The sequence below is a fragment of the Juglans microcarpa x Juglans regia genome, chromosome 5S (assembly GCF_004785595.1).
Source record: "Juglans microcarpa x Juglans regia isolate MS1-56 chromosome 5S, Jm3101_v1.0, whole genome shotgun sequence".
Lineage (NCBI taxonomy): Eukaryota > Viridiplantae > Streptophyta > Magnoliopsida > Fagales > Juglandaceae > Juglans > Juglans microcarpa x Juglans regia.
Window position 1 is genome coordinate 11,272,614 of NC_054603.1, and position 72,089 is coordinate 11,344,702.

The 72,089-nt window shown below is 36.4% G+C and overlaps 1 protein-coding gene, 2 long non-coding RNA genes and 1 pseudogene across 4 annotated transcripts in view; 2 read left to right on the plus strand and 2 right to left on the minus strand.

Moving 5' to 3' along the window:
- Positions 1-3,196, minus strand: part of LOC121268647 — a 3,342-nt gene extending 146 nt beyond the window's left edge. Inside the window, exons 1-2 of the long non-coding RNA XR_005941196.1 lie at positions 2,342-3,196; positions 1-184 (exon numbers count right to left, since the gene is read on the minus strand). The exon at positions 1-184 is cut by the window's left edge and continues 146 nt beyond it. This is a non-coding gene — a long non-coding RNA (uncharacterized LOC121268647). The remainder of the gene's footprint in view (positions 185-2,341) is intronic.
- Positions 1-4,683, plus strand: part of LOC121268648 — a 14,795-nt gene extending 10,112 nt beyond the window's left edge. The window contains exons 5-6 of one of the 2 annotated variants that reach the window (XR_005941198.1): positions 3,247-3,396; positions 4,349-4,683. This is a non-coding gene — a long non-coding RNA (uncharacterized LOC121268648). Of the gene's footprint in view, positions 1-3,246; positions 3,397-4,341 lie in introns of both variants that reach the window. The other variant, XR_005941197.1, reaches the window with a different exon arrangement.
- Positions 4,684-10,049: 5,366 nt separating this feature from the next.
- LOC121268646 (probable LRR receptor-like serine/threonine-protein kinase At3g47570) lies at positions 10,050-14,612 on the plus strand. Its single transcript, XM_041172979.1, is given in 5 exon segments — positions 10,050-10,843; positions 10,950-11,093; positions 11,969-13,555; positions 13,558-13,953; positions 14,097-14,612. Coding segments are annotated over 5 exon segments (3,255 nt in total). The 5' UTR covers positions 10,050-10,068; the 3' UTR covers positions 14,450-14,612.
- A 9,366-nt stretch (positions 14,613-23,978) lies between these two features.
- Positions 23,979-33,587, minus strand: LOC121267093 (annotated as a pseudogene).
- Between the last annotated feature and the right edge of the window lie 38,502 nt (positions 33,588-72,089).

Consider the following 72,089-nt stretch of genomic DNA (forward strand, 5'->3'; position numbering starts at 1 on the left):
ACAAGAAGAGGACTTGGTGGACATGCCTGAATGACACAAACTCGCATACGCGCTAGTGAAGGGTGCACATGGAGTGGTCCAACACCTCAGTCGCAACCGTGTAGGTGGACACGAATGGTTGAGCAAAACTCATCATCGGACGACTCAACACAGCCACCGGATATGGTTTTGGGTACTGAGTTTCCTGAAATTAGCAATGATCCAAATACAAGGCCTGAGAACAATGGTAATATGTATTGTTTTGGTGGAAATTGTGCAGAATTTAATTATTAACGGCTCTCAGATTTTTGTACAATATTTGTTGTTTTATGAGGTGGCTGGACAATGTACAATGTTGGTATGCATGCTGCAAGAATTATTGTTAGTTGCATTCAACATACTTATTCACTGGAAGTTTCTCTTTAGGTTGAGTGTTGAATTGGTTTGACTTTTGAAATTCATTCCCTACTCATTTAAGACTTTGTAAAGGTCCATGGAATGAATATAAAAATTTCAAAGATGGTGAAAGTCTGGAAACACTAATGACAGAGCATCCTAAAAACACATTAAATTTCAACTGCTAGGTACACCCAGTACACCACTACACATTGGTGATCAAAACCCTGTTAGGTACACCCAGTACACACCTTTTGGACAGGCTATATACTTGCATATTTTTAAGCCTCAAATGTAGTGCATATGATATAGTACTTGGATATCATATCATAGGAAAGAAATTTGGACAGGTTTGCAAATTTGTGCGTTAGGTGTGTGCCATATGATATGTAGTTTTAAGTCACATATATAGGGTTGAAAATTGTATCCACCCTATCGATGGTTTGAGTTGTGACTATTGTTAAATCAAATACATGAGGCCAATTGGTTTAGGGTTGATATGTTCTCCTCTTGCAACCCATGCCTCAAAACTGTTATGTTTTACATTGATAAACAGAGAAGGGTATTTATTCTTGACCCTAGAGCAGTGAACTGGAAAAAGTTATGCCACTGCCTGATGCATCTTCTATTTTCCTATGAAATATGGATGATATAACAGATTTTAATGAATTATTGGAGGCTTTTGCTTAGTTTAGTTTGTTCATGTAATGAGTGGCATAAGTTTAGTTTGTTGATGACATGATTGGCATGAATTATTGTCTGCTTTAGTTTGTTGCAATGACTGGCATAAGTTTAGTTTTTGGTTGATTCTTTGTAATTTGCAGGTAGACATCAGCAATTACTTCAAGCACATGAATAATTGTTTGAAGCATGTGTATTTTCAGGTAGAAAGCTGCTCTCATATGTTGATATAAATCACCCAAGTGGAATTTTTTGATGCGACACTACAAGAGCCTGCTGGATGCAACATATGTGGATTCACTCCCAGGTTTAAATTAATGTATACCCATTTTGGTTAATGTATAACCATGTTGACAACAATTCCAATGAGATGCACACATTCTTCATCAAGTGTTTAGTGTCACTAAATGGAGATAGGAATTTAAGTAATTGCATGACAATTAGAAGGAACCTGCTATAATGTATGATGTGAAAGTAAATGAAATGTTCACATTCAAGCTTTTTTGTATGAAATCTGGATGGCAATGTACATGATAATTATTGGAAAAAGTGTATGGTGTTTGAATTATATTAAATCTAAAACAAAAGTCCTCAAATACAGGTTTGGCAGAGTACTAAATGAGAGGAATCTCAAATATAATTTGCCATTGGTAAAGCTTAAATTCTTCCTTGGCTACATACGTTACTACTCTTTAGACAGAATCTTCTTGAACTTCTTTATTTTTTCTGAGTTAGTGTGGTGTAAAGAATGCTTAATCTAATTAGATCCTGTTACCACCAATTGCAAAGTATAGATATGCAGTATCTAAATTTCTTTAATTCCCCTGTTTTTTATAAAGAATAATCTATATGTATAGAATGATCTGGACGTCATCTTCAATTTCTAAATTCCCGTGAAGTAGTGGTATATGCTAATATATGCTATTTCCCTAGCTCTTATTATATATAATATTGCTCCAAGGTTGTAGTTTATTTTTGGCATTTTATTCATGAGTCACAGAGTACGTACTGAGCTATTGGAATTTGGGATATATATAAATTAGATGCATCTACATGATCTATCTAATTTTCTGATCATGATCTTTAAATTAAAGAAGAAGAATTTTTTATGATTGGTCATTATAAATTCATGAAACATATACTGGGGCAAGGAATCAATATAAATAAAATATATTTAATGATTGGTGGAGAATCAATACGCATGCCAAGATGCTATACAGGAATTTATGCGATAGAGGTTGTTTCAATTCAGATTGAGTACATATTGAATGATTTGCAAACTAACCTAGGTGAAGAACATCAGCTTTAAATAACGTTAACGTGATTTGAAGCCAGCGAATCCAAAAACCCATAAATTACTGCAACGACGTGTTGCATCAGTGAACCCAAAAACCCATAAATTTGCTCTGATCAACTATTGTTTGAAGCCACCGCTCAGAAAACCCATCAATCTAATTCTGCGAGTGGGTTCTTATAATTTATTCACCGCATATCCATTAACCCACACAGCTGTAAATTTGTAAGCAAGCGCGCGGTGATATTAATTGGCATTTCCTGCGCCATACATGCTCACCGTATGTAAAATCCATCTGAGATTGCGGTGTGGTAATCTAATTCACCGCATATATAATCAAAACCAAATGCGGGGATCTCGCTATTTCACCGTATGGATCAGCACCATCTTCTTGCGGCGTGATAATCGAATTCACCGCATGTTGAATAAAAAGAATTGCGGGGATCTCGATCTTTCACCGTATGTAAAATCCTTGAATTTGCGGCGTCTATAAATTCACCGCAACCTTGGGAAGAAAGCTTCTTTCCGCCAGCCCCAAATTCGCCGAATTCTGGATTTTACGGACCCGCAAAATCGCCGTAAATGGCCCCAAATTTGCGACGCCTCATCACCGTAATTGCCCTTCTCCCAAATTGGCAAGACGATTTTGCTGCGAGAGATGAACCGCCGAGTTAGGTGCAGCAATTGCGGCCGCCCATGATTTATCACCGAAAATCCACTGAGCAGACGTTTTACTTTCGACCGATTAGCGAAGAGTAATTATCGCAGTTTCTGCAAATTTGCTGCGAGAAAACAGGGGAAATGCGGGGATTTCGCTCCCCGCGAGAAGGAAAATTTCCTGTAGTGGCTGTCATTTCTTTCCCTGCTGACAACTAATGTATTGGAACTTTGTTCAGACCACCTTCAAAGGTCGAGTTTTCATGACTTATCCAACAAAGGCAATCTACAAGCTGCTTTTGACTGATTATGTTAAAGTTAGCAAAGTTTCAGTTGAAGATATGTTGTACAATGAACAGGACATCAATCGCTCCATGGATAAAATTGAGGTCTGTATCTTTCAGTCAATGCATTTTTTTGTTCTCATTGGCTCTAGGTTTGCATTGTTCCAAAATTGGTTCTATAATTTAAGGTTGACTGCAAAGTTATTTCCAATGCACGCCTAAGTTACCATCTTACAACTATGCATAATATGTACTTCACACAAGCATAAAATGCAAGAAAAATCTTTAAACACAAATCTGAAAATTCTATTATAATCCAAACACCTACTCATACTCAATCTATATATTACTATCTATTAATTAAACTAACACAATCACATCACATTATACTTTATGGCGATATTAGAGTGCTAACATTATACTTTACCTTCAACTCCCATTCAATACCCACCGGCACAACACATAACTTCTTCTTATAATGTTAGCGATTGTGTTTGAGTTAATTTTATAAGCTTCATTCACACAATACATGGTTGAAATCTTATTTCTTTTATATTCAGATATGCACCATGCCAACATATAACTTAAAGCAACTTTTATTCAATGGTGTGTTGTCAGCTTGTCTCAGTCTCTGATCATCACAGGAAAAAATAAATAAAAACTGGTTATTTATTATTCCAGCTTGTTTTTAATAATATCTATGGACCACTGCTTATCCTTTCATTGTGTTAATTACAAAGAAATTAGGTTCCTTACACACCAAGTGATCAATAAGGCAATCATCCAAAATTTGTTCTTTAATTAGCAGGCAAAGAATGGATAATCATCTTTTCTTAATCAGTCAATATTCCCTTTAAAAAAATGACTAGCTAGCATGTATAATGATTTCTAAACCATCATGCATGTATAATGACTAGCTAGCGACATGCAAATTCCAATTGTGCCTTGACTTTTTAAGAGATTTTGTAGCATATTATGTGTATCTGCCTTTAATATTAGAAAGTGTTTGGATAAAAAGGATCTCATGGCCGTTTTGTTTGTTTTGCTAAGGGGATAGAGGAAAAAAGAAGACAAGAAGTAAGAGAAGTGTCTGCTTGGCATTAGAGGCCAATCTCTCATGTTTAGTCCTCTTTCACATAACCAAACAATGTTTGATAGCCATCGAAGACTATTTTACTTTTAAACTACTAAGAGCCTTAATAGTTGTTCAGTGTAGGTTGTGTCACAATAACATGTAGTTTTCAATTTCTTGAGACGTAGTTTTCAATTTCCTGTTCCAATAATATAGATCTGATCTTTTTAACTATCTTTAAAAGGCATGTAAACTACATAAGTTTGAGATGTTTCGTCCTTTAGTACTTCGGTATGATGCAAGCTTGGATGTTTGGAGTTTGAGTGATGTATCTTGTAGCTTCTGATCTGTTTATAAACTGGAGCATTGGACCTTTGGTTTTAAGATGAGTGTCTTTTTTTGTGCATTTTTTTTTTTATTTTGTGAAAAACCTGTTCCAACGAGTAGTATTCATTGAAAATATATTTTTTTGTCCAGTAAACTTATTTGTGGCGATCTGTCGATTATGAATTATTGTCGCCATTATATATTCTCAGCGGGTACTTGTCCCTGAAAGATTTAGGCATTTTTGGCAATTTTTTTTTAACCTTTTGCGACAATATATTTTGTCGTAATTGACTTTTCTCAATGATTTAATACTAAACAGAAAGGCCATTTTTGTCCTTTTTTGGGACATTGCAATAGACAAAAATTGTCAGGAATATGCATTTTTTTCTCCACAATTTTTGCTTATTGTTGAAATTGATTAGAAGTGAAGGCTTAATTTCGTCGAAAATGCAACGAATTAAAAATTTTCGAAAATGATCAAATGCAACAATTATAAGGAGTATTTGCATCGATGCAATAGAGTATTGCCAATTAGTTGCACATAAATTATAAGTTTTAGTGAAATTGTAATTTTTTTATCAATTTTAGTCTAATAATTGACTTTTTGCGACCTAATTTATATTCGCAAAAGGTAATATTTTAGCGATGATATAAAATTCGTAGTTAAAAGTTTATCTTCAGTGAAAAAAACTTTAAATTCGTTGCTGATATTACTTTTAATGATCAAAATTATACCGTCATTTGTATTGGTTACAAATACATGAGCGGATAAATTTTCTACTAAGTGAAAAAGTAATTGTGACAATTATAGAATTAGCAATGATTGTAATCGTCGCTAGTAATCTTGTTGCAATTGAGTATTGTCAATGAGTTGTATTTTCTCATAAATAATTTCTTTTTAATAGGTAAACGTCATTTTTTCATAAATAATAAGTTTCAATGAAAATATAATTTTCTGTCCTTTATAGTCTAATAATTAATTTTATACGACACAATTTATATTCGTAAAAGGTAATGTTTTAGTTTCGAGATAAAACTTGTAGTTAAAAGTTTATCTTCAATGAAAAAAACTTTAAATTTGCCGTTGATATTACTTTTATCGGCCAACTATACCGTCATTTATATTGGATGCACATACATTAGTGGGAGAATTTTCCACCAAATGAGAAAGTAATTGCGACGATAGTTATAGAACTAGCAACGACTATAATCATCACTAATAATTTTGCTGTAGTAGAGTACTGCCAACGAGTTACATTGTATCATAAATAATAAGTTTGAGTGAAGCTATAATTTTTTGTCAATTATAGTCTAATAATTGACTTTTTGCTATTATCACATTTAACGACTAAAGTTGTACCATCATTTATTTTGATCGTAAATATATGAGCGAAAAAATTTCCTTCCAAATGAGAGAGTAATTGAATTATATCTCTGTCTCCTATAAATAGAAAAGTAAAAGTAAAAGAATATGAGTTAGCCACTTATATGAGACATAAGGGTAATGTATAAAAAGTGTGTATGGTCTCTATGAGGGGAGTCATGCGTTGCACAACATAAACATGGCGAGAAGAAAAACTACTACAGTCACTGTACAGTGAATTAAGAAATATGGTGAAAAACTAGAATTTCTTTTTCGATATTTGATAATATCTTAATTGTGCATAATTTTATTATTTTAAATAAAGCATTATTATAATTTTGTAGTATTTATTCTTATTATGTTTTTATTAGTCTTGAGCTATATATTTACTTTTTACATGATTTAATAAAAAAACAAACTTATTTTGGACATTAACATAAAAGCAAGAAATGAAAAAAAAGGGAGAAAAAGAAGGTTGGGACGAGTTGATCTAATGAATAGAGTAGGGCATAAATGAGTGAGTCTCAAAGAGTTTTATTGAGTTGAGCCAACCTTAATTGAATAGTTGAGTCAAGTAGATCTTCTTTTTTTTCACAAGTCAAACTCGGTTTGGGTTTAATCGAGCAAACAATCGTACAAACTAGTTCATTTACAACCTTACCAACACGAGGGGGAGAAAGGGAGGAGCTCCTTCCTCTGCCCGATGGTGGACACTTTGGAGGAGTAGTAGTACTAGAGATAACTTCAGTTACAGAGCTTCCAAGTTCGAGGGTGTTGTGTTGTGTGCTTGTAATTCTTTGGTTGAAGGAGAGCTTGTACTTGAGCTGTGGATGCGCTCATAATGTCCATTTCTTCACTGAGTTTTTTTTTTTTTTTTTTTTTAATCTCTCTCTTGTTGTTATATATGAATAAGTGGACTTTAGTGAAACGATTCTAACCAGATTAGGAAAAAAGGAAGAAAGATTAATGTAAGTAGCATCTTAAGGATTCTCTTCTGATCTTCAAAGAGATGCAGATGCTTTCTAGCCCACATATGTCAAGCTTAATTACATCATCAAGCATGATTTTGATGCCATTTTTGCAACTTGCCAAAGCTATAGATCCTACAAATATTATAACGAATGCTCACAGGTTTTAACTGGATCACTTCCATCTGTTATAGTAATTAAATACATCCACCAAAATTGATTATCCACCAATAGATTATCAGTTCCTTCCATTTACGTCAGAGATCATCAATTTCTTTTACTTATAATGAATACCACAAGTTCAAAGAAAAATAATATAAAAAAAAAAAATTCAAGATGATGTAGATTTTTAACTCTTGATGATTCTCGCGTTTTTACAATGACCATTTTAGTTGGTAAGAGGCCGAGCCATTTAGCAATATTCCGTCATCATTGATTTTCAAAAATAAAAAATAAAAAGTAAAAAATGTAAAATCATCCAATGTTAATAACTAGAAAAAAAAACAAGAAATAAGTGCTGCAGGTAAAAAATAAATATAAAAACATTTCATAAAAATAAACTCACAAACTAACGTAATTTAATGTGAAATATTTAGATCACTTTATAATAAAAATATGAAAAATACTATTTGTACTTAAGAAAAACTTAGAAAAAATTTAATTCTTCACACATCAATCATTGATAGACTGGAAATTATGAAATTTGAAATTTAAAATTTGAATTTGAAAATGAAACTAACAAAATGAGTATTGTAAGTAAAAATTGTAAATATATATAGCACTACTCTAAAAATATATTTATAATTTAATGTACCACATAACACTATGTCAATTTATGAATTTATTTTTATGAAATTAATTTGTTACTAAGATGATGCTTCAATCAACACCTCAGAGTTCACATTTGGAACTTAACCAAGCATTTATTGTAAACTCTGATATGTTGGTTTAGTATTTTCAAAAGCCTAAATTGTGGCCTTATTCTAGTTTACTTCTACGCAAGTGAAGTAATTGACTCTACAGAGATTTTGAACTATATTGTAAAAGAGTAATGTATATATAGTCGTGAAGTGTGTAAATACCGTATAGTCGTTTTGAAAAAAGAATGAGGTTCATTATTAAAAAATTAATTTTTTTTATGTGAGTCATGTACTTATTAATTTTTCTCAAAATAATTACACGGTGTTTACACATTCACGATTCCAACTATTATTTCTCATTGCTGAGGCCTAGAATGAGGGAAGAAAAAAAAAAAAAGTAGCTCATGACATGGTTCCTGCAACTCATGTACTAATGTGGTTGTTCTCATCTTCATGGAGTTTGGCCAACCCAATGTTAGAAATCTTAGGCCGTTTGGATTGCAACATATTCCCATCTCAACATCGTAAATATAAATATTTTTCAATTTCAAAATTTCTAACTTTATCCCCTTCAACCTGATGAGCAGTGCTCATGTTAAGCTTTGAAAACTTATTTCCAAAAATGGCTTAGAAAAACTGGGTCTGCATCATTGATCATGATAGCCTTCAGAATCTCACGAAGCTTTACTACAGTTGTTAAAAAAACTTCAGCTACTGGCTTGGCATAGTTGCTTTTCTTCCGTTGACAAGCATCACATTCCATTACACATTTTTGAATAACGGTCTTGACGCTTCATTCCTTCCCAATAAAATGACTCAGCTATTTTCTTGTATGTTCTGATCAGAACCCTCAAATGGACCTCAAATTTTGAACTGTGAAATTCTTGCAAAAATTGATCATTAAGGAAGAAGACAACGGTATTACGACTCTGCCATTATAAAAAACAAAAAGAAAAGGCAATCATCTTTTTAATACGGGTCTTGCTACGCGTAATTAAAGAAAACTTAAAAGAAAAAAAAAGGGACAAGACGTGAGTGCAATTGAAAAAGTGAAGTAAAGGGTAAACGGTAGAGTAAGAAAGAAAGCAAACGAAAAGTTAAATAATGGAAAATAAAAGAAACGGAAAAGTAAACAGAGAAGAAAAACGTGCAAGACCCGACGTGAAAGAAAATGGAAATATCTTTACCATAAATTAATTATATAAAAAGAATTTCATAAATTGATGTGACTTGATATTATGAATGAAAAAAGTTTACATCTTCACATTTGACCAAAATATTTATCAATATTAAAATTTACATCTTCATTAATCTACGTTTATGAGCGGAGAGATTGAAACCCAAAATAAAAAAAATAAATTATTCTTAGACAGCAGTTTGCTAAAGAGAAGTGGTCGGTTGGAGGCAATTGAAGAGACGTGTTGGTGGTTGGAGGCGATTGAAGAAGCACACTGGTTAGAGGCGATGGGTCATATTCGTTTCTTTTTAATTTTTTTCTGTTTGCTTTCATTTTTCACTTTTCCATTTCTTTTAATAAAACGCGTGGGGTTTTAAGTTAGTGACGCTTTTCCATTTGCTATAACATGTGGGGTTTTAAGTGTATATTTTTGGTACTTTTTTTTAGGTACAAAAAGCATTTCTCATGGTCTTAATTATATTGTTGATTACTTTTTTTAGCGTATAAACTCAAATCTGATTCAACTCTAATTTCTTTTTATTTTTATTTAATATAATAGATTCTTAAAATTGACTCAATTTCCTACCTATTATTTTTTCTGATAAGGATATAATCAAATCTAATAATTCTATTTTAGCATCATTTAAAAAATTAGAAAAGTTTGAAATTTCATTTTGCTGATTTTTTTTTTTCATTTTCATCATGTTTTCAATAAAATCTAAAATTTTATTTTGCTAAAATTTTTTCTTCATTTACTTTGTCAGAAGAGGCGATGCTGGGTGGGGAAGATGGGTTATGGCATTTTCTTTCACGTTGGGTCTTGCACTTTTTTCTACTCTGTTTACTTTTCCGTTTCTTTTATATTCTGTTACTTTAGCTTTTCGTTTGCTTTCCATTTCTTACTTACCATTTTCCGTTACCTTACCTTACCATTTTCCGTTACAGCACTCGTACGTTTTTTTGCCTTTAAGTACGCGTAGCAACTTGCAAGACCCCGTACGCTATTACTCATGGCGAACCCAACTTCTTTCCTATTCCTCCTTTCTCTGACGCTGCTTTTGCTACAATCTTACCTATTTAGCTTTGTTAATGCAGAAATTCTAAACGTTACCACCGATAAATCTGCTCTTCTTGCATTGAAAGCTCACGTTTCTTCTAATGACCCTCACCATGTTTTGATAAGCAACTGGTCCTCCAACACTCCTATTTGCGCTTGGGTCGGTGTTACCTGTGGTTCTAAACATCTCCGAGTCAGAGCTTTAAACCTTTCCTACATGGACCTTGTAGGTACCATTCCTCCGCACATTGGAAATCTTTCGTTCCTGGTCAGTCTAAGCATAGGCAACAACAGTTTTCATGGTTCATTGCCAAATGAGTTGTCTCGTCTTTATCGGTTGCAATTCCTAGACTTGAGTTATAATGAATTCAGCGGAGAAATCCCACAGTCTCTATCTAACATATCATCATTGCAGCGGATTATTCTTCCATATAACCAGCTTTCAGGCTCCATACCTTCCTCTTTATTCAAGATGCCTAACTTGCAACAAATTGTCCTCCTCTCAAATAAGCTTTCAGGTCCAATAACCTCCCTTGACTTCAATGCGTCTTCACTACAATACATTAACCTCGGTCATAACGAGTTATCTGGTGGACTACCAATGTTTGATCATCTTCCCAACTTAAAATATCTTTCTGTCTCCCAGAACCATTTCTCTGGCGTACTCCCAGAAATAGGGAACTTAACAATGCTTACATCGTTACGCCTTTATGATAACAACTTTGAAGGTACATCTGTTTAGGTTTAAATGATCGATTGACTATATATTAATATATTCTTTAGTTGGTTTGCAAACTCCAAATTTAATTTCTGGATCGCTTAAATGTTTCACAGGTACAATTCCATCCTCGTTGCTGAAGTGTACACAGCTGCAACTTTTAGATATGTGGAATAATAACTTCACAGGAAGAATTCCCCCAGAAATAGGGAATTTAACTATGCTTAAGACCTTATATTTTTCCCGGAACAAGTTTGAAGGTACGTATGCTCATAATTAGTCTTGTTTTAGCGAAATTTATATGGTGTCCGTGTCATTTATGTAGTATGATTGTTTTATGATCGTATCTGATTAATTAAGTACCCTTTCAATTGAAAGCACAAAAAATATTCCTCCATAACGTATGTGCATGGAAACTAGAAGATTTTGCTTTAGTCTAGGAAACAAAGTGAAGAGGATAAATAATCCTTCACTAATTGCTCCTTTCTTATAAGCATCTTTCTTACTTACTTTTCATTAATCAATAGGACTTTTATCCAATACCACATGCAATCAATAACGTCTGGTAGTACTTGAAAGTTGCAATTTTTTTTTTTTTTTTTTCCCACCATGATCAGAAAATGAAAATGGAATGTTAGGTAATCAATTAGAATAAAAAAAGTCAATTTGGATAATGATCCATAATTTGCAATCCAACTCTTTCTATTATTTCTTTCATTTTAAATAGAGATTCACAATTAAGCTTGCTATTGTTCATCCCCAGTTCCCCACAATATAATAAAATCCCTGTGGGAATTAATTTATAAGATCAAAATCAGAGGAAGAATCCAGGAAGACTGTTTTCTATGGAAAAATCTTTTGCATCCAAATATCAATATTAAATCAATCCAAGAACATGTCATTCTCTTTGTCATGAGTCCATAGCAGGGCTGAAAACTGAACCAACCAATTTTTGTTTTTTATATAAATATATATAATCGGTTGGTTGACTATTTTGAACATAGTTCAAATTGGAATCGAATTGACCGACATCTGTTTTTCTCGATTTAAACTACTGATCACTAACTTGTATGATTCACTATATGCACTTTTTTAATAAACATATATAAGAATTATTATTCACATATTTGTGCAGGTGCAATACCGAGTCAAATTGGAAATTTGCAAAAACTAGAGCTATTCATTATTGAAATAAACTATTTTTCTGGACCGATTCCGTATGAGATCTTCAATATCTCAACTTTACGAAATATCTCGTTGGCATCAAATAATCTCTCAGGTGACCTTCCATCAAATATGGGCCGTTTTATTCCTAATTTTCAGTTCCTTGCTCTTGATGATAATGAACTGAGCGGAACGATTCCCAACTCTATTGTTAATGCTTCACAACTCATCATCTTAGATTTGACTTTGAACTCATTCTCTGGCTCAATTCCAAAAGCAATTGGTAATTTAAGGCTCATCCAGAAGCTGTTCCTCGCATCCAATAAGTTCACAATTTCGTCTTCAGAACTTAGGAGCATTTTCTCTTCTTTGTCGAGCTGCAAATATCTCACATTTTTAACTTTGTCCGAAAATCACTTGAATGGCATCCTTCCCAATTCCGTTGGGAACCTCTCAACCTCTCTTCAAAATCTTCAATTATATGACTTCAACATTCAGGGCAACATTCCAGAAGAGATCGGAAATTTAAGTAGCTTGATTGAATTGATCCTATCCGACAATGAACTGGGAGGACCTGTTCCAAGTACAATTGGAAGATTGCACATGCTCCAAGGTTTGGCTCTTGATGGTAATAGACTAAAAGGTTCAATCCCAAATATGCTCTGCCATTTAGGAAGCTTAGATACACTAAGTTTATGTGGTAATGAGCTTCATGGACATGTTCCTGCATGCATAGATAACATGACTTCACTAAGAAATCTTGACTTGGCTTTCAACCAATTAACTTCTTCAATTCCTTTGAGCTTGTGGAGGCTTACAGATCTCTTGTTGGTTGATTTATCATCAAATTCTCTTAATGGCCCTCTATCTGTAGATATTGGGAATATGAATGTCTTGATAGCATTAAATTTGTCAAAAAACCAAATAACAGGTCGTATCCCAGTTACGATTGGTAGGCTAAAAAATATTGTCAATCTATCTTTGGCAGTCAATCGACTAGATGGCTCAATTCCTACATCTGTTGGTGAATTGGTAAGCTTAGAGGTTTTAGATCTTTCCTACAATAACTTATATGGAGAGATTCCCAAGTCCTTAGAAGAACTCTCATACTTGAAACATCTAAATTTGTCATTCAATAAACTAAAAGGAGAAATTCCTTCCAGAGGACAGTTTGTACACTTCCCAGCTACATCATTCATCTCAAACAATGGACTTTGTGGTGAGGCTCGAATGCAAGTCCCTCCATGCAAAGGAAAAAAGGCCATAGGAAAGCGAATACTGAAATATGTGTCAATTGCAGTGGGGTTAATGGTACTTGGAGTGTGTCTTGTATTTTTCTCAATAAAATGTCATAAGAGGAACACTAAATTGTCACATGACACGAATTCAATGCCTTTAGCAACATGGAGGAGAATTTCACATCAAGAACTTATTCGAGCAACAGAAGGGTTCAGTACAAACAACTTACTTGGAGAAGGGAGTTTTGGGTTTGTTTACAAAGGAACACTCTTAGAAGGTACAACTGTTGCTATAAAAGTTTTCAATTTGCAAGTGGAGGGGCATTCAAAAGCTTTCACATAGAATGTGAGGTATTATGCAATATTCGTCACCGAAATCTTGTCAAAATCATTACCGCTTGTTGTAACATGGACTTCAAAGCCTTGGTATTAGAATACATGCCTAATGGGAACCTAGATATGTGGTTGTACTCCGAAAACCGTTGCTTGAATATGTTACAAAGGCTAAATATAATGATTGATGTGGCAACAGCAGTAGAATACCTTCATCTTGGTTACACAACACCTATTGTTCATTGTGATCTGAAGCCTACCAATGTCTTATTAGATGAAGATATGGTTGGACATGTCGCTGATTTTGGCATCTCCAAACTCCTTGGTGATGGAGTTTCTCTAACACAAACAATGACTCTCGCTACAATTGGATATATGGCACCAGGTGAGGTTAAGTTCCATGTTTACCATTCTAGTACATACTCTCATATAAACACAATACTTTTCTATTTTGGTAATATATTGACCCTTTTCATTTTAGTACCATATAATTATATTTTCTCACGATAAGTTGTAACATATGTATAGAGTATGGATCTGAAGGACTTGTTTCTACAAGGGGAGATGTGTATAGTTATGGCATTTTATTGATGGAAACTTTCACAAAAAAGAAGCCCATAGATGATATGTTTACCGGAGAAATGAGCTTGAAGTGTTTGGTACAAGAATCATTAGCCCCTTTTGTACTTGAAGTTGTTGACGCCAATTTGTTAAGTAGCGACAATGATTATGCTGCAATGGAGGAGTGTTTGCTATCCATCATGGGATTGGCTTTGCGTTGTTGTGCCGACTCGCCTGAACAGAGGATTGGTATAGAAAATGTTTTAGCTACACTCAACAAGATCAAATTGAAGTTTCTCAAAGATATTAGTGGATGCTAATCATGTGAGAGAATAAGGTTAGTTTATAGCTATTGATTTCATGTTTATGGCTTTCCATATGGTAATATTTATAGTAAATTGGGACTGTCCTAAAATGAGACTTTTTTATGGTAATTAGTTTGCCATGGGACTTACTAGCTAATAGAAGTTAGGAGTTTACATATGTTGCAGCTGATGATTGGAGCTAATATCGTTAGCATCCAATGGGTTTTGAAATCATATTCAAAGCATTAATGGAGGCAAGCAAAATCATTGTTTCCACTCTTGTGGAATGATGGAAGAGGAGATATTTATTTATTTATTTTTCATTGTGACGTTTGTATATATCATTGTTTGTAGATATCATTGTGACATTTATTTAGGGTGGTTTCAAGTATATATGGAATCTTACCTTTTTCTGTACATGCAGTTACTTGAAAATTGGTAGGCTTTTTGTGTACATGTTGCTTTGTACTTATTTTCATTACACTATAGATATACACTCTTTTAGAAATCCTCCAAATCACTGGAGGAGGAGGCCCCTCCTCCTCCTTTCTCCATCCTTCTTATCTCCATCCCTCCTTCCTTCCTCCTATCCCTCTTCTTCCCTCTTTTCTCTTCTTTTCTTAATTTATTTTGTTTTCTTCAAGGCTGAAAAGATGGATGTAAGACCCGAGATCAGCAACAAGCTGCTTTCTAAAATTTCTGGATTTATGCGTATGGAAAGCTAGTTGATTTGTCGAATATTTATATGGGCCGATAAATATTTTTCAAGAGACAAGTAGGAATATTGTAGAGTTTTGGTTTAAGGCCCTAAACTTAGAAAAGAGTCATTTCATTTATTTATTTTATTTACTACCATACTTGGACCCAAATGTTTTAGAAATGGGCCAGCCCAAACCCGTGGGAACTTAGGATTCCACTCCATGCACACTCACGTCTCCCTCACTTCTATTGGATTTGTGTTGTTTTTCGTTGGCTTATATTTAACCCTTCTTGCATGAAGAAAACTGCAGAAAAGTGTTGCCGTCTCCTTCCTCATCTCTCTCGTGCGCTGAAGCCGCCACCCTCCCCAACCTCCATGCTGTCGCTGCCTCCCGTTACTTGCTAGCACAGCCACACACGGAGTCATCTTTGCACCTCCGTAAGCCGCCATGACCCTTTCAGCCTTCCGCCTCTGCACTTTGACGTACGGACCGAGGGAAAGCCACGCCCAGCTTGTGCACCATAACACTGCCGCTTAGCACTCCCCAAGCCCTCGTATCACAGTCCTCTGTCCCCCACCGTGCACTTATGCAGTGCACCACCCATGACCAGCAGAGGAAGAGCATCACCACGGGTAGCACCACGTGAGACGCCGAGTCCACAGATCGTACGGCAAGAGACTCACCCACGCAGGCCAAAAACCAGTCTGCACTTTCATGATTTTACTCAACCATCACACGGGAACCGCAACTTCCCAAGGAGGTCAAGCCGCTGCATGCTCCTCCACAACGTTGCCATAAGCCACCACCGTGACCCAGACGTGAACCCACTAGTGTAGCCACCATTAGCCATCCCGTAAAAACCTCTGTTCCTCACTCCCGAAACAGAGGATGTGTTCCTCCTATCAGAATAATAGAATCACCTCTGCTTTTAAGCAAATAGATGGCGGGCGGAATAAGCAACTCTGCCAAAGCATAACAGCAACATCACGTTCCACGTCCGTTTACAACCAACAACAGAATATTCCTTACAAATAACCGTAGAGAAATCTGTTGAGATTTTACCTCAAGTTATCAGATTTTTATTCTTATTCTTTTATTCATTTTTTCTGTTTTGTATAAATGTAATCGTAATCACTTAATTTCAGAGAAGTTTTTCACAAGTTTTGTATTCTTCTAACTTGGTATCCAGAGCCTTTGACTAATCGTCAACCATGGCTGCCACATCTTCTCCTTCTCCCTCCCTTTCTTCCTTCTCTCATATCATCAGTACCAAATTAACCAATGAAAATTACCTCTTATGGAAAGTGCAAATAGCTGCTTATCTTCGGGGTCAGGATCTGTACTTTATGTTGATGGCACAAGTCTTCCTCCAGCTGAAATTTTACTTGATTCGTCTGGCTCAAATCCAAAAAACAACCCAGCTTATACCTCTTGGCAGCGGACTGATCAGCTCATTCTGAGTGTTCTTTTCTCTTCTCTCTCAGACTCCTTGCTCGGTCATGTTCTGTCCTCTAAAACCGCTCGTGATCTCTGGGTTTTCTTGGCTTCCATGTTCGCATCTCACTCTCAGGCTAAGGAATTTCAAATCCAGTTTCAACTCACCAATCTCTCTAAAGGTGACCTTGCCATGACTGACTATTTCGGCAAAGTTCGTTCCCTTGTTGACTCTTTAGCTGCCACAGGTAACAATCTTCCCGATAAAGAGATAGTCACCTATCTTTTAAACGGGTTAGGCTCTTCTTATGATGCTTTTATCACTTCTGTTACCACACGGGCAGAGCCCATTTCATCTCATGAATTATACCAACTACTGTTAATTCATGAAAGTCGTTCATCTCACCAACATAGGAGTACCAACTCCTCCCTTGAGCCTTCTGCTAATCTCAGTGTAGCTGGAAATCGTGATAATCGTGGACGTGGTGTTTTTCGCAACAGACGTCAAGGACGTGGCAGGGGTCGTCATTTCTACAACAATCGTGGGGGTTGTTCCTCTTCTTAGAACAACTCTTCACAGCAGCAGTACACCTCGCATCGACCAACTTGCCAAGTTTGCAACAAATCAGGCCACATAGCTCTCTAATGCAGATATAGATTTGATCATGCTTATCAATTTGAAGTGCCAAGATCTTTTTCTGCAAATTACACAGCTCCAGACTCACTATCAGACTCCTCTTGGTATCCTAACTTTGCTGCAACTCATCACATTACTAATGATCTTAATAACTTGAATGTTTCATCTGAACAGTATAGTGGTAGTGACTCAATCCATGTTGGAGATGGTTCTGGCATACCCATCCAAAATTTCGGTGATTCCTGCCTCTCCTCTCCTTCTTCTTCTTTTTTTCTCCGTAACTTACTCCATGTCCCAGATATTACCAAGAACTTAGTATCTGTTCTTCGTTTTTGCATTGACAACTCTTGCTACTTTGAATTTCATTCCTCTCATTTCAATGTGAAGGACAACAAGACCAAGAAGGTGCTCCTCACAGGGCCAACACGTAATGGACTCTATATTTTCCCCTTCAAGTCAGCACAGCCAAAAACTCCTACCACTCATCTTGGCGAAAGAACAACACTGGCCCAGTGGCACAGAAGGCTAGGCCATCCTTCCTTAGCTCTTGTTTCACGGATTCTACATGAAAACGTCTACCAGTCTCTTCGTTTAAGTCAATTTTTTTTTTGTTCAGAATGTCCACTTGCTAAGGCTCATCAGTTACCCTTTTGTAATAGTCGGGCCTCTTATTCACAACCTCTTCAATTGCTATGTGCTGATGTTTGGGGTCTAGCTCCATATGTTTCTCGTTTGGGTTTCAAATACTATGTTTCATTTGTTGATCAATTCACGCGTTACACTTGGCTATTTCCACTCAAATTTAAATTCGATGTTGTTACTGTTTTTAACAATTTTTTGCCATAGATTGAGAGGTTATTTAATTCTAAACTTATTACTCTTCAAACAGATAGTGGGGTAGAATTTAATCCTTTAACTCAAATATATCAAAAATTTGGTATTACACATCGATTTTCGTGTCTTCATACTCATCAACAAAATGACCTTGTTGAGAGAAAACATTGACATATTGTCGAAACAGGCCTTGCCTTGTTGGCTCACTCGTGCTTGCCATTTACTTATTGGGCCGATGCTTTTGAAATAGCTGTCTACTTGATTAATATGTTACCTTCTCCTACCATTAAAAATCGGACACCTCATTTCCTCGTTTACAATTGCGAACCTGATTATAAATTTTTAAAGGTGTTTGGTTGTGAATGTTGGCCACATATTTGGCCTTATCTTTCCAACAAGTTTAATTTCAAATCAGTTTCATGTCTGTTTCTAGGCTACAGCCCATCTCACAAAGGCTATAAATGTCTGGACCCAAAAACAAATCGCCTCTACATTTCCAGGGACGTGATCTTCAATGAAGTTTCTTTTCCATGTTCACAGCCGCGGCCCACTCCATCTTCCAAGCCTACACCCATTCAAAAGGTTCCATTACCCATTTTTCAGCCTTCTATTCTTGGGCCTGGACCTGGATCCAACCCATCCCCTTCAAGTCTTTCTCCTTCAAATCCATCGTCTACCTTGCGTCTACCCTCTTCCTCTGCAACTCTTTCAGTTTCAGACTCCACCCAACCCACTCCCTCCACTCAGCTTGCTCCCTCCATCCAACCAGTTCCCTCCACACAGCTCGCTCCCTCCATCCAACCCGCTCCCTCCTCATCACTCATCCCGCCACGTTCACCCATTATCACTCGTGCTCAAACCCACTCTGAGAGACCACGAATATTTTCGGATGGCACCATACCATACTCCTTTAGGTATTGTTTTACTACTTCTCTTACGGTTCCTGATGAACCTTTGAGTTTTTCTGCAGCTGTAAAATTTCCTGAATGGTGGGATGCTATGCACCAAGAATTCACAGCGCTGCAACAGAACCAGACCTGGAGTCTAGTTCCGTCCACACCCACGGCCAACATCCTTGGTTGTCGCTGGGTCTATCGCACTAAAACTCGTGCTGATGGATCGTTTGAAAGAAGAAAAATGAGATTAGTCGCAAATGGCTATCACCAGTAGCATGGCTTAGACTACACTAAGACTTTTAGTCCAATAGTGAAGCCGTCTACCATCAGATTAATCATCTCCATCGTTGTTACACGCTTATGGCCACTAAGACAACTTGATATTCAAAACGCTTTCTTACATGGTTGTTTAACTGATGATGTTTTTATGCAGCAACCACAAGGTTTCGTGGATCCTGTACATCCAACTTACATCTATAAGCTTCACAAAGCCATTTACGGGCTCAAACAAGCCCCACAAGCATGGTTTGCTCAACTCTCTTCATGGCTACTGGATTATGGCTTCATGTCTTCCAAAGCAGACCCTTCTCTTTTTATTCTACATCATTCTAATGTCCACATTTATTTCTTGTGTATGTGGATGACATAGTCATCACCGCTTCCCAAAATTCTGTCATTGATAAATTAATACATGACTTCGGTCGTGCCTTTCCAGTGAAGGATTTAGGAAGTCTCTCCTATTTTCTTGGCATTGAAGTTGTTCATGCTCCTTCTGGTTTAATACTCTCTCAACGGAAGTATATCAAAGCTTTACTCACTCGAAGCAACATGCTTCTTGCGAAGCCCATTTCATCTCCCATGGCCGCCGCTCTTAAGCTGTCCAAATTTGATTCTCCTGAGTTTGAAGATGCAACTCTGTATCAAAGTATAGTTGGTGGCCTCCAGTACTTATCACTAACAAGACCTGATATCTCCTTCGCAGTGAATAAAATCTGTCAATTTATGCACTCACCAAAGACTACTCACTGGAGTGCAGTTAAAAGGGTGCTTCGATACCTCAAGGGCACTATTAATTTTGGTCTATTGTTCAAACCTCAGCATGCTTTACATCTTCAAACTTACTGTGATGCCGACTGGGGGAGTTGTCCTGATGACCGAAGATCGACTGGTGGCTTCTGTATTTATCTGGGCTCTCATTTGATCTCATGGAGCTTTAAAAAGCAGAGTATGGTTGCATGGTCCTCTATTGAAGCAGAGTACAAGTCTCTTGCTTCCTCTGCAGCTGAAACAATTTGGCTTCAAACCGTGCTTCGTGAACTTGGCATCTCTCTCTCGTGTGCTCCAACTCTGTGGTGCGACAACTTAGGAGCTAACTATCTCTCTGTAAATCCAGTTTTTCACTCCAAGACAAAGCATATGGACATAGACTTCCATTTCGTTAGGGACCGTATAGCTGCCAAACTGTTACAAGTATCTTTCTGCAGCACTCATGATCAAATCACATATGTCCTAACAAGCCACTCGTAGCAGAAAAGTTTCTTCGCTTTCGGTTGAGTCTCAACGTAGTGCACACTCCCTTGGACTCAAGGGGGCATATCAGAATAACAAAATCACACATGCTTTTAAGCAAATAGCTGGTGGGAGGAATATGCAACTCTGCCAAAGCATAACAGCAACATCACGTTCCACGTCCGTTTACAACCAACACCAGAATATTCCTTACAAATAACCGTAGAGAAATCTGTTGAGATTTTACCTCAAGTTATCAAATTTTTATTTTTGTTCTTTTATTCATTTTTTCTGTTGTGTATAAATGTAATCGCAATCACTTAATGAAATCTTCAGAGAAGTTTTTCACAAGTTTTGTATTCTTCTAACTCCTCCTACCTTGTGCCACTACGACAACTGCCCACCGAGCGCTCCTTCATGTTGCGGCCCCAAAAACCACCGGCGAAGATTTCCGTCACCCCAGGTCCGCCTCACGCCACCTCTGCTTGCTCATCCCGTAACCTCTCTCTCTCTCTCTCCCTCTCTCCTTCACGGTTGACTCTCTCTCCCTCTCTCAATGTTTAGCCACCACCTCGCCGACGTGATCTCCGCCACCTCCTAGTCCTCGCGCTGCTCCTCCACTCTCGGTGAGTATGGCGTCTCTGTTGCATGTGTTTGTTCTCAATTTTTCGTTCCTTTTTTTTTTTGTGTTTGTTTTCCCAAACAGCACATACCTTTTCTTTCCCAAAATGCCCCTATATCAGAATAGTTCAGTGGGCATAAGTTTTTTTTTTTTTTTAAAAAAAAAAAAACTCGCTTGCATAGTTTTATTTGAGGTATAAGAATATATATAGAAAATATTTATGTTTTTAAAGCAACTAGTTTAAATATTTGACTACCAATTTTTCAGTTTAGAATAATAAGATGTTAATTTTATTTTAAATACTCTAAGACTAATTAAGTCTATTTTAATTAAATTGTATTTTTGCTTTGCCTACCTTAATAGATTTTTGATATAATTATGTTACCTAATTTTAAATTGATCTCATTAGTAAATAGGTTAGATTTTGTGTTTTGTTCGGATTGATTATTGGGACATTGATGAATTTAGAAAATGTGACGATATTTTAGGATTACGTGAAGTTAGGTTTTTGAAGAAATAAAATAGGTCCTCTTAGAAGCTTAGGATTAAACATCGAAATACATGTTTAATTAGAAATTTACGAGAATTACGTGATTATTTTATAGGTGACGATTAATTATTGTTCGGCATTTTGAGAAAAATTCTGGAAAAACTAAGAAGTCCAGGTAAGCGGGGTTCCTATACTAGACTTTGCATAAAATAAAATGAGCTGAGGTTGATTTTTGAAAAATATACATATTTGGTTATGAAAATAAATTTGAACTACCTCAGTTATTTGTTCTGCATTACTCATTAGATTATATTTAAGAAGAAAGTATTTTCTGTCGTGACTGGTGTGGACATGAGCTTATTTTTGACATTCTGTTTCTAAACTTTGAAAAATAGAGCGAATATGAAATTTTATGCATAAATTATGATGTGATATGATTTTGTTCTGTCCTGAAGATTTTTTGTACTCTGATATGATCTGATGTGATTTCTGAAAACCTCTGGCATAACATTCTGTTTCTGTTTCTGTTCCGTTTTGACCTCACCACGGGTGTAAAACTGTGGTCTCTGTTCAGGTTGGTACCAAATTTTCTGTTTCTGGTGCACCCACTTTGGAAACAAAGTGGTTTTTTACGTGGTCTTTCCTATGTGCACCCTCGGGGCTCCAAGAATAAATGAGGGGAAGATTCACATTCTGTTTCTGCTCTGTTAGCTACCGAGATTTGCACAACCCTACCACGGGGGTAAACATGGTATTTGTTCTGATATGATCAGATAAGATGTGATGTTTTAGTTTATGCTATGCCAAAGAGATTTTGATTATGAATATTTTTGAACTTTCGCTCTGATATTTTTGATAACATGCTCTGACGCTGTATTTTGAAAACAATATTCTGATTCTGCATTCTGAAAGAAAATATTTTGTTCTGCATTCTGAACTCTATAAATGCTCATGTTTACACACTAGTATATGTCCTCTGCTTACTGAGTTGTTGATAACTCACCCCTTATCTCCAATTATTTTTCATATAATTTGATGGTTCAGCTGGAGAACAAGAGTAGGAGGTTTTAGCAAGGTGTGATGTCCGTAATGGAATAAGTACCCGAGCGTACAAGTGTTTATTTGAGAGTCGTAGTTAGAAAACTGTTTTATTTTTGGTTATTTTGATTTGATGAGTTAAGGATATTTTTGAGTTTTGGAGAGTTTTTAATTTATGTTATTGAGAATTTCTTGGTTGTCCCCATGAAGGAACATAGATATTTGGGTTGATTAAATGGATTAACATTTTATGGAGTTTTCTAGATTTTATAGTTGTGTTATTGAAGTTTGATGTTAAGTATTAAGAGCTAATTCTCTGGACCTTCGGGATCGGGGCGTTACAATGGATCTACAGTTTGACACCTCTTGCCATCAGATCATTCAAATCTGACTTTTATGACTGATTTCGAAGTCTACTGAAGTAGATCTAAACTGGAAGTCATCCTTTTTACATCTATCTTTCTACTTTCATTGTTGTTTTCTTTTGTTTAGTTAAAAATAAAAAATAAAAAAGAGATCGTCTCTTGGACTTTTTGTCCGTAGAGGTTAAGTCCTGTTCTCCCATGGAGGGTGGAGTATGAGTCTTTATTTTAGGCAGAGTGCTGCCTCTTAGACAGTTTATTTCAACAGTAGTTAAGACCATATATACCAATCACAACGAAATTCGTGTACTGGTTGGAGCTCCAAATGCAGTAGTTGGCTTGTGATCTAGAATTTTTCTGAATGTATCCAATCATGGATGTAACTTTTCTCTGATGAATAAATGCACCCAATTTCCCATAAAACAAAAGTACAGAGCAACACGAATTCTTGCAATTTTCAACCCAAGTCTTTTCAAAATCATCATTATTATATCATGTAAAAAAGCAGTCAGTCTAAGGAAGCAATTACTCTGCCAGATTTATGTTTACTATACAAGAATTTGATCAAATGGTTGAGAACCTCAACCTAAGCTTTCTTTTATTCACTGGGAAAAAAATTAAAATACTTATGCCAATGTCAATGATGTGATTTATGCAGGTTAGTTGTATTTTCTCTATTTCTCAAAAGAAGTCAAAAGATTCATATTAATCTCATTTAATTATTACAATTTTATTAAATTTTCACACAAAATAAAATGAACAATTCAGCTTTTTCAAATTTTAAAATAAAAATAATATTAAAAAAACATATTCTAACAAAATTTTATTCAACTTTTAATTTTTATTTCAATTCATCTCATCTCATCCATAAAAACAAATGAGGCCTAAATGTGTTGGACAATTCTTCAACGGACCTTTAGCATAATGTGTTGGTAATGATTTGGTGGTCAAATCACTTATGTAATGGGTATATATGCTATATTAATTAGATGAGACGATATTAATGGACTGCATATGTAAAGAGATTATATCAATGAAATAAAAACGAATGTGTTTATATCTATAGTGCAATATTTGGGATTCACCTCACCTCCAAGTGGCCACCAACGTTAACCACGAATGCACTGGGGATGAAATTTACATTGACCCACTTTCCTTTATGCTGCACCTGAAGGCTCGAGATTAGCACTGTTCATACGGGCCGGGTTTTTTCCCGGCCCGGTCCGGAACCCGGAAAACCTGATTCTGATTCCGGGTTCCAGCCCTGATCAAAACGGATCTGGAACCCGGATTACAAAACCCGGACCAACACGGTCCGGGTACAGGTTTGGGACCCGGGTACCGGGTGTACCCGGGTTTAAACCCGGTACCCGGGTCTTTTTAGAAAAAACCCGTGTATCTGTGTCCCCCCCACTCACTTCTATCACCTCTCTCTCTCTCTCTCTCTCTCTCTCTAGTCTCTCGCTCTCTCTCTTGTTAAGCTGCGGCAGAAGCAGAAACCCTAGTCGCCGCCATCGTGACCCCGTTGCCACATCTCTGTCGCACATTTGCCTCTAGGTCATTGTTCCGGTACTCTCTCTCTCTCTCTCTCTCTCACTTACTCAATCCGAAGAAACCCTAGCCTACCTCCCTCTGTGTCAACGAAGAAACCCTAGCCTACCTCCCTCAGTGCCGATCGAAGAAACCCCTCAGTGACCCCAAGGTTTGTTCTTTGCAATTTGAGTTTTTTTTCTTATTTTGTTAAACATGGGTATAAAGTATATGTTGTTAGTTTGATAGATCTGGGTTTTTTTTGTTATTTTGCTAGTAAAATGGCCTAGAGATTAGAACGTATTTCTGCTTGTTGGAAGTTTTTTGGGGATTTTTTTACGAGAATATTTGAATATTTGAGTAGTATTTTTATGGGTTTGATTTGTTTGAATATTTGAGGAGTATCTGTTTAGATCTGTTTAGCTACAAAATACTAGAGACGTGGATTTTGTATCTTTGATTTTTCTAATTTTTTTTTTAAATTAGTTGTGTTTCTGGGTGGAGTTTGGAAAAAAAATTGGGGCCTTTGGGTTCCAAATTATTTTTAGGAAAAGCAAAGGTTTTAGAGAGTTAAGCCAGGTTCAATCTAGTTTCAGACTTCAGAAGTTGTAGCCTTCTGCTTGTGGTCCATTCCCATTGCTTGTTCTGGTTCATTGACCTGGTAGTCCTCTAATCACGTTTCTATATTTAATTGTGAATATCTATTACAAGTTTCAACCTCAAGCATTTATTTTTCTTGTTAAATAACCACTTTGAGGCCAACTTTGGGAATCAGGAACAATTTCTTCAGGGTCAGGGTACTGTACCAACTGTTTGACATGTGGTTTTTGGAAAGGATTTAGATTTACCAAGAAGTCGAGTTTTGGATTGGAGGGTCGTGGAATTGAAAACCTTCCACATTTTCTTATGGTAGGGACGCTCTTCTTCGAGTGCTGACCAACCCATAAAAATGGTACAGGTTTGCTGGTTTCTTTAGTGCCTCTCTTGATCTCCCTAGGGAAGAAAGGGAAGACTTAACACCAAGTTCAGGGCTCTATGGAAATTTTCGAAATGGCCGATGCCATTAAATCCGTGATAGCGGGCTAGACATTAAATGGTTCAATACCTCCATGAATGGAAATAATCGGTGTGTATCTAGGAAAATATTGATGTTCCCTATATTTCTTCACGATCATGGTACTGTACCAACTATTTGAACTATAGTTTGTATAAAATACTTGAAAAAAAAGGTTTGAAATTGCATGCTTCAATGAAACAAAGAGGGTGTGCATCAGTCTTGTTTTGTTGCATGCTTCAGTGAAAAAAAGTTGAGTACGTACTAGCACAAGTACTACTGTATTAAGCAGTTTGATATTCATATTATTAAGCACTAGCACAAGTACTACTGTATTAAGCATTTTGATATTCATGTTGTTAAGCGAGTGAGGACAGAGAGAATGTGTAGCTTTTTGATAGTTGAGTACTACTCTGTTTTATGTACTTGTTTATTAATTTTGCTAAGAGAAGTGGCTGTGGATATGTATTTGAATGAAAACTCTACAAAATATTTGTTAGTGTGGGTGTATTTGAAAAAAAAAAAATAAGAATCCATTCTCATCTTAATCTTTAATTTATTAAGTGGAATTTGTCTTAATCCTTGTATATAATCATTGTTCAAAACTGTGTTTTGTAGGATCTCTCAGTCAAATTACTTGAAGTTGCTATTTGGTGTGGAGATTAAATCATAGATGGGGACATGTTTTACTGATTTTGCAATTCATACATCGTAATTTTGTATATTGTAATGTAATGTATAAATATCAGATAATGTAATATGTAATGGATTGTATTATGATGCATGCATGGATGAATTTATGCATTTAGTATTTAGAACGCATTTAGTATTTAGAACACATTATGCGTTCCAACTTGACTTCTTTAAAAAAAAATAAAGGCTTTTGAATAAAAAATAATTATGGTTGGAAATTTTGTGTTTTGCTAATTGAGCTTTTAGAACACAAATATTTTTAATAAAATAAAGGCTTTTACCAAAAAAAAAAAAAAAAAACCGGATTCAACCCGGAATTCGGATTTTCGGGTATTAAAAACCCGGGTCCATCCAGGTTCCGGCCCGGGTCTGACCCGGACCAATCCGGCCTGGGTTTGAAACCTGGGTTCCGGTCCGGGTATACCCGGGTTTCCGGGTTGGAACCCGGATGAACACCCCTACTCGAGATCCCATTATGTATGAGGAGGGTCAAGAGGTTGTGATCAAAATGAGAAGGCATGCCCATTGCTTCTTCTGGCTTTGGACATGGTGGACACAAGTTTGCAGCCAGGATCTTCAAACCTGATTCCAAATTCATGGCCTTTTCCATATATCCGTCTTGTAATCCCAAGCTCACTGATATTCCTTCCAGCAAGTCTCTAGTTAGTTTTTGGGTTCTTTTGCCGTACTCAGGCCAATGAGATCGATCTGTGTGGCAACAACTACAAGAGCCAATTAAAATTAAATTGACATGGTTCCACTGAGATGGAAACTAGAAAGCATATTATCCATCAGTTTAGTGTCCATGATTAGAAGTCAGTTCCCATGGAGACTAGAAGTCCGCTCGACTTTGTCTCAAGTTTACAATTGGCATTTCTTTTAGATATGTGCATTTGCATCGTCATATGTTTATGTTTGAAAATCAAATAAAACTAGATTGGGAAGATAATGGAGTATTTGTGGAGCCTAATTAAGGTATGCAATATTGAAGTTCTCTACTTTGGAGGTCAATGCTAAATGTGAAAAGAATTTTGGAGGTACATCACACAAGACTGATCAAAGCTGTCACATGACAAATGGTATTACACTTAACCTGATGAGTAAACATCCAGTGACTTGTAGTGGGGAATTAAAACATGCAGTGAAAAGATGGGTCATCTACGATATCTTGTAGATATGAAATAGGGCATCCAAAAGAATAATTACATACTCATCATGGACACAAAGGACTTACAGATTTTTTTTGAATAAATACATTAACCAAAAAAAAAAAAAAAAAAAAAGAACTTGGAAGCATTGTATTATCGACCAAATTAGTTGAACTTAGGTCTAGCAATTATCATAAAAGGACCCAAGGTTGAAAAAAGTTGCCCACAAGGTTGTAAAATCAGCAACTCAAAAATAAATACAACCCCAAATTAGAAATCAAAGCAACCCAGGAACTCATAAATCAAAGCAACCCAGCAACTTAGAAATCACCCAAGCGTTCACCAACCAAACTGAACAAGTCAGAAAAAAAACCCCCATATGAGAAATCAAAGCAACCCAACTCATAAAACATAAATCGTTCAATAATAACCTAGAAATCGGAAATAAAAACAACCCCAAATCAGAAATCAAGGCAACCTATCTCAAAAATAAAAAATCATGCAATAATAGCCTAGAAAATCGAAAATAACCACAACCCCAAATCAGAAATCAAAGCAACCCAGCTCAGAAATCATAAATAAGTAGGTTTAGGACCCCAATTGGATCCTGTTGGAAATAAGTAGGTTTAGAACATCTGATATTATATCACGTGAGACCACCGCTTATCTCAAAAACTGAAATTAGGACAAAAATGTGAATTTTAATCATTTATACATATTGAAGAGATGCGACAAAGTGTTCAGATTACTCTACAATGTCCTAATCATATGTCTAGTGGCATGATAAAAGCTGATGATCGTAAGCTATGTCCTCTATCACGATGTTGAATATATACACACACACAAGCATATATATACCAATCATAACATGTTTTGAGTTAATTTTTGTAATTCTTGAGCATGAACTTGGATATCATACAAGCTAGCTTGGTATTGATATATGTCTGCTTTTCAAAGTTCCTACAATTTACGCTTCTTAACACCAAGAAGGGACATGAATTGTAATTCAATTAAACCTACAATTAACTTGCTCATAAGAAAAAAAAGGTGTGAAATTAATAAACTGCAATATGTTAGAATAATTGGGAGATCCACCTCCATTTGATGCCGATGTTAACCACGAATGCATTGAGATTGGAATATATGTTGACCCACTTCCTTTTATGCTGCACCTGAAGGCCACGTATCCCAGTATGGATAAGAAGGGTCAAGAGGCCGTGATCTGAGTGAGGAGGTAAGCCTATTAATTGCTACTTCCGGCTCTGGACATGGCGGATACAGGTTTGCAACCACAATCTGTAAACCCGAATCCAAATTCATGGCCTTTTCTATGTAGCCTTCTTCCAACCCCAAGCTCATGATATCCCTTCCATCAGTTCTCTAGCTACTTCCCACATTCTATTGCTATACCCCATTGAAATGTCTCTGTTTTAGCAATTACAACAGCAAAAGCCAATATTAATATCCTCATTATCGCTGCTACAATTGATATGCACGATTACCTAAACCCAGTGAGTTTGTCCGGACGGTGAAACTTGGGATGAACAAAAAACTTGATAAAATCTCTCCAAAATAACTCTTGGTGTTAGACTTTTGGTTTTCCTAGAAACCATTTGTCTTCCCAAAGGTGGTTCACTTCATCTAAAATGATTCACTTCATCTATCAAGCATAGGTAATTGCCCTTAATAAATAAAGTGGTTAACCCTTTTTATTTTTTTATGGATGAAATAATGAGGGTAGCCAAAAGGTTGTAGGAGTAATAAGTAAGGGTCCCTACTCTTGCCTATATAAAGGGGCTTGTGTTTTCCATTAGACTCATCCCAAAAAGTTCCAAGGCAAAAGACTAGAAGTTCTTTCTCTACAGAAAATCTCTACTCTCTTTTGTAGGCTTTTCAGTTCTCAAACCCAAATGGCTGGAAGTAAAAGATCCTATGGATCTCTTTATTCTTTCAAGAAGTTTTACTGTTGGTATTAGAGTTGAACCTTTCAGATTTGTGTTTGAATTATTAGCATTTCAATTTTGTTCATATAATGAGTCTTTAATGATTTTGGAGATGAGCTCGACTTTAGACTTTTAAGTTTTTGTCTTTGAATTCATATCCGGATGGTTATGTGCTCATAACTATATTAATGGATTTCAAAGGAATTTTTTGACTTTGGGCTTAATTTCAAGCTTTATACATATTGATGGGCCTTTGGGCTAATTTACAGTTAATAGGTTTTTACCTATTTTAGTAGATGCCTAGTTGTATTTCTTTTGAATAATGAAGGTAATGCTACAACATCCTTATTATTTAAAAGAATACATAAATAATTTTGGAATCTCATTGTAACTAAATAATAAGTTTTAAGGATTTATCCTTACAGGGAAATCTTTATTTTTTGTGATTTAATTAGTATAAGAAAATGATTTTCGGTATTGATGGTAAAATTTTTCTTCTGCCTACAGGTGTGGATAGTTTTATTTGTTAATATTTGTAATAATTTGTCTTATAAATAAAGATAAGTAAATTTATGCTGTTATGCAATTTTTTCCCACAAGAAGGCTAAAATTTACTTGAATTCATAGCATTAGAATTTTTCTTGGTTTTTGTAGCTGTTGTTCCACAATCCTCAGCTGATGGTGTTTATTTTACTTCAATACTTTATGGCACTAATTATTCTGACTGGAAAGATTCGGTTCATTTTACCTTGGGGTATATGGACCTTGACTATGCACTTCTTGTAGAGCAACCACCTGCTACCACGAATATGAATACACAGGAAGTCATTGAAAATCGCTAATGGTGGGAGCGATCTAATCGCCTAAGTCTAATGCTCATAAAGTCTCGTATGAGTAAGAGCATTAAAGGTTCTATTGGTGACTGTGCTACAATTAAGGAATTAATGCAGGCAATTGAGGAACAGTTTGTTCGCTCTGACAAGGCTTTAGCTAGCACTCTTATTAGGCAATTCACCACTAAAGCTTTTAACAGTTCTAAGGGTATGCGTGCATACATTACGGAAATGAGAGACATTGTTTCTCAACTTAAGGGCTTAAATATAAAGATATTTGAGCTGTTCTTGGTCCATTTCATCCTTGACTCATTGGCATTTGAGTATAGGCTTTTCAAGAACAGCGTGTTCCCATAAATGAGGTTCAACCTGAAGTTAATATGCATTTACAGTCTGAGCCAATTGAGTCATCTTCAAATGACGAAGTAGTGGCTCTAAGAAGATTTTGAAGAATACGTAGGCCTGCTATTCCAGATGATTACATTGTATACCTAACTGAGTCTGATTTTGACGTTGGACTTCTAGAAGACCCAATTACGTTTTCACAAGCCATGAGTGGAGATAAATCTACATTTTGGTTGGATGCCATGAGGAATGAGTTATAATCCATTAGAAACAAGTCTGGGATCTCGTCAAATTACTAGAAGGGGCAGCAACAATTGACTGCAAATGGATTTATAAAACCAAACGAGATTCTCTTGGTAATGTCGAACCATATAAGGCTAGACTTGTCGCTAAAGGATTCACTCAGAAGGAAGGCATAGATTATCATGAAACATCCTCTTAGGTCTAAGAAGGATTCCTTGAGGATAATCATGGCCTTAGTAGCTCATTTTCAATTATAGCTAAATCAAATGGATGTGAAAACGACTTTTCTTAATGGGGATGTTGATGAAGTGGTATACATGAAACAACCTGAGGGTTTCAATGATGGCAGTCAGAAAGTATGCAAGTTGAAAAAGTCTCTTCATGGACTAAAACAGGCTTCCCATCAATGGTATTTAAAGTTTCACAAGATTGTTATCTCATATGGTTTTATCGAAAATCTTGTTAATCAATGTATATACCTTAAGGTCAGTGGGAGCAAATACATTTTTCTAGTCCTATGTGTAGACGATATTCTTCTTGCAAGCAGTGATTTGGGCTTATTATATGAGACTAAACAATTTCTCTACCAAAACTTTGAAATGAAGGATATGTGTGAAGTCTCTTATGTCATTGGCATAGAGATTCATAGAGACAGAAAATAAAGAGTCTTAGGACTGTCTCAAAAGGCCTACATTGAAAAAGTTTTACAGAGATTCGGTATGAAAGATTGTAAAGCCTATGTAGCTCCCATAATCAAAGTCAATCACCTGAAAATGCATTGGAATAAGAGCAGATGAAAAGTCTTGTTAATCAATGTATATACCTTAAGGTCAGTGGGAGCAAATACATTTTTCTAGTCCTATGTGTAGACGATATTCTTCTTGCAAGCAGTGATTTGGGCTTATTATATGAGACTAAACAATTTCTCTACCAAAACTTTGAAATGAAGGATATGTGTGAAGTCTCTTATGTCATTGGCATAGAGATTCATAGAGACAGAAAATAAAGAGTCTTAGGACTGTCTCAAAAGGCCTACATTGAAAAAGTTTTACAGAGATTCGGTATGAAAGATTGTAAAGCCTCTGTAGCTCCCATAATCAAAGTCAATCACCTGAAAATGCATTGGAATAAGAGCAGATGAAAAGTATGCCTTATGCATCTGCAATGGGTAGCTTGATGTATGCTCAAGTTTGCACCAGTCCAGACATATGTCTAGCAGTTGGATTATTGGTTCACTATCAAAGTAACCTAGGTCTTCAACATTGGATAGATGCAAAGAACGTGATGCGGTATTTGCAAGGAATCAAGGACTACATGCTAACCTACAGGCATACAAATAATTTGCAAGTGGTTGGCTATTCAGATTTGGATTTTTCCGGTTGTGTAGATACCAGAAAGTCTAGTTCTGGATATATCTTTCATCTTGCTGAAGGAGCTATATCTTGGAAGAGTATGAAGCAATCTATAGTTGTTATGTCTACTATGGAGGCATAATTTATTACTTGCTATGAAGCAACGACACAAGCCATGTAGTATTCTTCTCAAAGAACAATAAGAATGGAAGCAGAAGCAGGCATATCAACATAAAGTATTTAAGTGTGAGATAGAGCATAAAAAATAATATGGTGTATATTGAGCACACCAGTATAGATTTTGATCTTAGCCGATCCAATGACCAAAGGTTTGCTGGTAAAACAACTTCAGAGTCAAGTGGATCATATGGGCCTAGCTAAAGTGTAATCTCTCTCATGTTGCTATATATTCCATAAAGAATAAAGTTGAATTTAGTTTCATTTTTGCACATAAAGTAACGAATTTGTTATATCCATTGGATGATTAAGTTGGACCCGAATGACTTTTATTAGTTGTTCATAAAGTATTTTAAGGGATACTATGTATTGTGACTCATGGAAGGAAATGCTCACTATAGAGAGCAATACCGCCATGGTTCATGTATAGGATACCTTGACATAATTGAGAGCATTATTTTTGGCGATTTTAGTTTTACCTATTAAGTGAACCAAGTGGGAGAATGTTAGACTTTTGGTTTCCCTAGAAAACCATTTGTCTTCCCTATGGTGGTTTACTTCATCTATCAAGCATAGGTAATTTCCCTTAATAAATAAAATGGTTAACCCTTACTATATTTTGATGGATGAAATAATGATGGTAGCCTAGAGGTTGTAGGAGTAATAAGTAAGGGTCCATAGTCTTGCCTATATAAAAGTGCTTGTTTTTTCCATTAGACTCACCCCAAAAAGTTCTAAGGCAAAAAACTAGTCTCTTTTGTAGGCTTTTCAATTCTCAAACCCAAATGGCTGGAGGTAAAAGATCCTATGGATCTCTTTGTTATTTCAAGAAGTTTTACACTTAGGTCACTACACCATTAATGCTGGTTCCATAAAAGATTGGATCCAAAATATGCTTCCCTGCATATTCTTGCTTCTTCTCCTTCGCCAGTTTGAAAAACTCTTCACAAGTCTCAATCATCACCTTTCATCAGGCTATCCAGCACACCATGATTCATCACCTGCTAATCATTAACCTTAATAGCAATACAAGTACTTTAAAGTACCCTAAGACAAAATTAGTGCAATATTATATTTAATTACCACAAAAAAACCCCCAGCCTTGGCAAGCTTTGCCAAGGTCATTGACGATCTTGGACCGTTGCTCGGGAGTACTAGAGGTAAGGAGAGAGAACTCAATAGTAGGGACTGAATCCTCAAATACTTCATTTGAAATTGGTAGATCATGGATGTTATTGGGAGTGAAGTTGTAAGCGGTGGAGATGGAGGTGAGACCCCCACTTGTTTGAGTTAGTTGCCTGATGCTTATCATGATGATGATGATGTTGGGGTTGACAAGGTGGGAATAATTATGCTTATTTGAAGCTAGCATAGGGGGAGGAAGAAAACGCAACCATTGAGACTAAACTCTGTTTGGAATCATGTACAATGTGATAGAAGGGTCTATGTATATGTAGCGTGGGAGGGATTATTTTTTATTTTTCTAATCGCGTGTTAAATACACAACCAATAGATATTCTAGAAGAGGCCTTTCCTTCTCTGAGGCGGCCGGGGGGTTGATCGGGAGACTTTTTTTAGGAAGGTCCTCTCCTTCTCTGAGGGGTTAGGTGGTGTCTTCATTTTTGCAAAGGTTTGTCTCTTAGACGTGGTCTGAAGAGGGTGCATGGAGGGTGAGTTACAAAGATTGTGGGCTAGTTTCAACCTTACAAAAAAGGAGGTGCAAGCAGTCATGGTAGATCAGAGGGCACTAGAGAAATCGATTTATAAAAGAAAGTTTTGTTTGGTAGCCTTGATAATAGCAGACAAAGTGATCAACACATAGGCTTTTAGACCTACAATGACAAGATTATGGAGACCATAAGGCTGGATGCAGCTCAAGGATGTGAGAGATAACAAGTTCTGTTAGAGTTCCAATATGCCAGAAACAAAAATAAGTACTGAATGGTAGGCCATGGTCCTTTGACAGAATGTTGGTAAGTCTGAAATAATTTGATAGTAAAACTCCACTGAAAGATGTCTCGTGATGTCCCGTTCTCTTATGAAAATTTTCGGATCCAATCATACAACATGCCTCTGGCTCGCATGACTGAAGAGGTGGGGGCTAAGTTAGGCTTGGGTGCAGGAAAGATGTTGGAAGTGGAGACAAATGAGAATGGTCTCGGATGGGGCAATTTTTTACATCTTAAGGTGGAGATCGATATAACCAAACCATTATCAAGAGGGTGACTTTTAACTATGGATCAAAAGTAGCTTTGGATCCCTTTCAAGTACGAAAGACTTTCTACTTTCAGTGTGGGGTCATCAAACATTTGGGGTAATACAAAGGTCCCAATCGTGATGATTCAAAAGTCGATGGGATGAACCAGTTTGGTCCATGGTTATGTGTGAATCAGGTCATGAATAGTAGTCAGTTCACTAGAAGGTACGATGGTGATTCTCATCAACCACCACAACAGGGCTGGTAGCAGTAAAACTTTGGTGGGGAGCCTAATAAGGAAAGCACTGAGGCTAAGGCAGAATTTCATGGTCAGCAAGCAAAGGATGGAGAGGAGATCACTGATTCTTGGGATCAGTTTTTGAATAATATGGAAGATACCCCTGCCAGGCAGGAACTGATGTGGAGTCTAGGAAGGAAATAAGAGAGTTTTGAAAAGTTCCCTAATGAAATGGGCAATGATGTAGTTTGTGTCCTCTATTAGGTCCATATCTGAGGTTCCAGCATGTTGTAAGGAAGATTCTAAACAGGATAGGCAGGTCAATCTGGGAGAGCCAATTAAGGAGATGATGAGGGTGACAAAGATGGATATTACAACAGATGGAAATCTTTCCTCCTCAGTGGGGTCTATTGATAGCCAAGCTAGATCATTGGATCAATTTTTGGGCCACCAATTACAGGATCTGTCCCAATCCATGAAGCAAGCTAAGTGGAAGAAGAGAGCCCGTGACAAATTCTTCAATAAAGCCCTCAAAGACTCTAATGACGTCTAGTACTGACAGTTCTCTGAAAAGGGATGGACGCATGGTCAGCTAGAAATTAATGGAAGAGAGCTCTTTCAAGAAGCAGAATATTCTGGCCATGAAGAGTGACTTAGCACAACAACTAGAGTTGGTGGTGGCTGCTAGGCAACACCACCAACAACCATGAATTGCCTAAGTTGGAACTGCCGGAGGCTTGGGAACCCTCGGACAGTTCGTGAGCTTCACCATATGGTGAAAGATAAGCTCCCAAAGGAAGTTTTTCTTATTGAGACAAAATATAATAGATGCAAAGTTGAAAGAGTGAGCAAAGGCTTAGGCCTAGAGCATAGTTTTGTGGTGGATAGTCGTGGACTCAAGGGAGGAATTGCATTTCTATGGCATGATGATTTGAATGTTACTCTAATTTCCTACTCTCACTATCATATCTCCCTAAATGTTTTTGTTAAGGGTGAGAGTATGGAATGGACGCTTACTGGTTTTTATAGTCATCCTGTAACTAGTAAAAGGCTAGGCAGTTCGGAGTTATTGAGGGCAATCAAACTAGCAGTAGGGACGGCATAGATTTGCATGGAGGATTTTAATGAGATACTGAACCAGAAGGAGAAATATGGGGCTGCCTTGAGACCATATAATCAAATGGAAGAGTTTAGACTTGCAATGAATGACTGTGGTTTGAGTGACCTAGGCTATAGTGGAGACAAATTCACCTGGTGCAATAATCATGAATGGCCTCAGTTCACAAAGGAAAGACTCGATAGCAATCTAGGCAACTCGGTATGGCATGATATGTTTCCCAACACTATAGTGAGAACAAAAGTTGCCCAATGCTCTGATCACGAACCATTCATGATCACTATGGCCACTGGTTCACAGTGGGTTGTCAGGGGTGAGACACCTTTTAGATATGAAGCTAAGTAGGCAGAAAGGGAGGATTGCTTCAAATTGGTGGAGGAAATTTGGCATATACCAGTCTTGTACTCTAACAAGGGGTAGAGAACTGCTGAAAGCCTAATTAGATGCAAAACTAAATTAAAGGATTGTAGTAGAGTCAGTTTTGAGTAGTCAAAGAGACTCATAAACACTAAGATGAAACAGATTTCTGATCTTCAAAAGTCTAATAAGGGTGACCTGACTCTTAGAATTAAGACTTTACAAATGGAGATTGACAAGCTTTTTGAAGAGGAGGACATTACATCGAAACAAAGGGCTAAGTAGAAATGGTCGAGAGAAGGAGACAGAAACACAAGGTTCTTCCACCTATGTGCAAATCAACGTAGGAAGAGCAACACAATCAAGAGGATAAGAAATGAGTGTGGCCAAGAGTTCACATCGACAAAAGCTATGGTTGACCAGTTTCATCATTATTTCCAGGACCTCTTCTCTACTTCTCATCCAGAAGGTATTGATGAGTGTCTGAGGACTCTACAAGCCATTGTGACTGAAGATATGAATAAAGAACTCTTGAAGAAGTACACCACTCAAGAGGTGGAGGAGGATGTTTTCCAGATGACTCCCTTTAGTTCACCTAACCCTGATGGATTCCCATCTGTTTTTTACCAGCAACACTGGAAGACTGTTGGCAAAGAGGTATGTGATTGCAAAGGAGGGTTATATGGCCTTGAAGCTTGATATGAGCAAGGCCTATGATCGAATTGAGTGGGAGTTTCTTGAAGTAGTAATGCTGAAGATTGGGTTTGCTCAGAGTTGGGTGAGGTTAGTGATGCAATGTATTAATTTTTTTTCTTACTCTGATTGCCTCAACAAGATTTCAAACCCTCAAGAGGCATTAGGCAAAGGGACCCTTTATCCCACTATCTTTTCATCTTATGTGCTAAGGTGTTAAGCTCAAGATTGACCCATGCAGAAAGGCAAAGATCTACAGGGTTCCTATTGCTCATGGCAAGTTTAGCATTACTCATATTTTCTTTGCAGATGACAATTTGTTGTTCTGTAAAGCTAATGCTCTTGAATGGAGTAGATTGATCCATATTCTCAACCTCTATGAAAGGGCCTCGAGTCAGAAATTGAACAAGGAGAAAACATCTATTCAGTTTAGTAGAAATACACCAAGACAGGTCCAAGAAATGATCCTCAATATTGCTGGAGTTAGATCTTCTTTGCCTTATGAGAAATATCTCGGATTACCTGCTATGGTTGGTAAGTCCTGAGTGAATTCATTCAAGAATATTCTAGACAAAGTCAGAAGTAGACTGCTCAGCAACAATGTGACGCCCCGACTCCCATGTACAAAAAACACGGGAATCGTGACGTCAAGATGATGACAACACGGTCACACATTCCAACGATAGTGCCAAGTGTGTGTACATGCAACAGTGTACAATAAACAACGTAGCGGATAAATTTAACAAGTATACTAAGTACCAGAATTTTAATACAAATATTCAAAACAAAGCATCTTTAAAAAGTTATACAGTTATTCTAAAATATATTACAAAGTCAAATACATAATAATTGATAAAACGAATCTCGATATACGGGAGCAATCCCAGATCACTCCTCCAATGGAGTCAAGCTTAAGGCTCGTCATCCACATCTGCATCAAAATCTGCGATACCATAAAATAGTACCACAGGTAAGTAATAATCCAAACAACCCTCGGGATAAAAATGCATTAATGCAACCAACAAGCAGATCCCAAAACCTCATTTTTCCCGAAAATGATTTATTTCCAACACACACCAAAAATCCCATTTTAGCCAAAAATATAATCCGACATTTTCCCAGAAAATGATATACACAAAATCCAACCATTTATCGGACACTGTAGGTGGGAATCACAGGCGGGACTATACTACCATCCCTGCTTACCACCATCTCTACCGCTTACACCGTAGGCGGGAATCACAGCCGGGACACAACCACCATCCCTGCTTACCACTATCCTTACCGCGTGCACCGTAGGCGGGACTCTACCACTATCCCTGCTTACCACCATCCCTACAGTTCATTTCCACACAATAAATACTTTTCACACACAATGAATATTTATCAGAGCACTGTAGGCGGGAATCACAGGCGGGACTATACCACCATCCCTGCTTACCACCATTCCTACTGCGTGCACCGTAGGCGGGAATCACAGGTGGGAGAGCAGGGGAAGAAAGAAAAAAGAGAGGAAAGAGAAAATGGAGGGAAAGAAATGAGGTCCAATTCTCACATCTTGGGTCACAAAAATGATCCAACGGAAATGATTTTAAAACAGGAAATCAATTAAAATAATTTAAACGTAATGATACAATGAAAATAAATTAATTTAATCCAACAATCAATTAGTTTAAAATAAAGAGCAATTTAAATAATGAACAATTATTAATAACAAGAAAACACATTGAATTAACAACTCAAAAATCTTAAAATAATATCACGTAAATCATCTAAATTTTAAAACAAGAAAACTCATAATCTTAATAAATGCAATAATTTACTTAGTCAAAATACATGTAAATACGGGGTATCACAAACAAAGTCAAAACTCTTTCTCTAACAGGCAAGGAAATTCTTATTAAAGCTGTGGTGCAAGCTCTTCCTACTTTTAGTATGGGAGTTTTCAAGCTCCCTTGTAGCTTGCTCAGGAGCATTAACAAAGTGATGCAAGATTACTGGTGGGGCCAGCAAGAGTAGAAGTGGAGAATACACTGGATTTCTTGGAATACAATGGGCAAAACTAAGACTGCTAGAGGTCTAAGATTCAGAGATTTAATGTGTTTTAACATGGCCATGCTAGCCAAGCAAGGGTGGAGATTACTGTAGTTGGATGCCACACTCAAAGCATTAAGAAAGGCCTTCCATACCATAACTGAGATTTGTTCTGGTAAAGAAGGATGCCAGACTCAATTAGACCGAGCCACTTTTGGAGCACCAACTCGAATACAACTCGAAGCATTTTTTGATGTAAATTTACCATCCACATTTTTGGTCCATACAAGAATGTCTTCCCCTTCCTTATTTCTTCCCAAACTGTCAACAATAGATACACCATTTTTAGATCCCAACCATCTTCTAGTTTGCATTCTTGGATGGTAATCTTCGAAAATTGAATCTTAGAATAATGATTAATCAAGGGATCCTCTTTCAACCAACAATCATACCAAAAAGAAATCCTACCCTCTCTAACCTTCCAACGGGAATGACTCAAGACTAACAGTAGACACTTCAAAATCATATGCCAAGTTCTTGAGCCCTTACTCGCATCAACCAATGAAACATGTTTATCCTTCACATATTTGAAATATTCGCCCATAGAGAATCCTCATGAAGCAGCTTCCACGCAAATTTTACATGTAAAGAAAATTGTATATCTTCCAATCTTTTGATGCCCAAACCCCATTCCTCAACTGGTAAACATATTTGCTTCCATACCTGCCAACTTCGTTTATCCTTCCCTTTCGTAGATCCCCAGAAAAATTTGCTAAAACAAACATTTAGCATCTTCAAAAAAACCTTCGAAACCTGCAAAATTGATAACAAATGGATAGGCATACACACAAATTTTAGCCATTATTTCCTCCAAATACATAGCTTTAAGCTTCCCTAAAACAATAGGAACTCCCAAGTATCGAAAAGGTGAGGAACCTTCTTTGAAACCTGTAGAACGAAGAAGAAACCGCTGTCGCACAGTTGTGATGTCTTTAGAAAAATTAAAAGAAGATTTCTCTGTACTCACCGACTGACTCGACCACTACTCATAGGTATCAAATATTTTCAGAATATTTCGAAGGGACTTGAGATTGCCATTTGTAAATATAACGATATCATCTATATACAAAAGATGCGAAATAAGCGGAACCCCTCTTGGATGTGAAAACGCCTCAATTTGACCTTTCTCAAAATCCCTCTTTAGAAGCCTTGATAAAATTTCCTCCACCAAAATGAAAAGAAGAGGAGATAATGGGTCACCTTGCCTAAGACCCCAACCTCATTTAAAGAAACCTTTTGAGACCCCATTCATCACCACTAAAAACCAAGGCGAAGTTATGCAATTTCGAATCAAACCACAAACTTGATTAGAAAACCCAAAAGCTTCAACCACATGAAGTAAAAAATCCCACTCCACACTATCATATGCTTTCACCATGTCTACCTTCATCAACACATTACCACTCCTCTTCTTATTAATATAACAAATCATCTCCAGTGTCAAACTAATACTATCAAAAATAGTTCTCCTTGGGAGAAAAACACCTTGCTCAGGCGAGATCAATCTAGAAAAAATTGGAGTAAGGTGCTATACAAGAATTTTAGAACAAACTTTGTAGATGACCGAGCATAAACTGATATGTTGAAACTTATCAAAAGTTGTCAGATTCTCAACTTTTGGAATAAGCACCCAGGAAGAAGCCGTATAAAACCGAGAGAAATTTTTACCTCTAAAGAAATCACCCACTGCCTCCACCACATCCATCTTCACAATATCCCAACAAGATGGAAAAAATCTCAATCCAAAACCATCCGGACCTAGACTACTATCAACCAGAATAGAAAGTAAAGCATCTTTAACTTCCTCCTTAGACGACAGTTTACATATCAAATCATTTTTTTCATTAACAATTGTTTTCTCAATAAAGCACGACATCTCTGATAAAAAATCCCTTGGCCTCGCTTTCAAGAAATTATCAAAGTACTCAACTGCACCTTGGTGCACTTCCTCAGGAGAAGATAAATGCCGCCCATCTGTAAGCTTCATTTCATAAATCATCTTCAACTTGGCAGCCTTTAACGCAAGGAAACAACTAGCATTGACCTCCCCTTGATTAAGCCATCTCACTTTGGTTATTTTATCACCATCGGAGCATGATCAAAAGTAGTTCTTGGCAAATATTTCAAATGAACATTTGGCTAGATTGTCCACTTCTACGCTCATTATCCGTTCTAATAATATTAAAGTCCCCCGCCATAGCCCAGATTGCTTGATTCGGAACCACACTGTTCAATTCCTCTCATAAACTTCTACGTTTCCCTTGTGTACAATGTGCATACACAAAAGAAATAAAAATATCCATGACATTCACCAATAAGCAAACCGTGATTTGCTGAGATCCTTTTGACACCACCCTGACACGCCATCCATTATCCCAAACCACCCATAATTTCCCTCCTTAGTCCTCATTAGTCACACCATCAGCCAAGCCCAAACTATTTATAAAAAAAATCGTGTTTTGTTATGATTGAAACAACTCAGCTATCCCTAAAATACAAGGCTTAAATTCTTTAACCAAAATTCTCAACCTTTTTTTTTGAAGTTCCCAACCCCCTAATATTCCAAAATCTCAAAGACTGCATCATATATTCATTTGAGTAGGCTTGCTTGGAGCCTTGGTGGAGCTTCTAAACTTTATACCCAAATATTTTTCCTTTTGCTTCTTTTTCTTTTTTTCATTATCGGAATCGTAAACCTTCTCTTTGTTAATATTTTCCATAACCTCTACCACCTCCCCATCTGAAACATTTCCCATATCGTTAGCAGCCACATATTTATCTCCCTCATGTCTCCTTTGGTTATCACTGATCTTCTCTGCCTAAATACCATTATCCATATCCTTAGACATACCATTTTCCACAAATTCTGCAACTTCATATATCATTTCAATTTCTGGTAGTAATAACGCAGAAGCTGTAATAAATTCATTTTCTTTATCTTCTACCAATCCCATGTCAACTCGATCCTTGTCCATAGTAGCATCTTTTTCCTCTGTCAATGGGATTTGTATTATCAACAATTGCAAGATCCTCCCCCTGTTTGTTTAAATTGCCATCAACATTACTTTTCCGCACCCAAATTTTCTTCCGCCTACCAGCATCTTTGCTATGTTCTTCATCCATCAATTGTTTCCTCTCACCCTTACAAATTTTTATAATATGCCCTTGCACCTTACATCACCTACAATAAGCCAGAAAGGTTTCATACACAACTTCTTGAAACCAATTGTTCTGATTCTGAGGGATCCCAATCCATAAACCAAGGATTGGATCTACAGCTGCATCCATTTCAACACAAACTCTAGTGCTATCAGTTCTCGTAGCACACCTGTTACAATTATCCCAATGTGCAGGAAGGAATACCCAGATTGGCACAAGGGATGGTTCATTGTCTTCATAAAAATTAGTTGTCCAATGCAAGACTCTATAAGGAACACCATCAAGATCACAAGACTCATGAACAAAGGCCTTCATAAAATCCTCTTCATTAGCAAAATGAACAAAAACATTCCTAGGTTTCCGCATTGAAGAAACCATAGGCAGATTCGCAAGACCCCAACGGTTTCTAATGAAAGATATGATGACATCAATAGAAGGTCTTTGACGAAGGAACTTCATCACCAAAGAAAACTTAAACGGTTGAGCTAATAGTGCAATCTCTTCCTCAGAAAAAACCACACACAAAACACCATCTACCACCTTTGGTGCACGCCAGGAAATCACCACCTTCGGTAGAGGCTATGGTGATTGCGCCACCATGTCCACGAACGCTTGACCACGAACCACCAACACCATAGACCAACCCAGGGCCCCAGCGGTAGCCATGCTAACCCTAGGGCCTAATAAAAAATAGTAACCCTAATAGCAAAAAAAGCACCCGTATTAAGACTTAGACCTTCAGGTTTATCCTTCCCAAAAACAACCCAATATTTGTGAAACAAAATGGGAGCCATGCCATCAGGCCCTAGTGCCTTTGTTGGATTCATCTGTCTCAAAGCCATGATGACTTCATTTGCATTGAACTCTTGAATAAGCATCTCGTTCATGTCTATGGTAATTCTCCCTGCAAGGCCATCCAGAAAATCTATATTACCATCTTTTTCAGAAGCCTTAAAGAGTGTCTTGAAGAAATCTAGGATAACCCTATCCCTTCCTTCCTCCGTTTTCCATATTCCTTTTGTGTCCCTAACCCCTTTTATGAAATTCTTTATTTTCCTCTGAGTTGCTTTATTATTGGAAAACCTTGTAGTTTTTTCCCCTTCTTTTAACCATAAAGCTTTTGATATTTGCCTTCACATTATTTCATCTCTCTCTAGCCATTTCTGCCTTTCAGCTTTAGCTTCTTTATGGTCAATTCTTCTTTGTCAAAGGGGATCAGTACTCTGCAACATTTGCAACTGGGTTCTAGCCTTTTATATGCTCTTTTTCACATGCCCAAAGCTGATTTTGTTCCATACTTCCAATTTCTCACTACATCTTTGAATTTTTCTCTTCACTGTACTCAACTCTTTTGTTCCTGACTTTTCTTTCCATGCTTCATCTATGACTCTTTTACAATTCGCTGATTCCACCCACATGACCTCAAATCTAAACAGCCTTTTACCCTTCCCTTTGTAATGATCTGCTTGCACCTTTAGGATGATTGGCATGTGCTTAGAGTGAGTTGTTGTCCCATGGTAAACACCTGCCATGAGATTGATGGAACACCACCTCATATTAGAAAGGAATCTATCAAATCTCTCACTTATGCACTGTTGGTTCTCCCTTCTGTCGCACCAAGTAAACTGAGGCCCCTTGTATCCTAAATCATATAGCTCACAATCATCCAAAACAACTCTAAATTCTGTCATTTGTCTTTCTGAACTTGCCTTTGCCCTCACTTCTTTCTCAATTACTCATAATCTCATTGAAGTCACCGAGTAGTAAACAAGCTTGATCATGAGGCACTTTTAGAGATCTTATAATTGCCCACAATTCATGTCTCCTAGCAAAATCTGGTTGACCATAAACGCTAGTTAGGAACCATGACTCAACTTCACTATCTTCCTCCTTGACCTAGCCATGTATGTGGGATTTAAAGAAGTTAATAATAGTAATATGAGTTTGATTCTTCCAAAATAATGCAATTCCACCACTCCTCCCTTCATTACTCATAGCCATGGAGTTTTCAAAACCCAATCCAAACTTTAGCTTTTCCATTCTCTTTGCAGTCAGTCGTGTTTCTTGAAAAAAAAATGGCATCGGGAACTTCCCTTTTGACTAAATCATGAAGGACTCAAATTTTCAGTGAGTTTCCAAGCCCACGAGAATTCCAGCCTAACACTATCATTGGTCTCAACAAGGCTGGTATCCAGCCTCTACTGAGCTCAAGGTGTTAAATGCATCCCTTCCTTCCTCAACTGCCTTACGTTCATTCTTACAGCATAGTTCCTTTCCATCAAGCTTGCATTTTTTTTTTTATATTTTGCTGTTGCATATTCAAAATACTGATAGCTTCCATAGTTCTCTTCTTACCTAACATCTTAGTATGGGAGTCAAGATTTGTTCTTGTTGCTCGTGCTCGTTTCTTCCATGTGTGTGTCTTTGGTATTTCCTGTTGGGGCCTTGATCGTTGCTTATTTTTTGTCTCCTTTGATTAGACTAGATCATGATGGTCAACCCAGTAAACTTTGGCCCATCCTCCCGTGGACCCTCTATCTCAGAACCAGTTTCCAAATGAACCCCATTCTCATTGATCATACCCTATTTATATCCTTTTCCCCCTTACCTCTCGTATCTGTCCCTTTTGGCATTGTTTCCATTATAATCATGACATTTCGTTGTTTAGGCCTTTCATTCCCACATTCCTCCATCATTGCATTTCCATTATAAGATTCTTCTCTCCTGTGATCTCTCCCATGATCTCTGCCTATACTCACACACTTCCCTTCACCAGAAGTTGTCTCCAAATCTGTGGTCTTTGTCGGTGATTGCTCGTTAGCCTCTTCGCCACCGCCCACCGCCTTACTCTGCATACCTCCCTCCTGTACTTCCCAAACTGATTCTCTATCTGCCTTCTACCACTCAAATTTGCACGTAGCCAAGGCCTAAATTGGTTTATCTCGACACTTTGTTGAGAAGATTGTTCACATCCTTCCCCTTCATGTATTATTCAACCACATTTGACGCAAAATCTCGGCAATTTTTCGTATTGTAGCGGAATCCAATACTTTGATGCATTGAGTGTAACCGTCCTCCCGCTTGCTAGGATTTTAACTCTTAGGAAATTTCCCTACCCAACATCATCATCATCAACTTCCCTAGCTTCCACAACCCCTATAGATCTCCCTATTCTTTCCCCACACTCTCGGTTCATCCCCACCAAAGGCATATTATGGAATTGAACTCATAAATATGCTTTATCAAATTTCATCATGCTGGGTTGAGTGAAACCATCGAACAAATTAATCACAAAAAAACTGCTGTAAAAAACCATGGTCGACTGTCCTCTACTCTCTTTTTCCGCATGAGTTGTGAACGTAATGATGAAAATATTTGTCCCTACTTCCTCGAAGGTTGCTGGCTTGCTTAACCTCCAGATTTTTGCCATCGTGGACTCAACAATATTCTTGCCTATCAGTTGTTCAATCTAGATCTTTCCTATCAAACACCTTTTGCCTTTTCGTTGTACTTTTGTAGTTGCTTCCCCTTCCCACTATATGGCCACATCTTCTTCTTTGCTCAGTTTTAGTTTTCCCCATAATTCTTCTAGTCGCTCCATTATCAATCACAACATAGGAATTAATAGATGTGATTAAACCCCTCTTTTCCATTACTCTCTGGTGACTAGGTTACACCATCTCTATTCTCTCTAGAGAGAAAAGTTTGAGAACAAGTAAGATGCACACCAGCATCATTTTCAGGATGCCCGACCTTCCGATTGAGGAAAACTTTGTGACAAGTTTGAGGATCCATCGTATAAGGTAAATTAAATTAATTTTTTATGTGTCCTATTTATAATTTTCACTTCTTAATATTTACAACTTCCATGCAGGACCAAAATTATATAAACAAAATAAATAGATCGAAGTTGAGGATTCATTATCATGCAGGCTCAAGATCTTTCCATCGCCTCTCTAAGAAATTGGTAATACTATTTTATTTTTTTATTGTATATAGTTTGTTATTTGGATGTATTCTAATGATTTTATATTTCGATAAATGTCTATTGTAGCAAGAGTTAGATACCAATTATGATCTAACAAAATTATATGTGGTATCACATATTGATCGTAATGGAGAGTGGACTCATCTCAATGCTCGTGAAAATTATGTAAGTATTACAATCTGTTTTAATTAAACATATTTGAATATTTGTGATGATATTAATTTTTTCTTTTGTGCGTAAGATAAAATGGTTGCCCTATGTGCTGAATTTTCAACAAGTAATGTTGAAATTTTTACAAAAGTTCTGGGTCAAGGGTTTGGGTAGCTGTTTAAAGCTTTCTAGCTCTTTCTCATCGTCCGGGTTTGCCTATAATACCTCTATAGCGTTAGACAAAGTGAATTCCAGAATCGACTACAAGGCAGCATAAGTTAGAGGCTCAATTGGGGAAACAAGCAGACATTAAGATGCGTATGAAACAACAAGAACAACAACAAAAAGAGTTCAAGAGAGATGTGTAATTCCAAATGCAGATGCTTATACAACAATTCAGGTCTCCAAGCAACTGATTTACATTATATGTACAGATTTTGGGATCTATTTCTATACGAAGAAAGCTAGCACTACTACTGTTTTATTTATTTAGTTCACACTTATTAGACTAGTTTTATTGGTATTGAACAAATTGTAATGTACTTTTTAAAATATCATGTACGTCTATTTGATTTTTAATTATTGGATAAATTAAAATAGTTACCGTTCGAAAAACCAAGAAGTAAAACCATTCGAACATTGATACAGAACATTTGAATATAATCAGAATTAAACGTTCGAACAATACGTGAAACCATTCGAATGAATCATAGAATGTGAACTAAATGTTCAAACGTCTACTAATATGATATCGTTCGATCCTATCATGGTCCGTTCGAACGTCTTACTCAATCCGTTCAAACATATTTTACTTTTCGACCATAATATTCTTTGTTCAAACATTTCCTCATGCCTAGTTGGTCGAACAGACTGGTATCGATCTACAACTCACGAAGGATGCGTTCGAACATACAATACGTTCAAACGTGATTCTGAGATGAAATTCAAGCATCCCAAAAACAAATTGATATTTTCGTCCCAAAATACCTTTTGGGAAACTGTTATTGGAACGACCTTGGAACGATTTTTTTTCATCCCAAGAAATTTGGGACGAAATCCCAATTTTGTGGGATTAAAAATTTCATCCCAAAAAACCAATTATGTTGTAGTGAGTGGAGTTTAGTGAAACGATTCTAACCAGATTTGGAAAAAGGAAGAAAGATTAATGTAAGTAGCGTCTCAAGGATTCTCCTCTTCAAAGAGATGCAGATGCTTTCTAGCCCACATATGTCAAGCTTAATTACAACATCAAGAATGATTTTGATGCCATTTTTGCAACTTGCCAAAGCTATTGATCCTACAAATATTATAACGAATGCTCACAGATTTTAACTGGATCACTTCCATCTGTTATATTAGTTCCTTCCATTTACGTCAGAGATCATCAATTTCTTTTACTTATAATGAATACCACAAGTTCAAATAAAAATAATCATAAAAAAACTACAAGATGATGTAGATTTTTAACTCTTGATGATTCTCACGTTTTTACAATGACGATTTTAGTTGGTAAGAGGCCGTGCCATTTAGCAATATTCCGTCATCATTGATTTTCAAAAATAAAAAATAAAAATTCAAAAATGTAAAATCATCCACTGTTAATAACTATAAAAAAATAATAAATAAGTGCTACATGTTAAAAAAAGTATAAAAATGTTCATAAAATAAACTGACAAACTAATGTAACTTAATGTGATATGTTTAGATATACTTTACACTAAAAATATATTTACAATTTGACGTACCAAAAAAATCTTTTGGGATGAAATTTTGTTGGACCATTTGATCACGTTAGAATGAGATTTTTCTTCTGGGACGATTGAATTTCATCTCGGGAAGTCGTTCGAACGGCCAAAAAACCATTCTAGCAATATGTTTGTTTGAACGAGTTCTTCATGGCTGGTCGATCGATATTAGTTCGTTCGACCAAATAGATATGAAGAAACGTTCAAACAAACAATGTGTTTGGGATGGAAAACAAACAACGTGTTTGGGATGGAAAGAGTGAGTTGCCTGTTCAATAGTGTTCGAATGGTTCGCAACGTTTGTTTACCATTCAAACTCTAACTTGTGAGGTTCAAACTGCTGTATCCGATGTATATATGTTTGAATGTTTGATGATCGTTTGAAAGATTAGTATTTTCATGGAGAATACTAATTTGAAACCAAATATATATTTATATTTCAAAAATACATTACAAATTGTTCAATATAAATAAAACTAATCTAATTAGTCAGAACTAAATAAATAAAATATTAATAATACTAATAATGTTATCAGTACAAAATTTTATAAATCCTAAAATTTATGCAAAACACAAAAATCAATTGGTTGGAGGCTTAAATTGTTAAATAACCGTCTGCATTTGGAGTTGCATCTCTTTTTGTTGATCTTCTTACTGTTTTATGTGCATCTCCATGTTTGCTTGTTTCGTCAATTGAGCATTTAACTCATGTTATTTTGTAATCAATTCTTCGATCCTAGAATTTACATTTTTTAACGCAATGGCAGTAGTACTTGACGTTGATGAAGAGTCTGAAGGCTTTACATAACGACCCAAACCTCTCAAATATCCTGAAAGTTGACTCAAAACTTGTGTAAAAATTTCAACATCACTTGTTAATGAATTCTGATCTGATACAGCTTCGGCACGGAGAGTAACTATTTTATCATACACACAACATATAAAATTAATATTGACGCAATAATTTAAATATGTCTAATTAAAACAAATTATAATACTTACATAATTCTCACGAGCATCGGGATGAGACCAGTCTCCAATAATATTAGTATGTAATGCAGCATATAATTTTGTTAGATCATAATTAGTGTCTGACTCTTGCTACAAGAGACATTGTTAGGTTATAAAGTCAATATTAAAATTAGTACCTCCAAAAAACAAACTATATCGAATAAAAAAAGAGAGTACATTACCAATTTCAGAAAGAGGCAATGGAAATTAGGGGTGCTACCCGCCCCCTATGGGGCGGGGGCACCCCTTCCCCGCCCTTGGGATGCGGGGAGGGGTACGGGGAGGATTGGGCCCCGCCTCTTTTCACTTTAAAAAAAAACTACATTTTATTTGATTTAAAAGTTATTTCTAAGTGCAAAAATAATTAAAAATACATTTTTAAATCCAAATTATAAATTTAAATTTTGTAAATATGGCTATAATTTAAAAACTATATAATTTTTAAATTTGCTAATGCATATTTTGTGTAATTTATAGTGTATTAATTTTTAAACTATGTAGTTTTTAAATTTGCCAATGCATATTTTGTGATCAAGTCTAACAAATTGTAATATGTATTTATATATACACAATTTGTAAAATATAAATATATATATATATTTATGCTTATATATATGTATATAATATATATATATATATATATATATATATATATATCAATGTAAGCGGGCGCGGGGCGGGGGAAATGCAGGGCGGGATTCGGCCCTCCCTGCCACCCTCCCCTGTTAGGGGCTCTAGATGCGGGGCGGGGGAGGAGCGGAAGCCGGGCTGGGCAGCGGGGGCGGGCCTAATGGAAATATCTTGAGCGTGCATGATGATAAATCTACAACTTTAATTTATTTTTTTTGTTTATAGAACTTCGCTCCTGCATAGAAGTTGTAAAAATTAGTAAGTGAAAATTATAAATAGAAAACATAAAGAATTCATTTAATTTACCTTATATGATGGATCGTCAAACATGTCGTAAAAGTTTTCTCAATCTTCAGGTCGGACATCTTGAAAAGGATGCTGGTGTGCATATTCCTTGTTCTCGTACTTTTTGCAATGCTCGTGATACCTTGCCTTATATTTGCAAAATGCATTACATATCAGCTCATCGATAGTCTTACGCTCTTTTCTCTGACCAAAATTTAGTTCGAAATCATCCTTGAAAAAGTATATATACAAATATATTATCATTCAGAATATTAAATAATATCAATATAAATTTATTATTTAAATATTACGTACCAAACAATGCTTCTTTATAAGCTATTTCATATCTTGCGGGATTTTATGCCATAAACTCGTAACCAAAGGTGTATAAGTCCGTGTAAGAGCACTCACATGCAATGCAAGCCAAGCTACTTGTTATTCCTCGCCTTCGGTTTGTTCGTCAAGAATGTTAACCTTAATCTTACCCACTTTACAATATTTCTCCAACGAGATTGTACTGTTATCTCTATAAAATAATATTTAGTTATTTACCTTGTATCAATTATCAATTATCTTAATTGAAAAAATAAGTATTAGCTATTTACCTTGTTCTATTGAGTCAGTCTCTAATGGTGAGTTAGACGGAGAGTTAGGAACAGGTGGAGATGGGATGCGAACTTCCTTCATCTTTGGTGGCATAATTGCGAGATACTGTATAATGTGCACACAAAACTGGTCAATCATCTGTATTAGTTTCATCTGTAGATTTGTTCTCAACATTTGTAGATACTTCAGATGATTCAACACTTTGATCAACTGTCATATAAACAATTTCAGCCTCAATATCTTCCCTATGTAATGGGATCATCTCATACTGGCTCAAATCCACAAATACGTTAAAGGTAGGTTGACTCTCTTGGTATACTTCTTGAGTAGAGGGATCATCTTCTTCTTCATCTTGTCCCTCTACCTCAAGGATAATGTCATAAATATTTTTAGGAGAAAACTTTTATACTACTTGCCATTGATTTCCTAACTCAGGATCGTCTAAATAGAATACTTGAGATGCTTGGGAAGCCAAAATAAAAGGATCATCTTCATACTATTTTTTTGATGTATTAATACTTAGAAAATATTCAACGTGGCATTTTCCCATTCGAGGATTGCTTAAATCCCACCATTCACTTAAATATATAAACTACAAACTCCCCCACGTATCTCATTCTAATTATATCTATGATAACTTCATAGAATCAACATTGTCTCCATCATGACTTCCTTCGACAAGGACACCATTATTTTGTATTTTCCTATAAAGTTCTCGATCAATTGTGTGATACTTACTTCCTCGAGAAAAATATGCAGAATATCGAGCAGCTCATCTCGAGGGGCCACCATATAGTTTATCTGATATATCGCTCGGATTACTCGCATGCATTTGTACAACCTACATATTAAATAAAGCTTAAATGTTCAACCATTAACAATCCAATCTATTTTTTTAATTTAGTGCAAAATTGCATCTGTATTAATGTCATTACCCGTTGTTCAAACCATTTCGGGAACTCCTGTTCATGTCTCTGGTCTATATCATTTACTCCCAGTTCTTTGAACACATTAATATGATCACTAAAATTAAACATTACCAACAATAAGTATATTCATATAATTGTTGAATAAGTAAATTCAATGATTAATTAACAATTAATTTGAACTTACTTCAAGTGGCTCTCTATCTCAGGGCAATTGTTTAGCACGTATCACTGAACTTTCTCGAACTCCCTTCCACACAAATCATAACCACGCTAAGCACGAAGTGAACGTACTTGTTGGAAAAATACAGAAAACATGTTTCGTTGTCTTGCTTGGTCAATATCAAAGTTTCTTTCCGGCCGATCAAATCTTGTGTCTACGCCGTGGAAGCATTTGAAACAGAATGTATGCCACTCATCATCAATATATGTTTCTGCAATTGATCCTTCTGAGCGGGCCTTGTTCACTATGCGTTTCAACTTTCCAAGAAACCGTTCAATGGGATACATCCATCTATACTAGACTGGTCCTGTAAGTCAAGCCTCATGTGGAAAATGAAAGGCTAAGTGAACCATGATGTCGAAGAATGACGGTGGGTAAATACTCTCCAACTTAGACAATATTATAGCGATTTCTCGTTCCATACGATCCAAAGCTACTGCATTCAATGTTCTAGCACATAAATCTTTAAAAAATGCACATAACTCAATTAACGCAACCCGCACATCTCTCGTCAAGAACCCATGGATACCAACAGGCAATATACGTTGTAAACATACATGACAATCATGGCTTTTTAGTCCAGTAATTTTCCAGTCATTTGTTCGCACACATGTTATTAGATTCGAGGCATACCCATCAGGTAATTTAATCTTCTGCAACCATTCACAAAATGTAGCCCTTTCGTTCCTTGACAATGTATACCACCCAATTAGCATGTAGACAGATGAACCACTTTGTTGCAAGTGCATTTCAAGTATGATTCACAACCTCTTTAGATCTTTCTGTGAGTCTATATTATCCTTTATTTTACCTTCAATTGACATCAATGTTCCTAACATGGACTCACATATATTTTTCTCAATATGCATAACATCGAGACTATGCTGCAATTTTAACGTCGACCAGCAGGAGAGTTCAAAAAGTATACTTATCTTTGTTCAATTTAACTCATTCTCACTTTGTATTCTCTTCCTTTGTTTTTTACCAAAATCATTACTTCTGACAACCACAAACTATGCAATAACATCTTCGTCAGACAAGAATGATGGAGGGTGCCCCTATTCAACAGTGTCATCAAACATCCTATCATTTCCACGTCATCTATAGTCACAGGTAAAAATCGACGATGACCCATGAAACATAGTTTCCTCCCATACGAAAGTCATTCAGATTGTGTATGTTTGTTACAAGTCGAACATGCCATTTTCCTCTTAGTGCTCTAACCTGACAAGTTTTTATAAGTGAGAAAATCATTTATTGTCCATAACATCGCATCATGCATCATGAATGACTTGCCTGTTGATGAATCAAATGTTAAGACCCCATTCTTCCACAAATCTTTCAATTTTGCTATCAGTGGCTGTAAGTGTATGTCTATATCATTTTCTAGTAATCTTGAGCCTGGAATGAGCAAACTCATCATGAAATATGGATCTTTTATACACTTCCACGATGGTAGATTGTACGACATAAGTACAACTAGCCAAGTACTATGACTAGTTGTAACACCCCACTTCCCAAAAAGACATTTTAGAATTTTCGAGGAGCTAGTGTGCTACTACTAAACTTGAACTTAAAACTTTTTCTTTTTAACAACGCGCCAGCTGCGAAAGTTTCCATAAATAAAACAAATTTTAATAAATACTGAAAATCCAAAATAGAGTCTGCAGAAGCACTTATTTACAAAAGTACTGAAGTCTCATGTGCTTATCAAAATAATTTATTTAAACTTTAAACCATAGAAATAATCATAGCATAATCTGTTTAGGCCTCTGCCTCTCCTCTCGGAGTCAAGTCCTGTCCTGCAGTCTCATCCTCATAAATGTCATCACCTGGGGTAGTTTAAAAATATAAAAACAAACTAAAATGAGTCAAATACTCAATAAGCAACACATCATACAGTAAACATAATAAACATAAGGTTTCTTGAAAAAACGTGCATATTCATAAATACATACATAAATAACATGAACATGAATATTAACTTATCTTTCACTTATCGTAGGCCGTTACCTACTATTGACCCCTGTGAATTAGGATTAGCGAATCTAAGTAGATTCCGATTCTGCCCGTGGCCGCGGGTTGTGGAATCGGAATCTACTTAATTTCGCTAACCCTAACTCACGGGGGTCAACAGTGGGTAACGGCCTATGATAAGTAGATAAGTTAATGTTAATGTTCATGTTATTTATGTATGTATTTATGAGTATGCACGTTTTTTCAAGAAACCTTATGTTTATTATGTTTACTGTATGATGTGTTGCTTATTATGTATTCGACTCATTTTAGTTTGTTTTTATGTTCTTAAACTACTCCAGGTGATGACATTTATGAGGACGAGACTGCAGGACAAGACTTGACCCCGGGAGGTGAGACAGAGGCCTAGACAGATTATGCTATGATTATTTCTATGGTTTAAAGTTTAAATAAATTATTTTGATAAGCACATGAGACTTCAGTATATTTTTTAAAATAAGTGCTTCCGCAAAATCTATTCTGGATTTTCAATATTTATTAAAGTTGTTTTATTTATGGAAACTTTCGCATCTGGCGCGTTGTTAAAAATAAAAAGTTTTTAAGTTCAAGTTTAGTAGTAGCACACTGGCTCCCTGAAAATTCTAAAATGTCTTTATTGGGGAGCGGGGTGTTACAGTTGGTATTAGAGTTAGGTTCGAAAGTTTCTGTAGACTTTTCAAAATAAAGAGGGGAAAACATTTGCAAAGAATTTTTTTTAAAACAGAGAAGTTTTGAAAAAAATAGAAAAGGACGGAAAGAAATGTCTAGGCCAAGGTCTCCCCATGGCAGGTTCTGCTCTGCAGTAAGTATTTTTAACCGTTACTATTTTATTGTTTTAATGAAAAATTATGAATGAAATATTTGTTAGATACATGCATGTTAAAGTGCACCTACTATGTGAAAGGCTTTTAGCCCATAAGGTAAGGAAGCTTCCAAATATAAGGTCAGGAACTTTTGGTTTTTAGATTAATGATGCATCTTGTTTATGAGGAAATAGTCTTATATTTTGTAACTTTTTGTTTGAGGAAATTAGAAATGAATTTAGAGGATTTTTGAAGTTATAACATAGATTTATATATGGTGTATGGTATTTCATGATGATTGGTGGTACTCTTATGTTCTATAGTATTGTGGTTCTATCGCCAAGTACGAATTGTAGGATTTAGGGTCCAAGCTTCAGAGAGTTTTAAGTTATGAATTGTTGAGGTTGCTATTGCATGTGGAGAGTTTTGTTATTTTATGTGGAGGATTTAATTACCCTTACGAGGAATTAAGATAATCATCTAGGGAGATTATTATTAGGCTGGTAATAGAACGTGATATTGAGGTTTATGTTTTTAGGAGAATATGCTAGGGTTAAGAATAAATATCGAAGGATTAAATGATCAAGGATTTAGAATAAAGACAACGAAAGAAAGTGGCGAATAAGTACGCTGGTTTTTGAGGTCTAGCAAATTCCAAGGACATAATTTCTATAAGGAGGGGAGATTGTAACGATCCGAACCTATATTTTTTAGGAATAAATTACGAATAATTTTTTTAAGCTCAATAAATGAGTTAAAGCCCATATGAGAATTATCAGATGATTTTTTTTTTTTAAACCTAGAGTTAAGGCTCCATTATTATTTTATTTTGGTAGTTTTTATTTTTATTTATTTATTTATTTTTTACTCCAAGCACGTGTGTGTTAGAGTCCAAACACGATTACTATTCTTATTTCCTCTTCATAATAAAACTCCTAAATATGTAAAACACGCACGAAATCTAATCCACTTCCATGCACGTACGTTTCTTCTCCTTCTTCACTAAGGTTTTCACTGGGCTATATATAGAGCTAGGCTCATTACGTCCAACCCGAGCCAATTTTTCCAGCGTGAACAACCACCAGCCTCTCCTCAACGCCGCTGCCAGCCCACACCGCGTAAGCCACAAACACACAGCCTTCCTCCACCACCTTCCCTCTGTTCGTCCACACACTAGCCAGTTGCACCCAAGACCTCCTCCGTGACGACCACCGAAAACCACAGCCACAGCCCCACGTTCAGTCCCGCAGCATGGCTACCCCAATTCACCACCTAACGTTCACCCTCCAACACCCCTAGCTCACGTCTTCTCCCTCAGCCAACTCGTAACCGAGAACCACCAACTTTTCCACACACAGCAACCGTAGCTCTTCCTTCCACCACCGTCGCCCAGCCATTGAGAAACCACACCAAAATACTCTATTTTACTGTACCGAAATAGAGGATATATCCTCACCCAAACCAAGAGCCACGTTCTGCCACTATTGGGCCTCGACGCCATCGCCAGCAGCAACAGATGACGCCGAAGATCTAGCCTCCACCACCTAGTGACGCCCAACGCCATTGCCCGAAGCCCCATGCACGAAGCGTGGTGCGTAAACCTTCTCCCCATAATCTCTCTCTCTAAGACTCAGTTTCTCTCTCTCTCTCTCATAACTCTCTCTCACTCTTCGTCTCTCTCTCTCTCTCTCTCTCAAAGCTTTGTCGCCGCACTCGCCACCCTCTCCTCAGCCCCTGCTTTGTCGCGTGCTTCCTCCCTTGGTAAGGATATTGCACGTCTCTCCTGATACTGTTTCAGTACAAAATATTAGTTGTATTTTAGGTATTCTGTAGGTTATTTATACAATTACAAAAATGCCCAATATGTTGTTTTTCCAAAAATACTCATGTCTATTTAGGATTAAAAGATAAGAATATTTTAGTGTTAGGAAGATCTAGGTTTAGGAAATATAGACTATTATAGTAGTTTAGGTTTTAAATAAAATCACATGTTTAATTAGAAATTTATGCAAATTACGTGTTTATTGTATAGGTGATCGATTACGAGTCGAAAATAGTGGATTAGCGCTGCAAGGTAATTAGCATGATCATACCCTTACATGTATGTACGGTAAACGACATGTCTTTTATAGAAATATTTTGCATGTATACCCTTCATTGGAAGCCCCTTTTTACGTACCCAATACATGATAAAATTATGAAAATCCATGATTTTACATGAAGAATTATGCATTAAATTATTTATGAACAATCATGTTTTATGAAAGGAGTTGTGCATTAAAAGATTTATGAAAAGTCATGATTTTATGTAAGAGTTATGCATTAAAATAAATTATGAAAAGCCATGCATGATTTTATATGAAGATTTATGCATTAAAGTATTTATGAAAAATCATGATTTATGACATTTATGAAAGAATGCGATTTCAGTTGAAATCTATAATATGATATGATAAGTATGTATGTGGTTTCTTTTGAAATCTATGATATGATAAGTATGTAAGCGATTTCTTTTGAAATCTATGAAATGACAAGTATGTAAGTGATTTCTTTTGAAATCTATGAAATGACAAGTATGCAAGTATGATTATGATAAGATATGTAACGGCCTATGTTATGATATGAAGACGGTACCTATGTTATGGGCATATTGCATTGCCAGGTCGTGCATGCTGGTAGTGCACCCAGTTTGTCTTTCTTATGTATGGATTCCACAACCCGCGGCCACGGGCGGAATCAGAATCTACTTAGATTCGCTAACCCTAACTCACGGGGGTCAACAGTGGGTAACGGCCTATGATAAGTGAAATATAAGTTAATGTTAATGTTCATGTTATTTATGTATGTATTTATGAGTATGCATGTTTTTCAAGAAACCTTATGTTTGTTATGTTTACTGTATGAAGTGTTGCTTATTGAGTATTCGACTCATTTTAGTTTGTTTTTATATTTTTAAACTACCCCAGGTGATGACATTTATGAGGACGAGACTGCAGGACAGGACTTGACCCTGGGAGGTTAGATAGAGGCCTAGATAGATTATGCTATGATTATTTCTATGGTTTAAAGTTTAAATAAATTATTTTGATAAGCACATGAGACTTCCGTATATTTTTTAAAATAAGTTCTTTCGCAAAATCTATTTTGAATTTTCAGTATTTATTAAAGTTGTTTTATTTATGGAAACTTTCGCATCTGGCGCGTTGTTAAAAAGATAAAGTTTTTAAGTTCAAGTTTAGTAGTAGCACACTGGCTCCCCGAAAATTCTAAAATGTCTTTATTGGGGAGCGGGGTGTTACACTAGTACTCATGTTCCCAAACGGATTAAATCCATATGTTGTTAACCCAAGTCGGATATTACGAGATTCGTCAGCAAACCATGGGTGTTCCAGGTCAAATTCCTTCCAAACTTGAGAGTCCGCAGGATGCGACAAAACAATATCACTATTGACTCTAGATGATGAGTGTCATGTCATGTCCACAACCATTGAACGTGACATAAATAACTATTGTAATCTAGGTATGAATGGAAAGTGACGTAGGACCTTCCGCGACACATTCTGCTTCTCACTTGTCCATCTTGATTCATGGCAAATGGGACACTCGTTCAACTGCTCATTCTCTCACCATAATAATACGCAATCATTCTTACATGCATGTATTATATTGTAATCAAATCCGAGTCCTCTTTTCAATTGTTTTGCCTCGTAGAAGTTGCGGGGTAAAATATTGTCTGATGGAAGTGCCTCTTTAAACACTTGAGCAACATATTGACAACCTTAATAGATATTCAGAATATGGGTTTAATATGAAGCAGTCTAACTGTAAATGACAACTTACTGTGCTTTCTACACCTTGGATATTAGGGGTGCTACCCACATGGTGCGGGGCGGGGGCACCCCCTCCCCACCCCCCGCCCCGCACCATGCGGGTGGGGGGTTTCATACCCCGCCCCCCACCCCCGGGTGGCGGGGGCGGGGCCCCCCGCCCTGCTACCGGGAGGTTGGGTCGAAACTGCACCCCGCCCCGTCCCCCGTTCAACCCATTGTCTAAAAATTTTTTTAGTCTAAAAATATTTTTTAAACCAAAATTATAGTATAATTTAAAGTATAAATTGAAATTTATATATTAAAAAAATATAAACTCATTATAGTTATATATTTTGGATTGTCTTGGCCTACTAGGCCAACCATTATATAGGAGGCCAAGGCAATACAATAGTGATAGTTAAGCAATGTGGGACTTAACGGCCAAGGCAATCCATTAACTTGAAGTTGAATTCAAATTTTTAACAAATTGTATATATATTTATATAAATATTAAAAATAATAATTTTTTATATTGAAAATTTAGAGGTGCAGAGCGGGGGGCGGGGCCCCGCTGGGGTCAATCCGCCCCCCGTCCCCGCATAGGGTGTTTCATGCAGGGCGGGGGCCCTCGCTCCCGCATGGGCGGGGTAGCAGGGGGCGGGGCCCCGCTGACCACCCCTACTGGATATAACTCACGCTGTGAATCATTCCACAAGCGGGTAAAAGTGTTATGGCCTGAGGCATTTGAACTTGATTGGTCCGTATCACTTTCATCTATAAACATTCTCACACCAATGTTGCCCAACATTTACTATATATCCTCTTCAAAATCGTCACCAACAACCTCAAGATGTACATCTTTATCAATATCTTCTTCTCCATCTTGAAGTTCGAATGACGTTGGATATGATTCTCCGTATAAGACCCAATCGGTATAACCTTGGTCAATACCTTTGACAAACAAATGCTCTCTGACCAATTCTATCTCATGAGAACGTAAATTCTTGCATTGTCGGCATGGGCATCTAATACGACCGTCACTGTTAATTGTACAGGATGCAAACTCCAAAAATTTCTTAACACCTTTAACATATACATTGTAATCCTCACTCAACCGATCTTTAACTCGCATCCAACTCTTATCCATGTCTAATATCCTATTGCAAAAAGTCATGTGCATCAAGAAACAAATCATTATCAAACATATTTAAATTTCTTCATTTCATCGGGTAGTTGGTCCTATCCCATTCGGGATTGTAAGATTATAATCGCCAACCTACCAACTTTTATTTGTCATGACCAACAAACTTTTGGCGGCTTCTCCCTATAATTTCCCAAATATGCTTATTTGGTCGTGTGCACCGAGGAGTAATAACTCGATGCACCATCACCGAAACTACATATCTAGAGAACAATAAGTGATGACTCTACTAAAATCATAATGTCGGAATCAACATATATAGTTGGATAGTTTGAGAGAATGATCTTACAATCCCAAACTGTCCACTCTGGACAATTCAAGTGTTATCAATCAACCGTTCAATATGCTTGATAACTCTCAAACGAGTTTAAGGTTTATTTCAATGCAAAGTACAAGATATGAAATTAAAACACAACAACAATACAAGATACAAGAATACAATATACGAGAATAGAAGATACGAGAATCTATAAATCTTAATTATTATGTATTTTAATTATTATGTATTTTAAGTATCCTAAATATTAAGTGTATTTTAAGTATTCTTAGTATATTAAATATTAAGTGTATTTTAACTATCCTTGCAAAATCATATTCCAAGTATTACTTATTTTTTAATTATACATTATAGTTATGAATACTTAATTATCTTATAAATATGTTTTGAGGTTAAATATTAATAATTCTTATGTTTATTTTTTTAAGTATTAATTATAATTTTATTTTATTATTTTTTAAGTTAGTCCTCATAGTTTTTAATTAATTATCGTTTAAGCATTAATATGAGTTTAAGTATTAATAATTCTTATGTTTATTATTTTTAAATTATTTATAACTTATGTATCACAACTCAGGAGTACAACCATTCGAACACTTAAAGGTCTGTTTGAATAGGATAATTCGTTCGATCGGAAGATTATAGTGTTTGAACGGTTTCAACTCAGAATCCAAACGCAAGTCAGAGACGAAACGCAATCTCAGAAAACATCATAAACTCATATTCAGAAAACACTACAAATATACAATATATATACTTCGAGTAGCAACTATATATATAAAACATGACAAACATACAACATATATTTCGAATTTAATCCAATAAACACCTACACAATGTATATATATAAACTATAAAATCAATAAACACAACTATTAAATTATATATTTCTCCCCTACACAATATATATATATATATATATATATAAAATAGAATCAACAATTTATTTGGAAATAAAATCAAAAATAAAATCATACCTTTAATCAATATAAGTGTGCAACCCTCTTAGATGATAGAATGAAGGATTGTGTGAAGAAAATGGAGAATTTTGGGAGAGAAAACGGAGAAGAGAGCAAAAGAGAAGAAAGCAAAATGAGGGACTGACGGTGCGCATAAATGTTTTAAGCTCTCATTTACAGTTTGAACGGAAATAATTGGCGGTCGAACACGAAAAATTTCAAATTGCAAGTTTTCCAGCTGCAAAATTTTTCGGCAAAGCGTTCGAACGGTCATAAAGTACAATCGAACGGTAATCCACAAGTCATTAATTGGCGATATATTTTTCCACCACTGCAATAAACCGTTCGAATGGTTTTTTAATACGTTCAAACACAAATATAGCCTTCGAACGATTGATAGATACAATTCGAACGTATGTACCTTAATGTTTAAATATATTTATTTTCATCATTACACATATTAAATAATAGTATACTATAAAATATCATATATAATATACTATACTAAAGTATAAAGGAAAATGTAAGATCATATATATTAGTAATATGTACTATCATATATATAGTAATCTATACTATATATCATATATATAGTATCATATATATTATAGTAAAGTAAAGTATAAAGGAAAAATATAAGATCATATATATTAGTAATCTATACTCACATATATATACCCTCAAAGATATATTATAGTATAGTAAAGTATAGAGAAATTTGTAAGATCATATATATTAGTAATCTATACTCATATATATAGTAATATATACTATCATATATATATATATATATTATCACATATAATACTTTGATAGTAAAGTATTATACTATCATAGTGTATATATATAATATACTATAATATTACATATATATTACAGTATAAATATTCTACTATAATAGTATATATATTATACTAAATTATAGTATTATAAATTTCATTTGAAACAGATATTAATTATAATATACTATAATATATATTTTTACTAAATTTGAAACAAATACCGTTTGATTGATAAATACTACCGTTCGAACATTCCTTTAAAATGTTCGAATGGTTAAATATAGCGTTCAAAAGGTCCTGTACATATAAGTTATTGCGGGCGAAGGCATTTCAACGCCGCTGTCCCCAACCGTTTGGAAACCGAAAGAAAACATTTGAACGCCCATCAATTGCCGTCGTCTGCTGCCATAATCACCACCCAGGTTGAACACTCTTCCTCCTAAGTGAATGTATGCTCTTTATAAGTTATTTTACGGTTTATTTTTATCGTTTTATCGTTTTATTCATTTTCTCTACAAAAATTGTATTTTTCCATCAATAGGTACCGTAGAATACCACAAATCCACCGTAGGATGTTTAGAAATGAAGTGTAGTATGTGTTTTGTCAAAGAAACCCACCGCATCGATGTATTTCATGTGTTTTCATGGCTGCTGAGTTGACTTAGCCATGGGCAAGCTCGATCTGTTTTCCGTTCGAACACGTTTAACCAATTCGATCGAACACTTTTTTGTGACGTTCGAACGGTTTGAACCAAACAAGATGTTGTCTGTTCGACCATTACAGAGACCGTTTGAACCAATTATTTTATATTAACTTATTAATTTATTTTCATCGTTTTATTTTGTTGTTCTTCAATTAATTTATTAAGTTTTTATTAGATTATAATCTTGTGAATATTTTCTCATATTAGATTTTATCACTAATGTTGAATATATATTTTATTTTTTAAATTTTAGGTTCTAATAATGTCTTATAGGGGCCGTAAACGTGGCAGATCAGGCGAACCTTCCATCCAAACAGTTCGAGAGCGGACTGTTTTAATGGAGTTGCAGGTAAACTGTCTGATTTTGTGATTCTTAAATGGGAGGGTCATTCCCACCCATCAGTATTCAACAATCGTGGTTGGGCACCAATCCTAGATCAGCAAGAAGAAGCAATAGAGCTCATTTCCTATATTGACATCGTCGCTGAGTTCTATAAAGAGCTCTGTGGTGCCAGCCCATACGATGGAGGGGCATACAGGATCTATGTCCGATGAGCTCCTGTTATATTTTCAACGAACGGGCTTGCTGCATATCTCAGTATTCCTAGGCTGGTCAATGCCTATCCGAACCTGCTACCTAAAGAGTCTGATCCGTCAGGTGATGCAGTGACGGCTTAGGACGAAGGACCAGTTAACACAGATGAGGTCGATACACTCGCTGATCATGAGGTTAGAGACCTGATTGTTGGTCCAGATGCTTTAGTGTATGATGGGACGAAGAGCATTAGGCAGACAGATTTATCTTCTTTCTTCAAGATCATGAATCTAATAATCGCCAACAATATTGACCATCGGCAGCACAAGACCGAGGTTGGTATGGATCGAGCAAAATTTATGATACGGGTCACTCATGGCATTTCGATTGACCTCGTGGGGTATATATTTAAGAGGATCTGATCAGAGGCTCGGTACATTACGACAGATATACTACCGTTCGGGATCCTGATCACTCGATTTTTGCTATATTTCGAAGTCGTGCCAGATGTTGCTGAGCATGCACAAGAGCCGATGAGACTGATCAACACCTTGTCACGGAGCACGGGACACTCGAGACTTCATTTTCGTGGACCTGTTCCTGACTGGGTTGATATTCAGAGAGATGCACAGCTGAGAGTTCCTGGAGTATCGGCTGGTGAGGCATCTACACAGGCTGAAGAATCACGCACATCTACTCGCTAGGAGATGGCCGACATACTCCATGCTGAGATCGACATACACACATTTGCTATGATCGATGCAGTGCATACTGTATTGTCTGAGTTGCGTACAGAGATTATTGCTAGCATCTCTAAGTTATGTACATAGATTAATGCTAGCATATCAGAGTTATGTATAGAGATTTATGCTAGTAATGCAACTCAGGTCACGCTAAGTACTTGACTGCCATAGGAAGAGAGACGATTAGTTGCAATCAAGTATGTGTGCAAAATCTCGCATCACAGTAGTTTCTATCTTTTATTTATATTTTTTTTTGTTATATTTATGGAAAGTATATGGTGTTTTGATAATTTGATTTAGTTATGAATTAAATCTTTTTTATCTTTTCTGGATTAATTATTGATTTATATTATATCGTGTATTGCTGATAATATTCATTTAACTAAAAATCTTATTTAACATAAAAGAAATCACTAAAATATTTTTAAATTAATTATATAAAATTAATTTATGAATTCGTATATATGATATATATACATTTCTTATATTTTGAGTTATGTACAGAGACTAATATTATATGTTCGAATGTATAAATGTGGTGTTCGAATATGTTTGAACTAAATATGTTTCTTTCGAACGGTCTAGAAACCTTCCCGCCAAAGTTTGCCACCAAATCTATTTCGTTCTAACAACACAATTGTCGTTTGAATGGTTTTGAACTTTCTTTGGCAAAATAAATTACTTCCCCGCCAAGATTTGTCTATTCGAATGGATTTTTGTCCGTTCGAACGGATGTGACTTATTGAGACGATCTAACTCGTCAGAGAAGATCTTGTTCGACTAGATATTTATTTGTTTGAACGGTTTTGTAAAGTCATCCATTTTTTGAGATATTTCGTCTCAAAAATTACTTTTAGGGACAAAATTTAGTTTGTCCCTAAAAGTCAAATTTGTTGTAGTGTATATTGGTTTAGTATTTTTAAAATCCATATTTCTCAAGTTCGACTCATGATCTCATTTGTGGATAATCTAACCATTTATTTGGATAATAATATGTTGTGTGAAGGGTTCCTGACCAGGCTATATGTGTGGTACGGTTATACTTTCTTATTGGAGTATAATGGGTTATTTTTGGATGGTCTCCTAAAATTTATTAGGTATTACAATTACTTTACTTATTTTCTTTGAGATTTTATTGGTATTTTTTATGATTTTGATTATAAATTTTCTAGGAACCTCATTTTGAGGGAGGTTTGGATAGTGAGTTGAGATGAGATGATATGATATGAATGTTGAAATGTGAAACCCAACTTAGAGCCTAAGTTTTGCTGAAGTGTGTAACACCCCGTATTTTAGTGTATTTCTATTGAAGGATTATTTTTATTAATTCAAAAAAATATTCTCTTGTTTTAAAAGTATTGGATATTTTAAATGATTTATTTTATGATCTTTAAATTGTGAAAATTAAATTTGATATGTTTTCTTAATATTAATTATTGTTATGCATTTAAATTGTTCTTTATTTTAAATTAATTGATTGTGGGGTTTAATTATTTTATTTTCATTGTATCATTACGTTTAAATTATTTTAATTGATTTGCTGTTTTAAAATCGTTTCCGTTGGATCATTTTTGTGACCCAAGATGTGAGGATTGGACCTCATTTCTTTTCCTCACTTTTCTTTTTCTCTTTTTCTTTCCTCTTTCTTTCCTTTCCCCACTCCGTTTTCCTTCCCGCGCGACAGCCCCTCTCTTCTCCGTCCATTTCTCCTTCTCTCCCAGCCCACCGCAGCCGCGCCGCTGTGGCCCTCACCGCCCCTTCCGTTCGATTCCCCATCGGCCGGCGACCCCACCTCCCAAATTCCAGCTCCTCTCGTTCCGTCGTTCTCCTCCACGTACAACACCAAGCCGCGACGTTCTCTTCGTTCGCGCGCCGCCATCGTGCCACCTCCGGCTACCATTTCTTCACCACTTCATCCTCGACCTCATAGCAACCCAATGGACCCAACCCCAGCTCTGATCCACCACCGGTGAAACTCATTTATCTCCATTTTTGATTTCGGCATTTTTGGCCTAAAACCACCCTTTGCGCCGTCATCTACCACAAACCACCACCACCATTGGCTTCACCGACATCCCTAAGTCTTACCCTATCAATTTCGGGTCTTGGTTTGTCTCCGTTGAAAAGTGAGTTTTTGAGACCCACGGCCACAGTGTATTTTACACTGTTTTGTTGCTGAGCCGCCACCTTTTGCACCTCCGTGATTCTCCAAAAATTGTAATATAGCACTGTAAGTATTTTTCCAAAGAACTATCGTGATTTAAATATATTTTTGCACTAACTCATATTATTGTGATCTGGTTGGACATGCCAGACTGAGTTCGAGGAGTACGGGGGTCGGATAGATTGTGGACGGAGTTGTTGTGCATTTGGTTTGCATTATGAGTTGTTGGTTGTTGGTTATGGTGTTGTTTATGTACATGGCATATTGCACGCATGATTGTGTTTGTAAAGGAAACTGGGTTTTCGTGTAAATGCATTCATGTTCATGTATTGATTGAAAACTAGGTTTTCATGTGTTAAAGGATTTTTGGGTGCATGTGTATCACGACCCCAAGCCAAGATGGGTATTATCTCGGTGGAGCTCCTCTAGTCACTCGGGAGCGGAATATACTGAGTGACGTCCCCTGGATTGTCGCTAGGCGACGATGGGATCGGACGAGATAGTCTCGTGCCGACTCTGTGGCCCCTCTGTTGGCGGGGGCTAGAGGATGCTTGGCCACGTAAGCGCTGGGCGCGGAACTGGACATCGTTACGAAGCCAGGACGTGCGGATGGTCCTTAGGGGAGATCATGGTGCATATGGTTAATGGATTAATGGGCTATTTTCTGGAAAAATAGCGTGTGTTGAATAATGTGATTCATTTTCTAGGAAAATGAGGTTTTATTGATTTGGGTCATTTTCTGGGAAAATGACGGATTACTATTTTTGGGACAAAATGGGATTTTGGCCTGTGTTGGAAAAATATCTATTTTCAGGGAAAATGATATTTTGGATTTGATGCATATTTCATCATGCATGCATGTTGGTGGCATCAATATGTTTTTATCTCGTGCTTATTTGGTTTATACTTACCTGCGTTACCGTTTGCTGGTAACGCAAATTTTGATGCAGAGGAGGGTGAGGGTGAGCCTGAGGATTCGGCTCCGCCCGAGGAGTGATCTGGGATCACTCGTTTTGGTTTGAGACTTATATATATTTCATTTGGGATGACTGTATAACTCTTTTAATCTTTTTATTATGTATTTGTATTAAGAATTCTAGTACTTAGTTGACTTGTTAAATTTATCCGCTGTGTTGTTTTTTTGTATATTGTTGCATGTACACACACTTGGCACTCTCGTTGGGATGCGTCATCATTCGGGTATCTCGATTCCCGTGTCTCCTCCCATGGGAGTCGGGGGCGCCACAAAGTGTGTGTGTGGTGAGCTAACCCATCCCATGTGAAGCCCACTAGGTTGGATTTTATGGTGTGTGGATGTGTGAGACACTGGCCCAACTCGTGTGTCTGTGAATCCAGCCCCTCTCCTCTTGCGAAACGGTTGTGTTTTGGGACTAGGATTTTAACCCAAGTCTTCATCTCTTTCTTTCCCCTACGCCGCACAACTTGTGTGTTTGTTTTTCTCGTTTCTCATCTCGCTAGTAGGCAACGGCTGTGCCACCACCTGAGGCCACCACCATGCTTAATCCACGTGTCAACATCATTCCGTCCCCTTTGCCACCATTAGACTACTGCCCGCAACCCGCTATCGAGAGTTGAGTTCACCACACACTGCGCATGGCTTCTTTCGGTCATTCCTATCACACACACATTTTTGGACACCGCAAACACCTCCTCTATGGTCTGCGCATTGCCTGGTGTGCCCAATCGCCATCGAAGATGGGTTTTTAAGTAGGTGGGTCTCTCGGCCTAACAATAGGCTGAACCTCTCCCTCTTCGAAACCAACCCAAAAACACCCTCTCCTCCTCTCAAATATTGTCTCACTGACTTCCTCTCTTTCCGATCTTATTTTCCGTAGCTCTTAGAAAAGTTTTCCCTGATGCTGTCATGCGCTGCCATGAGCTAGCACTCCTAGCCATGCTCCAGTGGCCATTCGACCACCCCCTTGCCTTTCCCTTCCCATTCCCGACCTCCTCCTTCATTGATTTCACCTAAGCCATGAGCTAAGGCTCACTTTAGGCATTGCTCTGCCGTTCACCACCAGCCTCCGCCACGAGATTTCCTTCATCCACCCTTGTAAGAACCTAGCCATTAGCCCCACTATTCTATCCAGGGTCATCTCTGGAGCCGCCACCACACAACGCGCACACACACACTCGGAATATCTTAAGTCAGCGCTTGATCATCCTAAATTACCCTTCCGCATGGTAAGTAAAATCCTAGGCTGACCCTTGGAATATTGACATTGGAAAATTGTTTAACTGTGTTTGTTGCAGTCTGGTTGTGTTCGAATTGTTGGACGAGGGTCGGGTGAAGAGTTGAGAATCACGTGTAGTTGTGACTTGTGAATATGTGAATTTGTGTGTTGTTCGGTCATTGGTTGATGTATTATTGCCATGTCATCAAATATCTGTCTGTTCACACATCTGCATTATTAATTATTGTTATTTACCTTTATTGTATTAACTGTGCTCTAATCAATGTCTGTGCTGTGATTAATTTATTAATTGTGTTATGCTCTATGGTTGTGTTGTGAAACTGGAAAAATGTATTCTTAGTGTTATTAATTTATTAATTGTGCTATGCTCTCTGGTTGTACTGTGAAATAGGGTGTGCGTATGGTCTCTAGGAGAGACCATGGTGCATGCGTAAATAAAATGATTGTATGGACTTTAATGTGGATCAAGACCCCAAGTCGAGATGGGGCGTTATCTTGGTGGAGCTCTTCTGGTTTCTTAGGAGCGTGTAAAATTGAGTGACGGATTGTCGTCGGGCAACAACGGGCTCGGATGAGACGATAATGCTCTCGTGATGACTCCGACAGAGGCTAGAGGATGCCTGGTCACATACGCGCTGGGTGCGAAGCTGGGCATTACTCTTTACGAAATCACACGCACGGTCGTTACCCTTGGTGTGATGAAGGGAGTCAGGGTGTACGGATGGTCCCTAGGGGAGACCATGGTGCTTGTTGTTATTAAATGTATGCTTTAAAAATGGATATGTGGATTTTCGGGTGTATGGTTTTCTAGAATCATTGAGTAGTAGATTGGTTTGGTATAATTTTTGGTAATGCTAACAAAACTCAATTTTTCCCCTTTATTGTGAACTGTTATAATTCTCCCATGCTTATATTTTTCGGCATCATTCTTGTTGAATCCAAGGTTTCAATTCATATAATTATATATTTACATATGGATTTTGAGGATAACAAATGAATTCAAGCATAAAGGAGTCTCAATCTCAAGTTGTCTAAACAATAGAGTCAAGCACATCAACGAATCAAGTATGAGTAAGAAAGGAAACAAGCTTACAAATAAAACTCTTAGAGTAATTTTGTACATCTCTTGGTAAAATTCGAATTTGGATTAAGGCTCAGAGTTAATATTTTCTCATAAAGCATCAAATTTCATTTTTCACATGTGCATGACATATTTGAAAATTAAAATTTTGAAATTTGAATTTTTGAAAGATGATTGATTGTCATATTTCACATGTGCATATTTTGTTTGAATCTTGAAAAGTGATTGATGCTCTTTTTGACATACGCAAAAGGTAGATGATTTTGTTTGAAAATTTTGAAAAGTAAATAGTGCTCCTTTTGTCATATGCGAAAAGTAAAAGATTAGGTTTGAAAATTTTGAACAATGATTGATACGCTTTTTGACATTTGCAAAAGGTAGATGATTTTGTTTGAAAATTTTGAAAAGTAAATCATGCTTCTTTTGTCATATGCAAAAAGTAAAAGATTAGATTTGAAATTTTTGAAAAGTGAATGATGTTGTTTTTTACAATTGCAAAAAGGAGAAGCTTTTATTTAAAAATTTTGAAGTGATGCTCCTTTTTGACATGTGAATCTTTTTAAATTTAAAAATGAAATCTCATATGCCTATAAATAGCTCATTTGAGATCTTCAAATTCAGAACACATCATTGTAAGGTTTACAACATTCATTCAAAGCTTTCAATCTCTCTTCTCTAAGTATTGAGCCTTAACCCTTGTTCATTTTGAGAGAGATATAGTTTGCGTTGTATTGTTCTTATTCCACTCATTGATGAGTGTTTTTTGATAAACTACCCACTATCAGCTCTTGTATTAGTAAAATGGTGTGTATAACCTTTGTGTGTATAGAAGAGGTTTTACACATGGAATAGTTGAATTACTACGTGTAAGGTGATTGCAAGTCTAGAAGGTGTTCTACACGGATTTTTTGTAGCGGCACTGCTCAAAGGTGTAATAAGTTTCTATCTCCACCTGAAGGAGGTTCAATAGTGAATTTGGGAATCCCCAAGGGGTAGCTTGAAGCGAGGACGTAGGCAGTGGGGCTAAATCTCGTTAAAATACTGAGTTTGCTTCTCTCTTACCCTTACTCCTTATATTTACTGCTGATTCGTATTTTGTTCATATTTTATATTGTGCATTTGGTTTATAACTGTTAATTTTTAAATATAACCCAATTCATCCCTCCTCTTGTATTAGTCGTCTGGGCAACAATTCTATTGGCTTTACTTGTTCAGATTGCAAAATCTCATTGTAGTGTCTCCACGTACGGTTTCGTTCTCTGAACCTTAGACTTTGGTGCAGAGGATGATTATGAGCTTGGAGGATTGGCTCCACCTGAGGAGTGAAGACTTGGGTATCTTTCCCCTTATGTAGTGTTGTTTGGTGCTTTCCTTTTAATTAGTCAGATAATTGTATACATTTTATGTCTAGAATTGGGAGACTGGTCACTTACGGATTTTTTTTTTGTTGGAGTTATAATTTGAATTTCTGGTAGTATTAATTGACTGCCCCTTTTTATTTTTCCGCTGCGAATTAACTATACACATTTTTCGAGCATGCAAGCATACACTATGTTTTCATGTTATGCGAGTGGTCTTTGACCTAAGCGGCCAATATCCCGGCATCACGAATCCTGTCAGAACTCAAGTGGGGGTCGAGGGCACCACATGAAAGATGAATAAAATATTGTTAAAATATTATTTTTGTTTTGGAATTTAAAAAAGTTAAATTGTTTATTGTATTTTATGTGAGAATTTGAAAAATTTATAATGATTAGATGAGATGATATTAGATGAGTTGAGAGGTTCTCTTAACCCAAACAACCCCTGAGTTTCACTTGAGCTCTATCTTGAGATCTGATCGAATTGTCATTTGAACCCTAAAAACTCAATTCGACTCCATAAATAAGATGAGATGAGATGAGATGAGAAATCTATTAACAGTAATGAGATAATTTATGAATAATAGTGAAATGGTTTGAGTTAAGATTTTTATGGGGTTTTGGAAAATGAGAAAGAAAAAGTTGAATAAAAAAATTATAAAGTTAAAAGTGGTTAGAATATAGCTTTTTATTATTATTTTTATTTTGGGATTTGAAAAATTTAAACTGTTTTTTGTGTTTTGTTCCGAAGTTTGAGAAAGTCTATAATGATTAGGTACTAATTTGAAAAAGTTAAAAATTTGATATTGAAAAATATTTGTATTTGAATGATGTTTTGATATTAAGATGTAATGAGATAAAATGGTTTCAAATGTTGATAATTGCTCTAGTCATGCAACAATAGCCGTACAAGAGATCAGAACATACATCCTTTTTGTTGTGTTTTGCAATTACCATTTTTTTGAGAAGTTTGAGCTGTTACGAAATGCAGATAACTCCCAAGTGTATCATGTTTAGAATAATTTTATAGCAGGAATACTGAATAAGACGATATCTGGGTTGCAAATGCAGAAGGCTAAGATAAACAAGCTTCTACAAATATTTAAGCCAAGACTTTTACCATCGCACTGTTCCTACTTTAACATGTTTACATGATCGATCGGGAATGTTTAACATATCTAGTGTAATTCTACGGAAGCAATTGACTTTATAGATATTTTGAACTATATTGCAAAACTGGGGCCTAGAATGAGGGAAGAAAGATGAAAGTAGCTCACATGGTTCCTGCAACTCATCTACTAATGTGGTTGTTCTCTTCTTCATGGAGTTTGGCCAAACCAATGTTAGAAATCTTAGGCCCCATTTGGATTGCAAGATATTCCCATCTCAACAATCACAAACACCACAAATACAAATACTTTTCAATTTCAAAATTTCAACTTTATCCCCTTCAACCTGATAAGCAGTGCTCATGTTAAGCTCTGTCCTCTTCAACCTAAAAACTTATTTCCAAAAATGGCTTAGAAAAACTGGGTCTCCATCATTGATGATAGCCTTCAGAATCTCACGAAGCTTTACTACAGTTGTTACAAAAACTTCAGCTACTGGCTTGGCATGGTTGCTTTTCTTCCGTTGACAAGCATCACATTCCACTACACATTTTTTAACAGCAGTCTTGACGCTTCATTCCTTCCCAATAAAACGACTGAGCTATTTTCTTGTATGTTCTGAGCACCCTCAAATG